We start from the raw sequence: 72,089 nt of genomic DNA, 5'->3' as shown, positions 1-72,089 counted from the left end.
GGAAGTGTATTAATGTAGAGCATAAAACACAAGTGAACGACACTGTTAAATGATTTAGGAGAGCTCCTCAAAGTATGGATTTTTTTTTTTTTTAAACTTAATTAAAAGTGGCTGCAATGAAAAATGTATATCAACTATAAGAAAGAAAATTCTGAATGGTTTTAACATGTATCCTATTGCTAAATACAACTGGGAAAAAATGTATTTCCAGAGAAAAAGCAAGCCAGAATTGGAAGAAATATGATTAAACAATTAGATGATTAAAGATTTAAATCTTCAAACTCAATTCTCCCAATCACTTCTTTTGAGGATTAATTTAGATTTGACATCAAAAGACACATGATGACGTCAGGGCAATGGTAGGAGCATCCCACCAGGGGGCCAACTGTTACCCTGGCAACATTTGTTTTCAACACAAGCAATGGGATTTTTTTTTTTTTTGGTTATATTCTTCAAAAAGTACCAAAAAAAAAAAGCACTTATGTCAGTGAGAATGGTTCAAATTAGTTCAGGTTTGCGAAAGTGCTATACAGCATTTCCACAATTATATATGACATTTAAAATTCACTCCATTATCCTTTATGGCAGCGTAAGCTTTCTGAAAGCATTTTTTTTTTTTTTTTTTTTTTTTTTTTTGTAGCACGGGCAAGTTAAAAGGCACCATTATTGTTAAAATTTTATTCACAAAAAAACTTTCTGGTCCAGGTTTTAGACATTATGCATTTCACTGCAGTGTGGGATGCAAAATGACTAACAAACAGCATTAGTCTAACGTTGCACACTCTGCTACACAGTACTGTGACCGTTACAAAGATCAAACCGTTAATCACAGGCACCGATTCATCATCAACAGATGTTTTGTGTTCATAAAAAGAGGCGATGAATCAAGCAGCGTGTCCCAGTGCTGCAGAGTGCCAAGCAAAGCCTCATCAAGGTGTCATTATTCTAGACAAAACTGTATTTCAACTCTGAGGAGATAAAAAGTCAACTTGGGTTGTCAATCTGAGATCAGCGGTCCAAAGTTTGTCAGCAGATAAACTGGGAGTGTTTATCATGTTGATGCACCTTTGATTATAATGGACGTGTCAGTCATGCCTCATTCATGAATCTCTATGCATATTCAAACGTAGAGGACAACACTCCCATCAAGAGTAATTCATTCAACTGAACATAATGCACATGTGCTGTATGTTCAAGGAGAACATGCAAACCCTGTCCACAGGTCAGTAGAGTTTGAAACAACAATCTTCAAAGTGTAGAAGTGATGCTAACCATTGCTCATCAACACAAGCATAAGTGTTAAAGGGAAATACAATATAAATAGGTGTGAATATACTTATGCATGTGTATGTTTGGACAGATGGATGCATAGTGAATTACATGAATTGGATAATTATACAGATATAAATCAATTTTGTCTCCTTTTGTAGTGTAAATAGGTGTATATTAAAATAAGATTTATGTATAGTATAGTACACACTGTGCAGTATAGTACTAGATATTACAAGGGGTGGGATCATATCAAATACTTCCTCCAACTCCTTTACAAACATGCATAGGCTTCACTTACCAGCCCATACCATAACCCCACCGCAACCATGGGTCACTCCATCCACAACGTTGACATCAGCAAACCGCTCACCCACACGACACCACACACGCTGTCTGCCATCTGCCCTGAACAGTGAAAACCGGGATTCATCCGTAAAGAGAACACCTCTCCAACGTGCCAGACGTCATCGAATGTGAGCATTAGCCCACTCATGTCAGGTCAAGACCCCTATGAGGACGACGAGCATGCAGATGAGCTTCCCTGAGATGGTGTCTGACAGTTTGTGCAGAAATTCATTGGTTATGCAAAGCGATTGTTGCAGCAGCTGTCCGGGTGGCTGGTCTCAGACGATCATGGAGGTGAAGATGCTGGATGTGAAGGTTCTGGGCTGGTGTGGTTACACGTGGTCTGCGGTTGTGAGGCCGGCTGGATATACTGCCAAATTCTCAGAAACGCTTTTGGAGACAACTTATGGTAGAGGAATGAACATTCAATTCAAGGGCAACAGCTCTGGTGGACATTGCTGCAGTCAGCATGCCAATTGCACGCTCCCTCAGAACCTGCGACATCATGTGCTGTGTGAATAAACTGAACATTTTTAGAGTGGCCTTTTATTGTGGCCAGCCTAAGGCACACCTGAGCAATACTTGATATGCCACACCTGTGAGGTAGGATGGATTATCTCTGTAAAAGAGAAGTGCTCACTAACACAGATTTAGACAGATTTGTGAACAATATTTCTGAGAAATAGGTCTTTTGTGTTCATAGAAAATGTTTTAGATCTTTGAGTTCAGCTCGTGAAAAATGCGAGCAGAAACAAAAATGTTGCATTTATATTTTTGTTCAGTGTACATTTACCTTGCCACCAAGAATAAGTGGACATCACCTCAGATTTAAGATCTGTTACTCATATCAATGTAAAGATTAAGATCCTTATTTGATGGCATCAAAACACCAAAGCTTCATTTAAACTTCACTTTAATCTGGATGTTATGCCGCGTTACGGCCTTTAATCAATAATTCAATCTTAATCTGCTTGATAGTTAAAAAAAGTCTCAAGTCTCACAGGAGCTCAAACCATTACAGACTTCTGTGGATTTATTTGTGCAAAATATTTTTTCTATGTGCTTCCCAGCCAGCTTTGTTTTGTTTACCCAAGTCTGCTTTGCAAAGCTGCACGGCTAATAAACTAAACTAATCAGTTATTGATGTTTTAATGAGGTGTTGCATTATTTAAATGAATAAATGGAATAAAACAAATGCTTCACAGATGAAACATTATCCTCTATAGCAGGGAATGGCTAGTAAAATGCCCTTTAGCCAGATATAGATTCACCAGATGCTTTTATGAAATATATGCAAAATCCATTGTATTAATATACTTAAGATTAATTATTATACAAAACAAAAGAATATATGTGTGTGAGAACTGGAGCATGAAGTCAGAGTTAATGGAAAGATGCAAGCAAACGGTAGTCCTTAAATATTTGTTAGAACTAGTAGGGTAACACGGGTGGAGAAGGTGGGATGACTTCAATACTCAATGACACGCATGTGTGCAGACAGACCAGGGAGCGACAGGAACTCAGAGAAACCAAAACCACAGAAACTACAACTAAACCACCTGTAACCTCATATGAAACTGAATACAAAAATACTCCTGAAACAAGAGCACGCAGAGTGCAAACCACTGCCAAGCACCAAATATCTCTGGACCAGTGATCCTGATCATGGTACCATGATCATTCACACTTTAAAGGCTTGGAAGAAATGTATATCCCCATTATTACCCCTACAATAGTATTGGCACCCCTATTTAAGAAAAACGAAAGAAAGAAAATCACAATGAAATGCGCAATCCAGATCAGATCTGGATGAAACTCCGTGGAATGATTAAGGAACCAACCCAACAATACAGAGTCAAACTTAATAAAGATCGGTCAGTTAAGAAAAGAAATATCAAATATCAAACTGATGATGAGAGAGCGAGATATCTGTTTTTCAAACTGATCCAGAATCAGATCTGGATCCCCTCCAAAATGTATCTAAATATTCCATAACATGAGGTCTATCTTTGGTTAAAATCTATTACGTACTTTTGAAGTAATCTTGCTAAGAGTCAAACGAATCAACGCTGGTAAAAATATGACCTATGCGTAGGTAAAACTCATGACATCCATTTTCTATCTGTCTATTTATCCATCTATCTATCTAGGAATCTCTGTCCGTGTGTCTGTGGCTCAAATAGCTCTGCGGTTCAGGGACAGACGGAGCTGAGACTTTCAACATGGCTGCTGCTTGGTTCAAGGGTGTGCAACGTCGGATTTGTTTGGACTGCAAATATACCTTTAATACATCATTTCTTAAATTCATTCTCAGAACAGCTCAATGTTAAGAAATGTGATGGTGATGTCACAGGTTCTCTTGAATAAAGCAAGTTCATTTGCTGATGATGATGATGTCATAGGCTCTCTCAGAGTCCCAAGCCCGGATAAAGGAGGAGGGTTTGACGTTTTAGCTAGCAATTTCACCCCACAAAAGAGTATTTAAATTAAATTTGATATTCTATTAAAAAAAAATATATATATATATATAATGTGGGTCATAAAGTAATAAGAAAAACAGTAAGGTCTTTTGCCTGCTTTCTGTCAAGTGTCTTGCGTTAACACGTGTTATGATTTGGCGCTATACAAATTAAGATCGATTGATTAGTGAAGTTATTTTGAGACGTAATGGCCTCTTTCAATGGCAAAACAAAAAATAAATAAATCAAGAATCAACAGAAGAAAGTTCATTTGTAGTTCTAACCATCAGCAAGCTGCAGATGTACAGTATGCTAGCCTATATTACAGTGCTAAATATATACATACTTCCTACGGGCACTGCACTACAACAAATCCCAATAAGTGACACATTTTTGTAAATATTGAGTGCTGTTTGCTGGAGAAAGAAAATGGTTTGTATGGTTATTAACAGTTTGCCAAGCCACTGATAGTGGCTCTGGTTCAAATCAAAGCCAAGAAAATCACAAGTCATAGCAAGACTTTGTGTTCTGAAAACTGTTTAATGCCCCAAACATTTCATTTGCTTTGACATTTTTCTGAAAAATCGAGAGCTGTATCTTGTGCTGTGCATGCAGACAGTAGCAGCGTGCCACTGGTGACCACCTCATTAAGGTGTTAATTGGGTTGGTTACCGGTGTCGTCCCTCACTGACCTTCGCAGCTAGGGCTCCTCTCCCTTAACAGCAGCCTATGTGCATATCTGTTAAGAGTCGGCACTACTAAAATATGTGAGTGGGCGTTTGAAGAAAATCAAAAGACATATAGGCAGGAGCTAAAAGGGTAGGACATAATTCCGAGGAGGACCGTGGATCTCCTGGGGATGTGGGGCGGGGATAAAAAACCGACAGGCATTTTGATGAGATGTTATTTGATTCCTGATTGATACAAGACCCCCCCCCCTCCCCCTTTAATTGGTCTTTGCAGTGAGAGAGATGGCTTCCAGGCATCGCTGTCACTCGATCAGATCTATGCTGATGGGTCGCGGCATCATCAATGACCTTTTAGAAAAATCAAGGCTCATGCGACGGAGTGCTGACATGTTGAACAGAGCAAGAAACGACAGTGAGGTTACAGAAATCAGGTTACCAAGTCAATTTCACCTCACAATTTATTTTGCACCACAAATCTATATTGAAATATAGTACAAATAGAAAAAGTACGGTGGCTGGGAAGTGTCAGGTGAATGCATTTACAGAAACGAACACAAATGCAAACAGGTCACAACACAAATGCAAACCGGCCACAACGGAAGTGCTTCCGACGGACCGGTATTACAGTCGGACGGGTATTATGATATGATAGCCTGATATGAAAAATATAAGAGTATCCTAATCAACTTTCACTTACTTTCATACGCGTTTCGATGTCTTCTTCTTGTTCTTCTCTGTTCTGGTGGGTTAAAAACATCTGCCAGAACCGTGTCCGTCTGTAATACCGGTCCGTCGGAAACACTTCCGTTGTGGCCATTTTGCATTCGTGTTGTGACCTTTTTGCATTTGTGTTCATTTCTTTAAATGCATTCACCTGACACTTCCCGGCCACCGGGTTTCCGCAACGGAAGTGTTTCCGACGGGTATACTGCTAATCCTGGCATTTATCTCTTATGGAGCAGGTTTATGGTGAGTTATTCATCATCTTGTTTCATCTGTCTGCATCATTTAAAGGTGTCTAACTTTAACTACTCCAGAGTTTTTACCACTTTATCTAGTTTTGTTGTATTATCTTCTTCTGTTGCCTCCTTTGCCATCTATAACTGTTAGCTTTAGCTCAAGTGAAGGTAGTCTTACCATGTATCCCACATATCTGAGAGTTTTGCACATTTTGCAACAGCAGCATGTTTTCTATTTCTCTTTTAGCTCCCCAAGGCCTGTTTTTTCTTTTTTGCATACTTTAGCTGTACTCTTCCATTCTACCCTTAGGTTGCACTGACTGAAGCAAGCAGCTTCAGATGGTATCAGATGTCTACTGAGATTATTTACCAAAACTATGAGAATAGAATGATTTTAAACACCAATTAAGAAAATTTTCAAATGTTGGAGATCAACCAATGAGCTTGTTGAGACAAACCCTTCACACCATCACTTGTCCCTCACCAAATGATGATGGAAACATTATTAGCTATGCTTTGCTAGCATGTCTTTCACACTTTTGACCTACAGTCCAAGTGCCATAGACAGAATCTAGACTAATTGTTTAACAATATGTTCCTCCACATGTTGCAAACACCAGTATAAACAGGCCTAACAAAAAGGCAAGACTCTAGACCTCAATCCCAATTTGACACTTGCGGAAAAGTGAACTTGATGCATAATATTTAATTAAAAATTACATGAATATTCACAATTTAGACAGATACTTGCTGCATTGCTGCACTTTTTCTAATGAAAATATGCTGCTTCATTAGTTTCTACTATATTCCTAAGCTATGTTAAAGCCACACCACGGACTTTGTGACCTAAAGAGTTAACGCGTAGGAGTTATTTTAAAGGATTCCTCAGGCCTATATACAGCACTTGACAGTATCAATGCTCCGAGCGGGGCTGCCCTCTTGCCCATGTAAGTTTGGAGAAGACGGGCCGTTGGTGGCCAGGTCATGTGACCTGGAGAATGCCTGGGGAACGTTTCACTTTACGGCAGACACGTGACCACAAGCTCTAATATATTCCTGGAGCAAAGGCTTTTGCAACTATTTTTCACTAAGTGGTGCTTTTTGGTCACTCATCGCTCGACTGATGCGATAACCAGGGAATAATTTGTGTGTGTGTGATTTGTCACGGCAAATTTGCGGTTGACCTCATTTGGAGACATGATTTATTGCTCTGGTTGAGTGATGGAGTCCAGGCGAGGCATTGATGATTTTATAAAAAAGGTTTATTATAAAACTAAATAAAAAAAGAGTACAAAGCTGGACAAAATTAGTGACCGCCCGGGTGGACGTCCGATGATCGAGTGGCACAGTTCTAACTCATCACGTATATTCCCCCTCAGTCCCCCTCCCTCCTCCCCCCAGGAGATAAAGAGGACAGGGTGGAGGTGAAAGAAGAGGGTGAAAAGAGACAGTTTCTTCTTTAGGTCAAAACAACCAGTTCTCTGGTATCTCCTGATTGTCGTGAGTGTTGGAGGTGTGTGCGTGTATGGTGTTTGTGTGTATGAATGGATGTGTATTGGGTGTGTATGTGTGACTATGTGAGTGTGTGTAGGCATGTGAGTGTGTGATGCCTCTGTGTCTGAGGGATAAGATGTGTTTTGGGAAGCTGACCTCGAGAAGAGAGCAGAAAACACGAGACAGCAAAAATGAAAAGTCTCAACTTAAAGCCTTAAAAAGAATAAGGTCTATGAGTAAATATGTTAATAAACATAATGAACAATTTTGCCCTGACAGTGTGTAGAAACGGTGACAGACGAGAGAGAGCGAGGTCTGATTACTTCTTTTCCTTCTTCTCTGGTCGTATGTTTACTGCACTTATCATAGACAGCTCCGCTTTTATGGTTTAAATGATCAACTTACAGAGTTACTAAAGGATGAGTTCACTCAGTAACCCTATTGTAGGCTTATTCAAGAAGTTAACCGCTTTAATTTTGCCCCGATAAATTGAGGAAGTGTTGTACAGTCCGCCGCTGCAGCCGTCTGCACTGTAGCGGGAGGGAGCAGGAAAGGGCTGCTGCCGCGGCTCTACAGAAAGTGAAGGACGGGAGAGTTGTCGCCTGAAGTCCCTTAAAAAGTTCACATTTTTCAACTTTGAGCGGCACGTCATTTACATTGATTTGAATGTAATCTAACCACTTCAGTCACATTCGGCATGTACACACCTTCAAGCATTTTGCGCAAGTGACACATTCCTACTTACATAAAACTAACTTTGCTTTTCTTTAATAATGAGTCGATCTCTCTTCAACCAACAGGTCAACTACTGTCTACTGTTGGTTGATTGTTGATTTTTGTGACAGTGCTGTGACGTTTGTAGCCACTAGGGGCACTTGACGTGAAAGTTACAGGTCTAGCGCCAAAAGTTACACAGTGTTGCTTTAAGAAATAATGTTCTAAACCTAAAGGAATTTGTTTGAAACTTGCTACTAATTGTGCTGTTTAGCAAAACTTTGTTGCAAAAATATTGAAAAATGAAATCGAATTAGCAATTAATTTCCCAGATTAAATTGTAAATAAATACAATGAACACTTGATTAGACAAAAAGCCATACAGCAACATCATAAAGTTGATAATATTAAAATCCTGAGATGTAGATTTACTACATTGATCTTTTTTATCTTCAACTCTTGCCAACCATCAATTGTCTATAAGCAGTAACCCAAACATGCAGGGATCACATTAGAGAAACCTAATTAAACCCTGAGGTAGCAAAGCAATCTTTACAAAGAATATGACATTTGTGTACACATGGCAGGAAAATCTTGGCCAGCTGTATTAAGTTTGGCCAAATCGGGCAACTGAGCCGATTCCAGAATAGCTGTCAGCCTAAGGTAAAAAAAAAAAAAAAAGTTGAAGTCCCCTCCTGACTGTCCAGTTGCCCAGAAACGTCTGACTGGCTGACCTGCCAAATCCATTGATTTTCCACAAGACCAATTACCCCAGCGTCAGAGATCTCACTCACAAGTCCCAGGCAGGATTCTCAGACTTTAATCACACATCAATGCTTGCCCCTCAGAGCAATCCCCCATGTTTATCCCAGCACCCCACCCTTTGCCAGCTCTGTATTGATTACTAACAGGTTTCAGACCTGTAGTGCGATTCTCCGCAATCTGCGCCCGTCAAGCAGTCATTCCTCTGACTCCCCTCAGGTTAGGAGAGCTACAGCTGGCAGGGCAATAGATGCTGAAAGAAATAGTGATGATTTCCGCATGAAGCCACCATTGATTTTTGGACATGCTGATGCCATTTCTCTCCGTCAAAAGAGAGATTGAGTAAATGATCTGGTCTTCATAGAGCAGCGCTGGCAGTTATGTAAAGCTGGAAGCGCAGAGTGAACACAGGTGGTTGATTTCCAGCCAGGCACATGGATTGTTGAGTTAGTGATTTACTCTTTGTTTTATGCTGTTCAGGACTGGTGAGAGACAAGTACATAACAGCAGCAAAGTATTTTGTAGCATTTATTGCATGTTTTGAATCTCATCCAAAATTGCTTGGGCAAGAGGTGCAGTTCACCTAAAACAGGAAGCCAGTTAATCAATGGACTAATGCATAGAAAGATTACCACAGACTTTTACTTCTAAAAAAGTCAGATATTCCAACATTGCATTGTGGGAGGACACCTATGAAAACTATTCCAATTCAAGGAAGAATAAACAGTAACTAAACCCTATGTTTGGCTGACCGAGCACTGGGGGGTTAAATTCAAAACAACGTCTTGATTATGGGCAAGGCTCCTGGAGCAGTTAAGACACACCCAGTCTAAACTATAAATTCGACAACAACAAAAAAAAAGTCAACAGGTGCTAGTTTTTTATAGAAAGGGCGGAGCCAACAGCGCCCATTAGTGACTTAAGAACCCACCAAAACATCACGAACTACCATTCTCAGCAAATAGCAAAATATGATTGTAATAGCCGGGTTTCAACCCATAGAGGGCAGTCACTCCACATTTTAAAACAAAATATGTAAAATTTTGTTTTGACTAACATGAACAATTGGAAAAGAATCAACCAAAAACACTACTTCCTACCCAAATACATTCGTTTTCAGCAGTTAGTAGTTTAGTTACCCTTTAAAGAAAGGGCTTAGACCCAACATTCTCCAAATTGTGAGGCAGTACATCCAACCATTACCCTATTAAATAGGACCATTAACCAGAAAATTACTTCACATATCCCAACTGTTTGTTGGGATATGTGAACTTTAAAATTAATGTGTGTTTTACTGAATCTGATTGCACAAGTTTATTTTGGGAAGAGTGTGTGTGTGTGTGTGTGTGTGCGCATTGGATGAGTCATAGTGGTTCTGGCATGGTTCAGGCAAGCTGGGTCTCAATAGGCTGAGTTTGGATCAAGTGGAGGAGAGCGGATGTGGGAACCTTTTCTCCTGTCGTCCCATCTGTTCTGCTCCGTCAGAGCCGCTGTGGGTTTGTGCTTTTATGAATTTTGTTTCATTATGAGAATTCACATTAAAAAACACAAAAGTTTGAGAACACCTCACTTTTTCCAGTTTTTTACTGAAAATTATTCATTTTATTGTGTCATTGCACTCTGAAATGAAAGCATAGAACAAATCAGCAATTTGAGTTGAAAAAGAAATCATGGAATCAATGAACAATACTGTTCACCTGATGCTCATGAGGGTCTGGTACCACAGTGTGTTCCAACACTGCTTTAATGCAGACAGAGGGGGTTGTAGGTAACCAAGAAAAGTTGGAACACCTGTAGGAATGAGTAGCACCAGCTTTCAAGGCTGATTCAACCTTCATTGCTGCAGAACAGCTTTAAATTGTTAACCCACTTAAATGTTCCCTGAAATAGGCCCATTTGTATAATTCTGAAATTTACATTGTTTTTTAGTTTTGTGCAACCAAACCATTTTTTTTTTAAACCTCTGGCTGTTCAGTACTTAACTTTGTACCATCACAAGTTATTCATTGGACTTGCACTACTTGAAATGTAATAAATAACTGGAAAATTAGGGTGTTCTACGACTTTTGTCCGTTAGTGTATATATACAGTATACCAACAAAGTAAAATTTTACCAGAAAATTAATGACAATAGTTTTATCAAGAAAACTTGTAATACATTTCCTTAAAACTCACATTTTAGTCATAGTTTGGGCTTTCTGTAGGCATTCACTCTGTCCCCAGATTCTTATTCATTCTCTTCCTTAAACCTGATATCTGGAGTTTCTGAGAAATGTATGTTTATGGATGATTCTTTTGAAATTCATAAAAATACCTAACTAGTATTTTACTATGGTCTACTGCCGGTGGTCATTCATATACATTAATGTACATAAGTCCCTCCTTCGTCCTATAGACCCTTATACAAATGGAAACGATCGCAGAGTGCGCCCAGCCAATAGGTTTCGACTTCATGTTTTTGAGTCTGTCAATCAAAGTGAATGCGGAACTGTGCACGGAAACAAGGCCGCTTACTCTTACCTGACCTATATCAATGCGACCCGATGCGACCTTGTTACTTTCCGCGATGTGCGTGCAGAAAAGTAGAAGCGTGGCTTCTGGTAGTTTGCTGAGGCAGGGGGAGGAACTGGAGCTGTTGAGGGCGGGTCATCGAGACGTCCTCAAGAGACTCCAGATATCAGCTTTAGGGTAATTTCCCTTTAAGAGATGACACTTACTCAGACCAAAAAAAGTACTTGATCCTTTTGGAAGTACTGACATGGCAGTGAGTGACGCTTGTTTTGAGTTTTAGTGACATGTTGAAGATTAAGGGGGAATAAACAACGTAGACTACCATAACATAGTTCATCCAGATGTACTTTAACATTTAGGATATGATTATATTTAGCTTATAAACATGGGCAAACCATCTAACCTTATTATACATTGAAAATATTTCAATGTTTTTCAACAGCATTTTACCCCTTATATTTGCTTATTTTAAGTGTCATGTCCTAACCTTCCATGACCTAAAATAAAAAAACAAATAAAGTTTTATGATGAACTAAATCTTCACACAAACCTCATGGAATCCACTTGTTGATATGCATCATAATACCTGATAAAAAGGTTCCTTGAAAGTGTAATATATCATGAGTATCATCTGGATTGCTTATTTAATGATCAGGGTCAGACACGCACTAATGTGCTGTACAAATCTGGCCTTAACATTATATTCAGAAAGGAGACACATTTATTGATAGAGTAACCACAAAGTTGAATGATTGAATGGGAAAGACAGTCACATGAAATGTGTTTGGTTGGACATTAACTACCGTATAAGTTATAATTCCTATAATATCCAAATGTCAGCCCAATGCTACTGTATGTCACCAAATGAGAGCTCTGCAATCCCCAATACACCAAAGTAATTTAAAAACAAACAAAACAATAGTTTAGCTTGTAGATGTTTGCAAGATGCTGAAGCTCAATAACTATTTTTGCTAAAATTGGATTTCATGCACCAGAAATTGCTTCGATTTCCTTTTAAAACTTAATTAGTTTCATGGTTTGCTACAAGTGCTATAGCAACAGTTTAAAAAGAAAAAAACCCACAAAAAGCTATTTTTTTGTTTATTATTATTTAATTCCTAGTTGTTGGTTTGGGAGTTTGCGATTGAGTGTTTAAGGTCAATCATTTGTCATTTTTACCCTTTTTCATGTTAGCTAAACTGAAGGCAGTGAGCTAAAACAGGTCTCACGCTAGGTTTGTATTTGTCACTGTCAGCTATATTACCCTGACTGAAGGTTATTGATGATTTATGAATGTTCGATTGATAACGGTTGCAGTAGCAATACATGACCAACAAATTGATCTGTTATGAAGAACATGCTGCCCCCAAAACTAACAGTAATGAAATGCCATTCCATCATTTCACAGAATATCCGCTAGGATTTATACTGCAAGCATTGGAAAGCGTCTCATAGGTGCTCATTTTCAATGTTCATTCACTACACATGCATTTAAGGATTCGTTTTTTTTAAACATTTCTAAGTTTGAAGTAGGACTGTATTAGACCTGTTGAATATATGATGAGTGAAAATGGAAATAAATGAAACTTCTACAGGGAGAAGAGACATGGAAAATCAGTTTTGTGATAAAACAAGAATAAAAGTGTCAGGTATATTAAAACATTGTAGGCTAGCGAAATAGTATTCAGAGTTCGGTAGTTAAAGCTGCAGTTCGTAGAATCGTGAGGTGCTCCACGCTCCCCTCTCCTGAAAAACTCACCGGTCTTCTTGAGAACAATTGTGTGCATGCTACGCATTTGGAGATTAATTGATACGAATCGATATCTAAATACAAACGAGTGCGATGCGAGTATCGATTCATTCAGTGTGCATCGGTCACTGCGTGCCTGCATCGATAAAATCCACGGCTGCATCAATTTTTTTCATTAATCCATCCATCCATCCATTTTCTGACCTGCTTGTTCCTGGTTTCAGGGTCGAATATGGATATTGTTCTATTGAAAGTGTCACTTTAAGTGACTCATTGAGACTGATGTCTTACTGTTCACTGTTTAAAGAAGTTGCATAAAGTGATACATAGAGAAATACTAGTAGAGATTAGAAGCAAAATGGGCACTTTTTTGCTGCTTATAAGGTATACAATACATCTTCTGCCTCTAGTACCATACTGAATTGCAGCTACTTATTTACTATTTAAATTTTTTTGGATAATTGAATCACCATCAATTCAATATCAAATCATATCAAATCGAGAACAGGGGCGAATTATATCGCATCATGCCACCAGAGGATTCAATGTATCGCTAATGTATCGTATCGCTAGTAGTGTATCAAGGTGCATATCTAATCGTTGTCAGCAATGGAGATTCACATGCCTAGTGCACCCGCACCACTGTGGAACTCTTTGCAACATTTTACTCCATAGAAACTAGTAAAAAATGTAAGGACTTTATCTTGTGTTATTGGAGAGTTTTCTGATGTTTTAGAGACATGAGAGCACGTACCACTGCTGTTGTGAGGACAGTAAGAGGCTCAGAGCTGCTCCACAGACACAAGCAGCCGCTCCTCCACCTCCTGAGCTCAGCTGATCAGAGCAGACACATTTAACACTGCAAATGAAATGGATCTGTCCTCTGTCTCCACCTTAGACAATGTTTCTCTTAGGTTCACAAGCTATTTATCCCATCAGTTATTACTGTCTCTCTCTGACTCGGGGCAGAATGAACACCAACTGAAAGCGGATCGTGCGCACACGCCGAGTCAGAGGGACCTCCGCGGAATCTGTTCCCCCTGAACACGCTTGTGCCTTTATTCTGTTGCTTCTCCGCCTCGGTCTTCATTTTTTCTCTTGATTTATTGTGTAACCGCTGTGCCAAAAGCCACGTTAGAGACTTATGCTTGAATAGAATGCCATGGGACTGTCCCTACTGTCAGATTGTGAACGTGCATTGACTTCTGACGCGCAGCCCGAGTAGCCAATAGTAATGCTTAAAACAGCTCATGGAATCGCTCTGTCGGTAAAAAGATCTCCAATTGGCTGAGCTTTAGAAATACAGGAGTGCGACACTTCTGTATTTCCAAAGCTCATTTTACAGGACCAAGACAAAGAGAAGAGATTGACTGTCCACTCAGAACACTTTCGATTACAATATGCTCAAAGATGATCATGGATTTTTGACCAAATATCACCAAAAGAAAATGACATGTTGCAGCTTTAAAGTGTAGTTGTAGTATTTGGCTGCTGCTTATGATGTCTCAGGATTATTTTTCAGACTGTGGTAGAAAGTTTGATTAGGATTACATTCCATGTTCAAATTTAACCAAAACACTGAAAGACATACATTATAAACAAATTACAGTAGCAAATAAATACATGAAGATTGAGGCAATAGAGTAAAAGGTGATGCATCTTCTCCTTGTAATAATTTGACAGAATATCATGGAGTGGGGAATGCATACGACAAGATAAGAAGACAAAAAACCATGACAAATTTACCTCTATCTTAATGCCTCTTCTCACCACACATGTATTCACACACACGGTATGTAATCCCTCCTCCCCAGAGTCCCTCCAAACAGGTGACATCCTGTGCTGTTTCTGGTTTGAAATAATCTTGTACAACAGATGGGTCTTTTTGCCGAAGCATGCCAGCAAGCACTGCAGGTTCTCATGGCAGCGAGAATACAAATGCTACTCACGCCAAAAGAACAGCCCAACAACAAAAAAGACAAAACAAAAACGGTTCATCATCTAATTTCCCATTCTAGTAAGAATGGCAATGGCTGCTAGTGCAGATCAGTGATCAGTCGAGTGCAATTGGAGTAGAGTTGGATGACTGCAGCAACAGGTAGGTGGATGTAATGTGCAAAAGACTAATATTCATTTGAAGGCAGGCAGTCAACACAAAAATCAATTGCACACACCTTCCCTGAATACTAAATTATGTGGACGCCATATTTGAGTCTTCTGACGCAAAAAGGTATTATTTTGGTGATTGGAAAGGAGAAACGAAACATATGAACACTGCAACTTTCACACCTGACACTGCTGTTAATCCCTCTGGGAGCCTTAATTCTCTTTCCTGCATTGACTTTTGGTGTACAGTATGAAATTAACTCAAATGTCAAGTTCCTTCAAACTCAGTCACAATTTTACGAAAGAAATCTTGCAACAGCTTGAACCTGAAATTGGAACCGCCATCAGACTTACAGTAGTGATCCAAGATTAGGTCATTTTACCAAGTCCCCTCTTTGGGCTGAAGGCTTTCCCTTACTGACGCATTGGATTAGGTTATTGTATCATTGTCTTATAGCTGTAACTTAAATGTGCTTTGGCATGTGACCCAACATTTAAATTAGGAATGCACCAAAATGAAAGTTCTTGGCCGATACTGATAAGCTTTAGAATTTGTTTGTTCAGATAGTTTGTCTCATTTGGGAGATGTAAACACGCAAACAAAGTCTAGAGCAGATCAGGCGGCGAGTTCTAGAGCAATTTGTTTTGCCGGATTTGGAGCACCTTCAATCGAAGTCTAGAGTGATTCAGGTGCACAGGACCAAGCACAGGAAGTGTTGAAGATGACAGAGTGCACTGTATCGTGGATGGACAGAAGATCCAAATGTGGCATTAAACAAAACACAGAAGGCACGAAAATGTGTTGCTGCTCCATGAATACATGTTTTGAAAGAACAATTTTCTCTCACACACTCACTTTGACCAATTGACAAGATGCTCTTCTTTTCATGTCCATTTGTTTGCCCAAAGATGTCTCTACTCAAGTAACGGTGCCCTCTAGCGACTAACTCATGCAACTGCATCAGATGGGTCAAGGTGCAATCAAGGTGATAAAATAATCAGCTGTTCTCAGCCCATTCGGCCTAAGCCCTGGACCATACCGGTGTGAAGTAACCCTAAAGAGTTGGAAAACTGCATGTTCTGTAACCTTGGATCACCTGAAAGGAATGCATGTGATATTAAACACTGTGTCAAAGATGAATCGATTGATTTGTGATGGTCACAGAGACATCACGTCTGTTCTATAATTAAAATTTACTTCATCAGATATACCTTGAGGGTGTTTTATTACATGGGGCACAAACTCTCACAGGGATTGAATGCGGAATGGATTGGCCGGTGTTGAAGGTCACTCATCGTGATAAATGAACAAATTAGGGCAGACGTTATTGAATGCTGAAAGATTGATTGAGTAATGATGTCTATTTCAAAAATTAAGGTGAGTTAACTCCAGATCTAAAGGCCATTCCTTTACAACTTCATTCAGGAGCTGCTGTGCGAGAATACATGCTGCAGGAAAAAAAAAAAAAACCTCAGTGCATCCTAAATTTATCACACCCCTTGAACATCTATGTGTTCTCTGCTGAGCCAGCTTTGAAGTTGGAGAGGTTTTGTGAATGCTAAACAGCTTCCCAAACTTTGGGCACGATGAGGAAAACCCTCAGTGTGTTTCTTTACAACCTTTTCCTCTGAAACTTGACAACTTTTACCATCTTTCCTCTTTTAAGATACTTTCCTTTTTCGTCCTTCACCCATGTTTCCTCTGTCTCATTCTGTCCCTAAATCCTTACAATATTGCCCTCTGTGCGTTGCTCAGTTGCAGCTCAGTTGGTGCCAATGTGTCAGTAGGAGATGCTCCATCATAACCAGTGTGTGCGTGTAAGCGTGTGTGTACGATTAGCATGGACATCCATCAACTGCAAGCATGCAGCGTTCCTATAGCTGTCACAGGGATCTCAGTCGAGCTTGTCTGCATCAATTATGTGTTTGTGATAACTGGGACATAACCACACACATATATACACATCCCAAGTATAAAGTAAGTATCCCCCCCCACACATACACAAATGGTATAGATACCAGTCACATAAGGAGATTGTAAAGCTCCGTATACTCTTAAACTCATCTTTGTATCTGCGCTGTCCATGATAAAGAGACAAGAGGGGGTTTGGCATTGAAGCTCAGCAGAGCATAACACAAAAATGAAAAAGTAGCCTTGTTAAAAGCTCAAGCAACTCTGCCTTCCTCTGTATCTTCCACTAATGGATGGGTAAATTTAGAAATACCGTCAAAAGAGAAGCGAGCAGAGCCGAGGAAATGGTTTCAGCCTGAGGAATCTTCTCCTGTTTGAGCGTGGGATTGTAAAGAGCTTTCCATAATACGCTGAAAGGGAGTTTAAAAACAATAACAATGTGCTCAAAACATTTTCATCCTCAGCAAAAGGGAAGAAATACTTCTCAGTAAAAAAATATCTAGTGAAGATGCAGGAAGTTTAAAACAAACTGATGGTGGTGTGGTGGTTAGCAGTGATGATACATGTTGGGATGAAAACGGCAGAAGAGTAAAAAGGACCTGTGGGGGATGATCTCATCATAATGACACTCATCCTAATGCGCCATCAGGAGTAATGGCTTTTGGATGCTTCTCTGACCAGGCCTCCAGCTATGGGATTTAATGATTTATTGACAGTGGCATTCCTCGTGGCTATACCGCCAAATAGGAGTTTCTGATCACGCCATGGTGAAACCATTCCATCACTCCAATAGAACATAAACGCTTCCACAAGAATATGTCGCACGGGAACTCAGAGCCATCATACTGCATCAACGGAAAGCTGCTCCGATTTCATTTTGAATATGTCGTTTATAATTTTAATATATACACAGATCAGTTATATCAAGGGGAAAGTAACAGTGGGTAGTCATTGTTACAGATTATGGGTTGGTAACTGAATGAAAACCCGGCCATCAAACGTCATGAATTAGTAATCGGAGAGGTTAGAGTGTCAGGACCAGATGACTCCATTAGATCATCTTCAAAATTGACTGGAACACTATACATAACACTTAAACTCATTGGCCTCAATGTTCCCTGTCTGTAAGCCTATTCTTCAATCAATCACCTTCCTCCTATACCCTGCCCCATCCTCCCCCACTTTTGCATGTCAATTTCCCTTCTCCCTTTCTTCCAGAAACATGTTTTTCAACAAAATGTATGAATTGCATTAAATTGTCCCTTGCTAACTGCCAGGTTGATGTGACGGGTGAAGAGCTTTGCACCCATTTGCAACACGTGGAAACAGCAGGAGTAGCGTTTTGATGAAGGTTTAAAAATCAATGAAACCAAAGGTACTCAGGGCAAAACCAAGAACTCAGACACAAACCCTAAGGTACTGGGACAGGAGACACGGAGAGACAACTGGGAACACGAAAAGTGATGATCCAAGACAATTCACCAGCAAACGCACAGTGCTCATGCACACCTTAAATAGTAAGAATCATCATAAAGATGGATTTCGTCTGCGACAGAAACAGAGGGAGATAGCTCTATACATGGTCTCTGGATTTTCCAGACAGCACAGGGGATAGCATACACAAAGAGACTATGACCCACACACAGACACAGAGACAAACCAGAACATACTGTAAGAACCGCATAGATCAACAAAATCAATGTACAAGAACAAATGCAAAGAAAAGGCCATGAGAGAAAAAAACCCACCGCTGTTTGTGAACATGAGAAACAAACACTACACACAGATGACAGGTTCTGACTTTACCATACATTCTTTTCACACTTATCTGTAAACATTTAATTTCCCATTTACCTTCTTTCATCGAACCTAGCCACCTACATTAAATTCACTTTTTTTCAAATTCTTGCCTGTTTGAATAAATTAAATACATTAAACGTTATTGTGACAACTGACAACCCATGCGTGGAAAAGATTACAAAACTGGTGCACTCGGCCTGAAAATTAGATTAATTTTACACTCAATTTTTAATCCTAGATATAGATTTATTAAAAGTTTTAACATTATTGCATTTTATCATTTAAATGACTGATTCATCTTATCATAACCATTTTGTGTAACACATTTTTACCATGTGTGTCTTGACCCCTAGTGAACCCCTGAGCAGAGGTGTAAAGAGTACTGATATATCCTACTCAAGTAGAAGCATGTCATACATAAAATACTCAAGTACAAGTAAAAAAGTAGCTCAATTAAATAGTACTCAAAGTAAAAGTTACTGGTTACTTTCACCCCCCAATGTATATTCTTGGTAATAAATCTTGCCACGGTTCCGTTGCATACAGTAAACATCTCATGTACAATATAAACTTAAAAAGAGACCAAATCTTGAAGAATTGGAACTTAAATTATTTTACACAAAGGTATTAAGGTATTAAGTAAGGAAGTTGTTGTATATGAATTACAATCTTAACACGCTAGGGTTAGGATTAGGGTTAGGATTAAGGTTAACCCAAACCCTAACCCTAACCCTAACCCTCTTTGAACTGCGAGATAGCCATTAAGTGTATAATAAGGCAATAATGAGTACTTAATCAGACATTAATACTACAAATTAAGAGTCAATATGTTACTAATGCTAATAAACAACTAAAGGTTAATAGATGTTCCCTAAACTAAAGTGTTACCAAAATGTACAATTATTTTTTTAATTAATTAACACCAATGAATTCAATTCAAAATAATAAAAAAAAAAAAAAAAATCAGGTTCTAAGTATAGCTGCATTTATGAACTCACGTGGTGCATTACGTTTAATGTGGTTGGTCGGCTATGATGTGATGCATTTGATTGTTGTCATATCATTTTTTGTAGTTTCAAAATGTCCGTTGATCATTTTAAAACAAAAAAAATTTACTTAATATCTGTTGGGTGTAAAATGTAAGACATTACTTTCCTTCATTTGACGCTCGACCCATAAAAGCAACTCAACTACAGTAATGTGAGAACTTGTAATCCATTACTTTCACCTCTGCGCCTGAGGCTGACTCAACGAACCCCTGGGGTTCAATCAAACCAAGGTTAAGAACCACTGGTCTACATCGAGCCTATAGGACAAATGGGATTGTCTCCAGTAGTCTATGCCCTGTGACCGTATACAGGATAAGCAAGTACAGATGACAAGAAAATTAAATATAAAGTTAACTTTAATTGAAAATGTAAAAAATACTAAGCATGTGACACTTGTTGTGACTTCTTGGGAGAACATGCAAACTCAAAGAAAGGACCACTCTGGGAGACAGCAGAGATAGTTCCCACTAAAACCTTTCAGGGTAAGTGTGTATAGAAGATAGCTGGATAAAGACTAAGTGAGCTGCTGTGGAACAGAGCATCTGAGCACCAGTCTTGTGCTGGAGCTGCTGCATGTGTCCTCAGGGACCGCAGCAGCTCCCAGGTGTGCTTACGGAACACTGTTGAATTAGGACATGCAGGAGAAAAAGACAACCATTGCTTCACTGCAAAAGAATTCCACTGTTGCATGTGTAGCACATCTGAATCACACATCCTGGATGCAAAACCAAAACTGGTCACGTTTGGGAAGAAAACGGAAAAGATGTCTGTGTTTTAATTCACTCCCAATGATTGTGATGGTTTCAGCAACAGCCTGCTGCATGCCCGTCTCCCGCCTGCCGTGACACAATCAGGCACAAAGACACACCGAAGCCATGCAAAAGGGATTTTTACACTCCCAGACAAAATGAGATTATTTACTGCTATTGAGATAATTCCAGGCAAGCGCTCATGTTGTGTCTCGGCCCTGCTCGAGAGCAAATTGCACTTCTACCCATCCAATAAGAGAGAAAGAAAATGAGATAAAGAAATAAAGGAGAATGTGAGTCAGTTGCTTGGTTTCACCCACTGTATGAGCTTGTTCGGGACTTGGCCATTATTCAAATTTATTTCTTCCTCCCCGTTTCCTCATCCCTGCACATGTCCTGTGTTAGTAAAAATGAATTGTCTGCTCAAGTGTACTTTGAAATAAACAAGCAGTAGTGCTTTCAATCCATTTTTTTTTTTTTTTTTTTTTCTAGAGTTGGAATTGCAACGCCCTGCCAGTGGCCACTTTAGCACTTGTTTGATAAGTGGTTATTGTGGGCTGGAGATGATACAGCAGCAGGCAAACATCCTGTCCTCCCAACCTCATCATAAACACCACAGTTCATCTTCTTAATGTCCCTCACGGTGAATCCGAGCGAATTAACCACAGACTGTGGCTTACGCTAACTTAGTTAACCCCTTTTCATCATGTTTCAAGCAACAATTCAATCTCAAACTAATCTCAAAGCACATAGCAGCTCTCCTGGTAGCATGAAGACACGCTCGGAACACAGAAGTGAGGTGTCAGTTTGGAAGAACACATTCTGGATTGGTATTCAATGACGTCTATCTACAGTTTCTGTGGGACATGCTAATTAAAAGATCGGCAGCTAGGTAATGCAGTCAGTGGAGTACGTGGTATCACTGACTACTCCTGTGACTTTAAATAGCAGCAATTGGATTTTAATCTGTGTATCACTGATTAGTCATTTGGCTCCCCAGTCGCTGTGTAATTTGTTCCACAACAAAGCGGAGTAGGCACGTGTCGACACACTTAGAGTACGCACACACCTCCCTTAGACACACACAAATGAGCATGTGTGAGTGTAAAATGCAAGCGATTTTTTTTTTTTTTTTTTTTTTAAATCAATTTAATGGATTGGGGGGTGGGTCCCAGGATGGCTTTTCTTAGCTATTTAACAGGATCTTAGCCCCCTCTGTTGGCCATAAAGTGTAAAACACAGACCTAGATGATTTATCAGAGGCCAGTGACATGCAGTCAGAGTATAGGCAAGGTAGGCAGTGCCTACCCAAGGTTGAATTGATATTTTGATTATTTGTTTTAATTATAATATAATTATAAATTATTTATTTTTCAATTTCCGATAGCCTACAACACCTATAAGTTTGAAAGTGTCAGCATTTTGTGCTTTTCGTAAAACATCGCTATTTCCTAACCGCTGTAAGGCAGGAGGAGGCCACACCCCTTCTCAAAGGCACATTGCTGCTCTGCCTCTGTTCCCATAGCGTGTTTTTATGTGTTTGCGCATGCGCAGTCAGTTCCCCAAAATGACAACCATTTACGTCCAAGGGCAGCTCTCTACGCTGCCTTTGGACGTAACCGCGCTATGCTAAATGCTATACCTAAGTTCACAGTGCATTAGTGAATTGATATCACGTAACCGCTGCTGCTACGTTCTCTAGCTAGTGGGCGGGATAACACTACAGGCAGGATGACAGCGCTAGAGAACTTTTTTTTTTTTCACTTTTTTAATTATTTTATATTAAAGGAGTTTAACACAATTGTATCAATAGTGTCCCAACATGTAGAATCTACTCACATAAATTGAGGTAACAGTTTCCAGTCAATCTTTGGGAGTATATTTTAATTAATTTTTTTTCGTGTACAACAACTCCCATTCTCATCCATGAATTATTCAGAAAATTCGGTAAAATGCAGCAGGAACTTCCAGTTAAATTGAAGCCTATAATTAATTTGTGCCATGGAGGATTAATTCATGGTCATGCTTTTTTGTTTGCCTTCAACATTCAAGTAACTGGAGTATTAACTGTGATTCATTTTCCTGTCAGTGTCTTTCTATCCGTGTGACAATTAAGTTAATATTTATTCGTACGTACAATAGTGTAACAGTAACAACATACTGTTGCAACATGGTGTAACGTTGCATCATTGGATAAGAGATTCAAGATGAAACGCCATGAACAGGATGCCACTCCTAGTGTAAATAAATTATTGAATTTAGTGTTTTGAAAACAAACTTGAAGCAATAATTTTCCTTTTTTAAAAAAAAAAAAAAAAAAAAAAACATTCCAGGTTCAAACACTGCAAAGCATGCTGGGAAAGCTGCACGTCGAATGTTTAAATAAAATTGGTTTTTTTGTTGTTTTTATAATCATCGCTAATATATAATAATTGACTAGAAATGGCAGATTTGACCCAAATGTTACTTTACTTATTAAGACAACGCAGAACGTCCTTTCATGAAGGAGCCAACAGGACATCATCATCTGCAAACAGCATACGTGATATAACCAGACACCATTGAAGCTTTAGAGCAGGGCCATTCAATTTCTGCCCATATTTGAAATTGCTATTTTGAATTTTTTTTTTTTCTTTTTTAAGATAAGACTGTACAGTGATTTTTAAAAAAAAAGAAAAAGCTGATTACAGGGTTACATTATTTTTCTCGAGTTTTGAAGGATTGTTTCAAGGCAGTGGAAAATGTAGTGTTGATCGTATCGTCTGAGTATGTCGTTTCTGTCCAATTTTGTTGAATTTATATTGTACTAAACTGTCTGAAGACATTGCAAAACTACTTTAAGTGTTTATTTTGCACGGTTATGTTATTGGCATATTTAAGTTCATGCACTGCAACATGAATGATTAGATTTGGCCCATGGCCCTCCACCGCAAATAATTTTTGGCCCTTCTATTAAAGAATATGGGCTTTAGAGCATACTCATGCAGAATTATTGACATAGGCCTATATCTATGATACTGAGACAAATAACACAAAATATTAGCTTCTGTCAAAACCAAGGCAGCTTATTGTCTTCATAGAATTTGTTTTTTAATTAATTTGATTATTATTTGAAATATTACTGCATGTAAATGATTGATTCTTTAGTCATAATGCTCAAATAACACTCATTTCTACATGGTTTTGGACTCTGTGGAAGGATATATGAATACCTTGAGAGGATGTTACATCGGGAGAACAGGCAAACTCAGTAAGGAAGCACGACTATAATATGATTATGTGAAATAGTTATATATAGATTATCGTACAGTTATCTGATGTCTGTCATTTAAGTGACGTTAATGAACATTGTTTTCTTCCCAAGGTGAAAAAGGATTTGTGAATTATCTTTATTAAGGTTGAGTATTGTGAAGACGTATTGTTAAAAATAAATAAATAAATAAAATATTGAAATAAAATACATTCAGGGCCATTAAAAGGATGTAATGAGCTAAAGTTTCCTCTAGATGGCAACAACACAATACACAGTAACAGATTTTTGTTCAATGTTTGGACTTGGACAGTCACAAGTAATTATTCTTTCCAAAAACACTACAATCTTGTATGTGTGAAGTACAGATACTACGTTCAATACAAGTAACAGTAACCTAGTCAAATTACCCAAGTACTTTTTATTCAATTACTTCTATACTTTTGTTTAAAAATAATTAAAAATCTTGAACATAATTGTCATAATTATATGAGCAATTAACAATACACTAATGCACTGTTACATGTTTATCTGTACAATAGTTATCCAGTACAACTGAATAACACTGCAATATTGCACATTTCATTAACTACCATAACATTTAGGTTTGTGTTAACTTATTAAGAAACCGCATCAAACTATATCACCATATTTGACAGAATAAACAAAGGGCTGTTCAATAGCATTCAATAACATCTAATAAATAATGGAAAGAAGTCTGAGTTAATAAATGCAACTTTTGTTGTGTATTGGAAAACGAATCATTGTTTTTACCACAAATCACTTATTTCCCTCACTTTTAGTTGGATGTAAGCGTAACATGTTATATTTAACAAAAAACGAAAAGAAAAAAAACTGTAAATAATGCAAGGCTCACTTTGGTTTAGCTAACTAGGAACAGTTGTCTGAATAAATGAAACCTCAACATATTATACAAAAAGAATCCTGCTGGAATTACTATATGGAAGTCAAGGAAACTTCAAAGGAAACTTCAAAGAAAACCTCAAAGCGATCAGCAGATGCCTCTCAAGAAGATTGGCAGTTGTTAGTCAAAACATGTCAGGAGATCAAAGTGGATTTCGAAATGAACAGTTGTCTGAATACTGTAAATGAAACCTGATGCATACTAATCAGAAATAATCTTGCTGGAATTAGCCAACTATATTTGATCTTGCTAGCCTCAAAAAGCTGTTTTTATGATATACAAATCAATTTATTCCTGATAAACCTCAGACATAAGATAAGGGCACAGATGGAGTATCTTTATTATAAGTGACTCGATCGCCTCTACCTGGTTTGCTCCTGCACTGACGAGCTTCAGGTATTACAGTAGGACATGAAAAAGCCATACACACATTAACACAAATTGTTTTAAGGGAAAACGTGAGCCGACATGACCGAAAAAGTAACGAAGGCATCCATAGAAATGTAGTGGAGTGAAAGTAATAATTATCGTCCAAAACATTACCAATTAACAATGTGTCCATATTGAGGTGTTTAAATACTTAAGTGTCAAAAGAGAGAAGATTAATGGCTTAGAATTCAACAGCAGGAAATAACTAATTATCATCACTTGCCCTGAACTGCCCTTCAGTGCCATCTGTTGTCTTTATCACACTAAATTATGTGACACACGTTTACATTATGAGTTACATTGTCATAGTTTGATTTATAGGCTTTACAGATTTTTTTTCTGCCTCATCCATTATTCTAGACTGATTGTATTACCTTACTTAGAATGTTCATGTACATACTATTTAATTTAAAGGTTCACCTGCACTACTCATCACTGCTCTATAATCTCATCTTGTTATTGTTTTCTTGTTATATTATTTTATTTAGTTTTGCACATATTAGTCTAACTACTGTTAGACTAATATGTGCAAATATATATATATATATATATATATGTATTTTTTTTTTTTTTTTTTCTTTTTTTTTCTTTTTTCTAGTTGATTGTTATTATTTAATGTTTACATTATTAAAGAGAGCACAGTTCACCAAGTCAAATTCCTAGTGTGTATAACATAAATTACATGGTCAATAAAGCTGATTCTGATTCTGATTATTTCTGGAATTTAAAAGCCATTTTTACCCATAGAATGGATTCCCTTTGGCATTTTACCCACCATCCATTGTCTGCACTCAAAAAACCAAATTAAATGATCTTTGATATTTTTCCTTTTTTGGATTCCATCGTCAAGCTTTCAGTCACAAAGGGCAAAACATAAGGGGAGGGGGAATCATGCTTGGAAAGGATTTCCACTTTCCTCTTAACATTTTAGTAGCAGCAGTCTTTTTAAAAAATGATCCATTCCTCTTATTCCCATTTTTTGGATGAGATTATCCATTCACATATACACTCCCAAACAAAATATTGATGTTAAATCAGGATACAATCAGCCAATGCTGGCTTTTGCTCGAGAGACACTCCACGCTTCACAAACCAATTACTTCGGTGGAGTTTTTTTTTTTTTTCCCACAATGTCACCAGACGATGTTAATGAGAGCGGCAGCGAGGTAGATATCTAAAAATAGCAGTTATGAAAAGGTGTCGGACCAACATCTCAACAGCTTTAAGCAGATAAGATCAAACTAGCATTCGTGTGTAGAATGCGAGAAACACACACACTTATATCAGCAACAGTTACAATCTCTGCTACTTCAAGTGTCATTGATGTCAGACTCTCTCAATCAGTCCATTTCTTGTTCTATCTCCTTTGTGCACTATGAGGTTAGCAGCTCTCGCTAACCTCCTGAACTGCTTGAGATTACAACCCTGCTGATGCTGATTGCTAAAGAGCCAATTTTCCAGTCAGGGAGGCAAATTGAAGTCACCAAAAGTGCTGCCTGAAGGCTTTTGTTGTACCACAGGTAGAGATTATACTGCAGTAAATGTAATACTCTCATATTACCTCTTTACAAAAAAAAAACCAAAACCTTAATGTTAAACCCACTGACAACAAAACACAGAGTTGTCTTAAAACATTCCATTCCTCGACCATTTAACTCTTTATTGCTGCCACATCTCCCACCAGGGGGTTGCCAGGAAACTGCGATTCTTTCAGAAGTCGGGGGCGTATCTGGGCAAGTGGAGAGGTGGATGAAGGGAGAGGCTGCTGAAAGTCTCATCTTTAGCCTTTTCACCCCCCCCCCCCAGCCCCCCATTGACAGCCACACAATTATCTTATTGTATTTTTTTTCTCTGGCAACAAAAACTATATTCAACAGCCCAGGGTTTGTTCAAAGGAGTTTAAACTCTTTTGAAAAAAAAAAAAAAAAAAAGTGTCTCAGTGAAAATATGTTTAAATAAAGCCACCAGTGACAGGATCAAAAATCCATATTTCCTCTGGCACGTTGGTGACTTTAACGGATGAATAAAGGTTTCTACTGAACGAATCTCACGCCATCGTGTCCTTGACCTTCATCAGCATGAAAATGAGCAGCAAAAATATCTGAAGGTGTCATTGCTGCAAATTGAGTGCCAGACTTTGTCACACTGCAGCCATTTAACACCGACGTACAAGAAGTTAACACAAAACCTTTATCTTAGAATAATGAAGTGTGTCCATTGTCACATACAGTACATGTCTTACTTCAAATGGTACGACTGCAGTGTGAATAAAGTTTGTGATCCACTTTTTCATTGTATATTGCCCAGTCAATATCCAGTTTTGAAGTTTTGTGTTGTCAGACATCTTGTGTATTTTCTGTATAGTCATGAACACAATGCAGCATTTAGCAGCTTAAAATTCATGTGGTTTCGCCACTAGCTGCAGTAAGACTGCGGTTCTACTTTTGTTGGGTCTGGTGACAAAGATTGAAAACACATTGGATGTATTTATCAATAACAGCATGTAAGTGACACAGTAATATAGTGTGCAAACAACATCAGCTTTAACTGGTGGCTCTGTATAAGTGCATACAAACAGGTCAAGTAATTTACTGCTGTGTTGCTGTATTTACTGTTGATAGATACATATATACGCAAGTGCACACATGCAGCAAGTATGTATAGAAACAGTATGTACACAATTACATACACAAAGTATATTCATTAGTTAAGGTATGAATGCAAAATACTCCATGTACATTAGTGTATAGTAGTGATGGGTGATATTATGTAATATGGGTCTAGATCAGTAGTGGCTATTTTACAAATATCAAAAAAGCAATACGTTCCGTTTGAGACATGATGGAAAAAAAATAATGGTACTTTTTCCATTACTAACTTTTAAATAAGTTTTCTTTTTTAGTTAAGACTGTTTATTTGTGAGGTATCACATTAAAAGTAGCATTCATGCATTATTTCAAATCAAAGTATCATCTTATCTATAAAGCAAGGAATCTCATTGTGTCTGTGGCTCACATATCTCTGCGGTTCAGGGACAGACGGAGCTGAGACTTTCAACATGGCTGCTGCTTGATTCAAGGGTGTGCAACATCGGATTTGATTGGACTGCAATGATACCGTTAAAAAATTCTCATAAATGCATTCTCAAAACAGCTCAATGTTAAGAAATGTGTTGATGATGTCACAGGTTCTCTCAGTTATTTTGAGACGTAATGGCCTATTTCAGTGGCAAAACAAAGAAATAAAAAACAAGAATCAACAGAAGAAAGTTTATTTGAAGTTCTAACACTTTCTCTCTCCGCAAGCTGCAGATGTATGCAAGCCTACATTACAGTGCTAAATATAAAAATACTTCCTACAGGCACTGCATTAATAAAATTGAAAACGGGTTGCCCTGTTAGTAGTTTGTAGTTTGATTTGTGACGACAAAATAATGAGCAAAAAAGATAAAGAGCTTCGCCATGAAAAATTGTTTATTACCCTACCCTCAACTCTCTATAAAAGCAAGAAATCTCTGTCCGTGTGTCTGTATGTATGTCCCTCAAATATCTCTGCAGATCAGGATCAGACTGCCATGAGACTTTCAACATGGCTGCTGCTTGGTTCAAGGGTGTGCAACGTCGGATTTGTTTGAACGCCCCACCTCCTGAGTCGATGGACTCAGTGATGATGTCATCAGTCCTAGCTCTACAGCGATGATGTCCTCCCTACATTACAATGTTTCATAAAATTGTCCACCGGGAGCGGAGCATTGCCAACCGCCGTAAAACTACACGGAAGAAGAAGCCACCAGAGTCACATGCGCGCCAGAGCAAATCACTACTTTACAAATTCCATGTGCATCTGAACTGAGTTGTGGATTAATGACACCAAACGAGTCTGGAACGAGTCTGTTCCGGTCTGAGGAGATCCGGATCTGCAAGGACAACAAACTGGAATCGGAATAGAAGCGGTTGAACTCTCTACAGTGTCCTTGTTAAAAGCCAAAATATATGAAAACACAATAGTTGTCACTCTACACATTTCACAACAAACCTAAATGTCCCTGACGTCCCACCTTTCAGCACAACCTCATTCAGCCATCCATGAAAAAGCTACTTAACCTCCCACTTTTCAAAAGCAACACATACTGTACTTCCTATGGGCACTGCACTCGTTACTGTAAAATTGAGCCCTTGTGTTGCTAAGGAGACTCAAGCAATAAATTGGCATTTAATTATATTCTGCAGCGAATGGAAAGTCAATGAAAGGATTACACAAGTACTGCACACATTCAGCTCTTTGAAGACATTGTAAAAGTTGAAGACGAATCACATTAAACTTTTTAATAACCAAGAAAAATAAAGCAATTCAACAAGACTTTTAAAATGTAATTAATTCAGACAAAAGCCATAAGAAAGACGACTTAATAAACTACATTGTGGCTAGACACTAGAAATGGGTGGAGCATGTTGTCTGAGGAGGTAAACAGTTTGTCTGCTTGTATCTTTTCGCTTTTTTAAAAAAAAAACAACGTTTAAAGCTTGCTAATCATTAGCAACTTTCCTGATTGTTTGATCAGCACACAGCACAGTGCAGTCTCTGCTGGTTGCCAAGCTACCAGCATTTCAGACACCGGGAAACCCCTGTGCTAAGCTACAACGGGTTTGTAGCTTTACGATGACACTAACTGAGCGTATCTGTCCAATAACTAGAATTCCCTGCATCCTGATGTACTTTATTGCTGTGCTGTTGGCTAACTGCTGTTAGGCTGAATGAGGAAGTGCAGAGGCGTAATTTACAGCTGTTGGAGAGACAGAGCAATCACTTAGACTAGAAAAACATCTTTGTTTTTAACTGGGTGTCGAGACAGCCACAAGTGTTGGGATGATGTGTGCTTGGCTAGTGGGCCTGTGTAAAGTTAATAATGCAGCTCGCACTGTAGCTTATTTTTCAAGGTTTAATTCACAGTTTATGAAGCAGAGAAAGGGGCTGTAAGAAGATACATTCATCACTGCTGTCTGATTCTTTTTTTAATCAGCGCCGTTAAGAGTGCGTGTTCCATCAGGCTATACATAAATATGATTACTGTAATCATCATGCAGTACTGCAATCTTGCTTTCTTTCTGACACAGTGGAGCGACGAGGTCACTGTGACGCAGAAAGGTCAAACTCATTTAAGGTCAGAGGCTGCATTCAGAGGACTGGACAGCAAGGAGAAAAAAGGCAATGATGGATTTAATAGACACACAGCATTCAGTCACAAACATGTGGCACTCAACTGTATGGTGTTTTACTTCATATCCACTGCTGCGGGCTGCATTTGATACTTTGAAAGGCTGAATTGGTTCTTGAGTTGGAAACATTTGCTCTAAAGATCAGTGGGTATTAAGTATATTTGTGACGCACCATAATAATACTATAAACAAGTTGCTATTGGGATGTTTTGAGTTATTTACTGATTCTGTAAGTGCAGTTTCTAAGCTTTCCAATGTTGTAACACATGGAAACCAAAGACTATTTATAGGGTTCTGGTTATGGCCATTGGGGGTGGGGGGAGCTCAACAGAGGGAAATGATGACTCCTTGCTTGCATTTTCTTCAGGAACTGCAAATATTCTAGTTCCTATTGAGTTGAGTAAGTATGCAAGTGAAGTCAAAAGCATGGTTACTTTTACCGACTGCAATTTTGTTTTCCAATAACATTGCATTGTATTGTTACTGTGATTGGTGACCCTAAATACCTTTTTTTTCCCTCTAGAATTTGTTTTTGATCATGTTTGTTAAACTGTTTTACAAATGCAAAGTAGCCAGGATTAGTGACAAGTTGCATTTTAATTGAAATTAGAAATACATTTATATTTGACAAAAACAAATTGTTTTAATTTGAAAAAGAATAATAAAAAATAACTACTAGGAATTTCAGGCAACCCCATTCTAACTCCAGGCGACCCCACATGGGGTCCTGACCCCATGGTTGAAAAACCCTGGTCTATTGTATCATGAACTCAGTGTATCAAAGGCTTTAAAAGATGTTTGCAGACACCAGTAAGGGGAGAATTTCCTGTATACGTACACAGCAACTACCCAAAGTGAAACATTAGGGATACCAAGCGAATTAATATGGTTGAAACTTTGGATCAACCAATTAACTATTGGTACTAGTTCAACCGATCTTTGAAAAGAATGGAATAACTGTACCTATGGCATATTTTGTGCAAGAAAAACTAATCTTCTGCACATCTAAGCGCTGCAATTACCTGCAAAATGGATTAACTGCGGCAGCGTCGTCTGGTTTGTTTTGCTAGTCCCTTTGAAGATACAGCTCATAAACTGTTCCCTGTTTTATTTCTCTCATTTCCTCTCAATATCTGTTTCAAGCTCTTTAAAAGTGATATCTCTCTCACACACAGATGAGCTATAATTGATCGTGCACGCAAAAGCAAACATGTAAATTTATACAATTAGATTCAATCTGCCAGCATGTCTGACACACAAATAAACGGTCCATGTGGCACTGCGACCAATCGCTTGGTGCGTAAAAAGAACCATCCACTACATAACTCAGTTAATTTTCTGAACCACTTGTCATTCGTTCCCCTGCCTCAGAGATGCATCCTGAAACCATAGAGACGGCATTCATAGCACGAAGTCTGTCTCACTGACACAGCCACAAGCAGAAATGAAATAAACTCCAAGAAACGTAATCGCAGGCCCAGCTGCACAACAACCCTAATAGTTTTCTAATTGTTTCTGTGATCAAACATTCATTCATGGACTCTATGGCCGGCGATGGAACAAGAACTCAACAAGGTCAGTACTGTTATAGCAAAGCGTCATGGAGCTCATTTTTCACGCAAGGACGAAATCAAGCGGAGACGCCGTAGCAATTAGCTAATGGTGTCTCACAAATTCACTGATTGGAAAAGCTTCTATTGGTTCCCTTTAGAATACTTCCTCTGCTATTCCCAGATGAAACGGGAGGGAACCAGTATAGCATCCAGTGTGATTGGATGACCAAGTGGGAAGAGTTTTATGATTTCAAGGAGGAAATGTTGGGACACGTCATACACCCATGGCAACCAGTATGAGTACACACAGACGGCAAACCCTGCGTTTATTGTGTACTCTTAGATTTAGGAAACATCTAAAAGCAGGGAATCAAGAAGAACAGAACGGGCTTTTAAGATACTAAACTGGATTATTGTCAACTTCTATCTGTCTTTTACACATTTGTATCTTTTGAAACTTGAAAAAAAACTAATTCTGCCATTTCATTTCATGAATTGGATGAAAAGATTCAAACAATGATTATCAAATGTTGTAACACAAAATGTCAGTGCAGACACAATGAGAGCCTTTGGAGATAAGAAATAGACCTTCAAACTGAAGACCTTTCTTTGTTTGCAAAGGTATTGTAATATAGGTATTTAAGGATCATCTTTGTAGTTGTATCGTTTTTGAACTTTAATGCTTTAGCGTCAAAGAGAAGCATACGTTTCTGCTATAATTTGGCATATTTGTAATACAAAGCACATTATTGTTTTTTTTTGTTTTTTTTTAGAAGAATGTACTTGGTTATTTTTGGTTATTAGTGTAGTAGCCACTCTCTGTGGAAGATGGCATCTTGCCATGTAGATTTTGGAAGTGAAAGAACATGCAGCACCGAGAACACAGTGCCCACATGGACACAGGTGCAAAAGTCACCAATTAGCTCCATCTAAAATCTGCGTGCAGGGCTTTAAACTCACAAATAACTACAGATGAAATATGTAGTCAAAGCCTTGGCAGAGTTACATACTGCTGCACTTGACACATTAATAATCTTCAACTGTTTATTTTCACTGAAACATTGTTACAAATGTGTTTAAGTATCGCAGATTGGATTGTGCTTCTAAAATGTAAATATCTTTAGTTCATAAAGGTCCTATGTCGTGCTATTTATCTCCATTAGTTCTAAGAACTAATGGAAAACATAATATTTGAGGTTTATTTTCCCAAACTCGCCTGTTTTCCAGAGTTTTAGCCTCTGAAAAGTCACTTTCTGAGCAACTCTACACAAACAGGCTGATTTGCGGCCTACTTATGCATATTCATGAGTGGGCGTGTCTATAGACGGGACACTGACTTCCTCCTCCCTGCACGGTAATGTAGGGCCAGAGGACGGCCCGCCCTCCTCCCACCCACTCCGTAGCCGAGCTCATGCTGCTTTATCAACACGAGAGAGGGTGGGAGAGGGGGCGTTCACCAGTACATACATAGACTTTAGAAAATACATACAGAGCACTGCGCAAAGGACGCTGAAATGCTTCGTGGCCGTGTCTGTTTACATGTCAATCACAGCAGAGAGCTTTCATCATCAGTGGGAACGCGTCATCAAATTGGAGCGAGGTGTTTGGGCTCGCCCTGCAGTAAGAAATGAGCAAATCACCCTCTAATGATTGAGGGAATCAATGAAAAAAAACACTGTGGGCATGTGTATGAAGCCCATATAGCACTTTTATGATATTTAAAGCACAGAAAAATCGATTTAGCATAAACATGGGCCCTTTATAGACTGAAGAATGAGACCAAACTGAACATTTTATCAATATCCAAATTTTTCACACAAAGTATTCGCTGTCTCAAAATAAACAAAGCTCAGCCTAATCGAAGGCTCTGGTCCGCGCCCGTTTTCACCGTTATTTTGCTTTGGGATTCATCAGCAGATTATGAACCCTAAGTGTAAAAAAAAATAAATAAATAAAAAAAAATACATGAGTAATGTGAAAACCCAAGGTGGTAATGCATCATGTGAGAATAATGTTACTTTTCTAGGGTGGTGAGAGCATGACAAAGGGGGCTCAGAATAGACCTCATGGTGCGAAAACTACTCAGTAAAAGGAACTGTTCGGACTCCTTTTCAAACAAAGATGACACAAAAAGGATTTCATGAAGAAGAAAAAAGCACATGTTGAAAAGTATAGTTCAGTGTAATTACGTGAGATATTGGGATTTGTAATTTAGCTTGAAAATAGTGCGATTGACACTAAAACAGTAACTATTTAAGAATAGAAGAATATACAAAGCGAGGTGCTTTATAATGAAATCAATCACAGCACATTTTTGCACTTTATACTTTTCAGGGAACAATGATTGTAGTTTGCATATACATATAAACAATGGCACATTGAAATTTTACCTCATCATCGGACTAATTACGATGCTATAGCAGATGAATAAAATATGTTTTTTTTCAATCCAATGAAGAGATGCTGACATCGATGCTGTTTTGTTTTTTGTACAGTACTTTATAGCCAGTTTCCAGTTGCTATGGTTACCAAATGCTCTGAGGATTGATGTCTCATTTCCAAAGTGAAGCCTGCACTAACTGTACACAACAAAGGCCCATTTAATCATAGCATTTAGCAGCAATGAGAAAGTGTAGAGCACAGTAACATTTCCAGATTGATGCCAACACTTTAGCATTGTACTGTAGCAACACTCAAATACTGCATCAAACGGTAATAATAATAATAACAATAATAATAATAATAAAAGAAAATGGCTTTTGAGTAATCAGATCTGCAATCATCAGCCCTGATAGTCAAGAGTTCTCTTGCACTTTATTTTTTTTTAATTTATATTTAAAATATGTATTGAACAATGTAATGAAAGTGACATACATTTTAGGAAGGTGAATTATGAAGTTGTGAATGTCTTTAATGCCGTTTTAGAATGTGACTTGTTTTTTTTTCTGTAGAAAATACACACATAGCACTGCACGAAGGACGGTGCTCAGCTTCGTGGGCGTGTCTGTTTACATGTCAATCACGGCAGAGAGCTTCCTGGAGGCGCGGCTTCTCCAGCTCAGTGCCGCGTCAAATTCGTCATCAAAGTGGGCACGTGTCATCAAATTGGAGCGAGGTGTTTGGGCTCACCCTGCAGTAAGAAAGGAGCAAATCACCCTCTAACTAACGATTGAGGGAATCAATGAAAAAAACACTTTGGGCATGTGTATGAAGCCCATGTAGTACTTTTATCATGTTTAAAGCACAGAAAAGTTGATTTAGCGTAACATGGGCCTTTTAAAGTTCCGTCAGTTTTATTTTAGCTACCCCACTAACCCTAACCCAGGAAATACCCTAAAATGTTTTGTTTTTTTTGTATATGTATTTTTAAAGGTGAAATTTGCTGTGTTCAATATGTTCAAATGAAAAAGTGGGATTCGAACCTACGGCAACAGAAGGAAGAATTCTTGAGTCAGGCACCTAAGACCACTCAGCCATCCTGACACAATGAAGATAGAATGCTGGTAATTAGATACGCATTACGTACTAGGAAACACTTCCTTTAACAGCTGTGTTTAACGTGCATTGTCCCTGTCAAATAAACAAAGATTAAAAAAAACATTTTTTCCCACAACAACCAATAACCAGTTGAAAATACTTGCAATTTACAGAGTGATAATAAAATAATGTAATTAAGTCTACTTTAAATAGCCATTAAAGTTGTTTTTTAAATTCAGTGTAATATCAAATGAAGTGATTTATTCATGCTTAGCATTCATTTTTAAAATCTTTTTAATTCAGTTACAGAAACAAGACTAATTCTCTGCATTTCCAGCAAAATGAAGAATTAATGTTGCCTCAAAATCTCAAACCAAATTCTGCGTTTCATTTCTTTAAAAGGCTGGTTTCTACAAGACTCTTACCAGCTGCATGTGCGAGATAAATGTAATTTTGACCTGCGCACAGACATTTTCTTCCATCAAATTACATTAAAAGGCACAGTTCAAACTTTAAAAGGACATAAAACATGAGAAATAGATTAATAAAAGGTTTAAATCTGAGGTTAATGTTGGGCAAGACAAATTAAAGAGTTTAGAGAAGACCAACCTGCAAACACACATAAACAAAAGGGTACTCACGAATAGTCTTGACTAAAAAAAGGTTGGGTAACGCTGCTGTAAAGGATGAACACGCGCTGCATGCTGTTCTGTTGTTTGCTGCAAACGGGCCCGGGTGTGGATAATCAGTAGATTGCCTCACCTGCTGTATGGGGGGGGGGGCTGTAATTTACCACCACACTCACACTTCATACTTGTGATGGAGAAATGATCAAACACAATTGCATTATTCATCAAGGAGGAGAAACATATGATTTGAACAGCAGAGCATTGCAATAATCTACCTACACTGACTTTCTGTGTTTGTGTGATGCCCAGGCAATCCAGTATCAATGTTATGTAGGGGAAAAAAGTTTTATTCCATGTAGACAATCCTTCATGAACTTTGTGTTCATATCTTAAGGCAGGGGTTCTCATGGTCTCATCCTGGGACCCACATTTTTTACGTCATTAAATCGCGACCCATCTTATTATTATTTTTTTTTTATTTTTTTTTAAATTCAACTAACCAAATTTTGTTGTCCAAAAACAGCTGTTGAAAACACACATAAATAATCCTTTTTGAAACATATATCTATACATTTTCCTGTGCAACATGCATTTCATAGCAAAAAAGTGTTCTTTCAAAATAAAAGACAAGTACAACATGAGAATTATTAAGTATTTGTTTCTTTTGACCAGCTGTCCGGTACAGGTCTACGACCCACTTTTGGGTCCCGACCCACCAGTTGAGAATCGTTGTCTTAAGGCACATGTGTGAAAATAAACGCAAGTGAAAACATTAACTTCCTTGGTGGTGGGAATAAAATCACCTTTTAATAATCCTGAATTCATTTTTTGGCAATTATAGGATTTTATTTACTTATTACATATTGTATTATTTGGATGTATAAGTCAGGTGAACCTATGTGACAATAAGAGCAGAAAAGTTCAAATAAAGTGTTGGTTGGACTTCATTGAAATAAAATGTGAATACATTTGCCTTTAAATGTTGTTTACCTGTACTCTCCAGTATTCAGGGATGTATTTCACGCACACTGGTTTTGTTATTATTTTGGATAAAAAAGTTACTGAATCAATTTCAAGTCACTGAATCCTTTTAAATTACCCAATATCATCCTGGAATCGAATTGGCACCAACAAATCGTGATTTGAATAGATCATTGCACCCCTTATATTTATATATATATATATAAAAAATTGAATGTTGAATTATTTATTTTCACAATGACCTATACTGACCCGACTCTGCACCGCAGCTGTAGGTTGTTTTTCCCCGAGGTAAACAAGTAAGTTCATCATTTTTATTTATTTATTTTTATTTATTCAGTTCATAAACGACATGGTTGCAATCACAGAAATTCACTTTGACATTCAGAGCAAAATCACATCATTGTTTTTTTTTTTTTTTGTCTTTTCTGCATGCCGGAAAAAGGCATTTTGCTTATCAAGATCCGTCCCCTGATTTGAACACAGATAATTTTACATCAAACCTCGTTTATTCCCTGGTCAAACATTCTTATCCTCCTCATACCATAATTTCATCTTTTCATTAACGTTTTTTTTTTTTTTTTTTTTCCTTTTTTATGTGACGTGTTCTCGTCTGCAGTCATTGTTCCTGTTGTTACTCCTCCTCACTGTCCTTTTTTTCCGTATCTCCTCGAGCTTTCTTTTCCAGTCATTGTTTACGTTCCTCCAACTCTCCAAACGAAAAGTTCTTTTCCTTTCGAAGTACCTTCAAATCCTCGGAAAGTCGCCTCAGCATACGATACATCAGAAAGGCACATGCACACACACACACCCCCATCATCAGCAGGCCAAAGATCATGACCCCTAGCAGATAGATGTCCTCCACATCTTCCTCGTGCATCCATGACATATCCACTTGGGTTTGTGTCCTTTGGACATCATGTACTTCAACATGACTCAGCAGCGTCCTTATTTCATCCAGCTTCATACACAGCCTTCGTAGGGCTTTTGATTTTGTTTCAGTACGAAAAACAAACAGAAATCTTCAAAAAAAAAAAAAAAAAAAGAATGATTCACAATATTTAACTTAATTATCCCCGTTATTAAGACATTTTGGGCGAAACATGCAGACCAACTACAGGAACTGATCGCATTGTTTTTCTCACAGTTAAACAAGAGCACGCTTTGTTCCTCTTCAATCCAAAGTTTGACTTTAGTCTTCATTTCTTTCTGCACTATTTGGCAACACCCCCCCCCCCCCACCCCCTTTACACATTTAGCAGTTTCAAAAGCCTGAAATAGAGCTGTGACTGAGAAATACGGTGCATGTAATTCTGTGTTTGTGTGTAAATGGTTAGAAAACAGCCTAATGACACTGTTCATAAACCACAAACAAAATTAACCTAAGTACCCACTTAAGGATGTTGAGGCTGATGACAAACGTCTGTGACCTTGCCAGATTATGGGTTTTTTTTAGTCTTGTTGGGAGAAGCTGCTGCAACAGAGGCACTAATAAATCAACCAAAAATAGAATCCAGAGGTCACTCACTAATAACATACAATGTTTTATTTTTACACTCCAGGGCCGCCTTTAGGGCACTGCTGCACTCAGCTAATTAATGTTTATTGCAAAGACTCAAAATATCTATGGATACAGGTCAGAAACTATCAGGGAAAATCATTAATGAACATACATTAAATTACACGCACCTCTGATTTAATACTTGATGAATATTTATACACATAACACATAAGAATTGTGATATTAATAGACGCAGTGCTAAAGAAATCAAGGAACTCAGATTCCTTCAACATATAACATTATATGCTTACATTAACATGTACGCACGTAGAACTAATAATCAGGCTGCTGTATGCAGAAACATAAACGCACAGTGCAGGATTTCAAAGTGGCAAAAGTATTCACAATGTTTAGAAATTGACCATCGTTCATCATTTTTCTATCAATCGCTACTAATGAACGAAACACTTGACCCAAGATGATTCTCTTGCACTTCCTGTTATAGCTGAGAAAGACAAAAACACACAACATATTACATTATAGTTTCTTGTGGCACATTGTGTATACGTTACTATACAGCAGACATAGCCCAGGGGCCGCATGTTGCCCTCTGTTTCAAGCTGTTACCCATGAGCATTTTTAGGAATGAAGTAAATACGCTTATATGCATCCGTTGACAAGACTTCACATCCCACGATGCAATGCAAAAAATGTCAGTGGAGACCACAACAAACTTTTAAGCGACAATTTCACCTTTTTTCCTTTTTTTCTGGAGTAGATTGTGTTTAATTATTTGATCTGTGAGGCATTCACTATGATTGCATCTAATTAAAAAAAACCACGAGGAGCAGCTTTTATTGTGTAGCCCCAAAAGTAAACACACAGAATTGCAGAAAAAAAATAGAGATGAGATATATTATAAACTCACCGATTTTAGACATAAAATGTCGATATCGGTCGACATCGGTATCGGCTTTTCCACAGATATCGAGCTTGTGAGTACTACCGAGCAGTGTCGTGAGCACTGGGGTTGGGTAGGCAGGGCGTTGCAAATTGATACCACCAATGTTGACACCAATGACAATTTCATATGTTTCTGCTGGCAAGTGTTAATCTAACAAAATCAACATCGTAAAACACCATTAGAAACAAACAATTAATTAACATAGCCTCCATACTCCCCCAACAACATGTATCTAATGACACGGCAACGCATTCGTTATTTGTGTTGGAAACACAGAAACACGTAGAAAATGACAACAACAACAACTCAGAACAGCCTCAGTGAGGCGCATCCACAAAGCCAATCCTTCCTTTTGTACATTCACTGTGAAAAGAACAAAACACTGTTCTGACCCTACCTTTGCTGAAGGTCTGGTAGCTCAGGTGTTGGTCTCCCATCTTTTAAAAGCTGTCGTTTTTCCTCAAAAGAAAGTTTCTTTATCGTCGCTAGCGCTGTCATCCTGCCTGTAATGTTATCCCACCCACTAGCTAGAGAACATAGCAGCGGCAGCCACGCTATCAATTCACTAATGCACTGTGAACTTACGTATAGCATTTAGCATAGCGCGGTTACGTCCAAAGGCAGCGTAGAGAGCTGCCTTTTTTTACGTAAATGGTTTTCATCTTGGGGAAGTGACTGCACATGCGCAAACACATAAAAACACGCTATGGGAACAGAGGGAGAGCAGGACCGTGCTTTTGGGAAGGGGTGTGGCCTCCTCCGGCCTTACAGCGGAGTGAGACTGTGCAGTATTTCTGCCGTACCAGGAAATAGCGATGTTTAGTCATTTGGGCTATGAAACGCACAAAATGCTGACACTTTTAAACTTATAGATACTGTAGGCTATTGGAAATTGAAAAATAAATTATTTATAATTATATTATAATTAAAACAAATAACCTAAATATCAATTCACCCTTGGGTAGGCACTGATCTCATGACCTCCTGTACCATCACAGAGGGAGTTAACACATGCACTTACATACAGGCTGGACAGGGGGAGCCAAACACACCGAAGGATAACCCAACACACACACACACACAAAGAGGGAAAAACAGCAGAAACCCACATAAGGTCCCCGAAGGAAAGTATATTCTTAGCAACATGTTTTAACACTATGAGATCTTGTGTTAATTGGGTTTTCAGATTGCTGAAAGGAGTAATGATCAGTTACACCTTTGAGAGGGGGAAGTGGGGGTTAAAATCTGTAAAAGTGTAATGTTCATTTCTCTCAAGGGCTTATTATTGTGCATTTTTTTAAGAATCAGTAACTCAGAGCCATTGTGTAGAAGAAAAAAAACAGCACAACAGGCAAATAAAGCTTCTCTAAAAGACAAAGACCAAACAAAGCACCTCAAACTGAACGAAGAGGTGGGTTACATAAATATGTGTATCTTTTGAATGTGTATTATCACTATTTTGTATTTTTTATTTATTTTTTAATATTATTATTATTTTGCTCATAGACAAAATGTTTACAAACAGAAGAGTTGCATTAAAGTACTTCAGTTGTGTTGTTTTTCTACGAAAGAACAGAAGTCCTTTTTGATGGCAGTGTTGGTTCTGAAATGTAAAAAAATAATAGGTTTCATAATAACAATTTTTGTTATTATGACATAAAAGACTTTATGTACCAGTACGCCCGGAAAAATGAACAGCCCTCATTCTGACCCCCAGTGAAATATTCCCGGGGGTGCCACAGGTGTTAGACAGCGATTGTCTCTTTCTTTGCTGTTGTTCATGATGATGTCATGTTTGATGCACTTACTTTAGTACTGTTACTAATAAACAAATGTACTGTGCATGACATTTAATAAAATAAAATTTAAAAAAAATCTATTTCCAATCTATTGCACTATTATTCCCCCTCACGCAATAAATAACAACAATTACCTGCATGCAGGAAGTTGCAGCCACAATCATAACTAGTGCATACAGTTACAGTTGAATTAAAATCCATGTAATGATCAATATAATGGCGGATGTTTAAGTTGAACCCTTGCTCTCAGTTCATTTGCTGTATAAGTCATAAAAATGTACAAACAATAGCAAAAATTGCAAACCTGTATAACAGACATAGGCAACTGGTGGTCCAGGGGCCACATGTGGCCGTCGGTCTAATTGTGTGCGGCCCCCAAAACAAAATTGTAATTCATGAGGTTGGAAGTTATTTAATACATAAAACTCCAGAAACACAGAAAATGATGACACAATGTCAAGAAAAGAACAGAAACACACAAATATATATATATATATATATATATATATATATATATATATATATATATATATATATATATATATATATTAAAAAAAATACATCACAAAACACACAATATAACAACAGAGACACACTAAACAACCAATTAAACACACAAAATGACAACAAAAATAACATCATATACACAAGGACTTCAAAGACAAACAAAATTACGCAAAAGACAGAAAAATACACAAAATGACAACAAGAACAGAAATGTGTGTTTTCAAGCTTGTATTAATGCTTAGATTGATGATTCTTCTAAATACTGAAATGAATGTGGATAATGCGGCCCCCGGATCAGACAATCACATTTTTTTGGCCCCAACTGTGATAGAAGTTGCCCATCTCTACTGTATAATGTACATACAGTATTAGTTTCTTACAGTACATTAAAACACTGTCTAATCTAATGCCTATGAAACTTCCCGTCACTGTCCAAGGTGCTGAAATAATATTTTTACTTCTAAAATCGACCAAAAGCAGCTGCTCTGTTGTCCATAGAAAGTATCAATCATTTATTTTTGAAACTACCTGACGTTGTGACATTTGCTCACACCCTCCCTTGGTTAAATGTAGTGGGTGGATCCCACTTCTAAACTGGGAAAGGTCAGTGGATATTGATTCCACTGTGTGCAAACGCTCTCCGCGTCGTCGGAGTCAGAAACAGACCTGTGAACTCAAAGATCAGACACAAGAACCGCTTTGGGACGTCGTTTGACCTTTTTTTTAAAGAGTACAAGCAGGACTTATGGATGAACAGATATGTTGAAGGAGAACGAAAGGGAGAGCTCCGGACGCGGTTGTCCCATTGCGGTGCGTAAAGCGTGCGCTCTTGGGTGGAGACTTCCTTGGAGAGGCAGGATCGGAGCACGCAACAGCACCACGACGACTCAGAGCATCATCCACAGGTTGCTGCGTGTTGTACTCTGACAGATTCTACAGCCACAACTCTTCCACTGGGTGCTGTGGGACTTTGTTTGTCTATCGGTTCTACAGAGGATGCGTAATCCGAGCCCACGATGCCACAGGTGACCACGGCCCCACAATAATGGCATGTAGGAACAACTGTTTCTGCGTCTGCAGTCCGATAAACGAGGATAACGCGCGCTTCCTGCTGCTGGCTGTGTTTATCATCCTCTACCTGCTCTGTGGAGCCGCCGTGTTCTCCGCGCTGGAGCAGCCCAAGGAGCGAGAGGCCAAGGAGCGATGGGCGCTGCGCTTTGAGCAATTCAGCCAGAAGTACAACCTGAGCAGGAAGGACCTGAGAAACTTCCTGAGGAACTACGAGGAGGCCAATGTGGCTGGTATCAGAGTGGACACCATCAGACCCCGATGGGACTTCACTGGAGCGTTTTACTTCGTGGGGACGGTGGTGTCAACCATCGGTGAGGAAGAAAAATCAACTAATTATTCATCTTCAATGTTAAATATGGGCTTTAGATCTATAAAGTTGAGCAAATTTACATTTTGAAGCAGCGTTTTTCAACCTTGGGGTCGGGACCCCATGTGGGGTCGCCTGGAGATTAAATGGGGTCGCTTGAAATGTCTAGTAATTGATAATTAAGAAAGAAAAAAAAAGGGAAAAAAAGAGTTACTGATTAGAAATACATTTTTGAAACTTTTTCAAATTAAGACAGGACACAATCTTAAACACCTACGATACTTCAACATAGTTATTATTATCATTATTATTATTATTACTTAATTATGTACTTTTTTCTTTCTCTTTCTTTGTTTACTGTTATTCTTTTTATTTGTAATATTTATTGAGCCTCTGTAACACAAGTAATTACCCTCTGGGATAAACAAAGTACTTCTGATTCATAATAATAATAATAATAATAATAATAATAATAATAATAATAATAATGCAGTTTAAAAATATCTGAGCTGGCACAACATGTGACTAATCCTGGCTACTCTGTATTATCTGTAATAAAGTATAAAAAAAATTAATGTCTTTAGGTTCACCAGAAATTCTTTTCTTGATATCAAAATGGGGTCACAATCCAAAAAAGGGTCGGAACCACTGCTTTAAAGACATAGTGATGAATTTCTTCAACATTTTTGCCATAATTGTGGCCCCTGTATTTTATTTTGAAACCCTGCTTCTCCCTTCTCAAACCAGATCATCTGTTACCTAATGTGCACCAAAAATAATATTATATATACAGATAATATTTTTTACCTGCTCAGATCAGAAATAATCAATCTATTACATGCTCAATGTAGGCCTATATTTTTCATTTCATTGAATAATGATAAATCTGAATCTGATATTTAGGATGCAAAACAATTCACATTTTGTTTCACAAATTACTTTTGTACAAGACATAAAAATGTGGAATTATCATATACTGTACGAACAAACTTCATAGCTAATTGGTGTGTGTGGAAGGGGGAGTTCACAATGGAGAGGGCAGTATTAAATATAAATATTATCTTATCGACATGTGTTTCTCTTCATACTCTGGTCGATGTGATGTTCTCACAAAAAAAGCCAATCTCATCCCCTTGAACCCATTCAGTGTTACATCAAAAGACTAAAAATGAGTCACAATTTACTGTCAAAATGACTTTGTACCCAGATTCCCACTGACATTCTGTTAAGAATTACATTGTCCATCATAAGCCCTGCAGGCTGGATCTCACCATCTTCACCTCTGTGGATTCTGTGCTTAGTAGAAAAAAACACATTCATTCAAGATTCAAGATGGTTTTTCCTCCAATTTTCTTTCAGGTGAGATCATCACCCATTAATAACAACCCGAGGCCCAAATAGGTAAAAATCACAATTTATCAAATGAATTTGATGACTAGACATTGCACTGTTAACCTGAAATAACATCAATTATCCATGTATGGTGGTGAATTGTAATTATGACACATAAAGTCGAGCAGTGGTAATGCATGGAGAGGAAATACTGTACATTCTCTCAACCAAAGAAACCAAATAAATAATAAATCAAGGAACCATGCAAGGTTTTTGATGAAAATTGCCTGTACACATTACAGTTAGTGTAAAATCTGGTGTTGTTGAAAATATTACATAACAATTGCAAAGTAGGCAGGTGAGACACACTCACTGAATGTCACTATGATGCCCGTAACTAATGTGTCTGTGGCTTGAAAAAAAAACCTTTTTAATGTAGAGTGTTCAGTGAGCGATGAAGCTCCCAGTTACATTAGATTTCACTCTTGTATCACCAGTCTGTCGCTTGAACAGTAAACATACTGGGTGATGCGGTGCCTGCACTGGTGAATATATGGATTGAGGAGCCATTCTAGCAGATGACGTTTAGATTTCATGTCCTGCTAATATTTTCCTCTGAGCTACAATACAGAAATTCCCAATGAAGATGCTCAGTGAGTCACTTATCTGTGTTTTTCAGGTGACAGACTAAGAACTTAAATGTCAGTCTTTTCCACATCAATATGCTAGATGAGAAGGAGCAGGGTATAAAAAGCTCATCTGGACTTCCTCCTCTATTAAATTGCCATTAGCTTCCTCATGATTGACCGTTCTGATTGTAACATCGTCATAATACCTAATAATTACCTAACATTTAAGGTAAAAGTTTGACGTACACAGAGTAGTTTGAGTCTGAAGCAGCATCTCTATGGTATTTCCCAACAACCCCTATCTTCTTCAGTAAAAAGCCAAAGAATTACATATACATTAGCTTTGTATCACATGCACAAAGTGTTCAAAATGATTGTAGAGCTTCATATAGAAGAGTTAAAGATGATATGTTCAAATCTAACACATGAAGAACCCCAACATCCTTTTTCCATATCGTCACTTGTGTTTCTTTTACACCAGAGAAGGTTGACGTGATTGCTGCATTTTGCATAAACATTTCATATTGTGATTTTATTGGATGCATTTTAACCCATCCCCTAGGAGCGGTGAACAGCTTCCCTGCAGCAATACACATAATTCAACACCAGCAGCATTTGCAGTTAATATCCATCTCATGCATACACAGGGCATAACAACACTGACGATTATTTGATTTTATTGTAATAACAAGAGCATTCTGAGAGCACAAATCTCCACCACGCACTCAATATCTTATTTTCCAGGTATTGGCAGTTATCTGGATCAGTGATCCTGATTATAATACCAAGATTATTCACAATTTAAAGGCTTTTAAGAAATATACATCCCCATTATTGGTGATAGAGTAGGCCCAAATGTATGAGCAACCCCCATTTTTACGAATAACTGCAATAAGATGCGCAATCTGGATCTGATCAAGATGAAATTTGAGGAACTAACATGACATAACTGAGTCAAATTTCATATAGATTGGTCAATCACGAACCAAGACGTGAATTATTGGGGATTATTTGGATTTTTCGTTTTTTAAACTTGATCCAGAATCTGTATATTGACACGGATCCCCTACAAAAAAATGAATGGAATCTTTCATGGCATAAACAATCCACTTAGTACATTTCATTTATACCTGCAAACAAACAAATGAAAAGATGAGGGCCAGTAACAAATATTACCTCCTTGGGTGAGGTAATGAGACGATGTAGCTTATGAGCCTTAATTATTGTCAAATCTCTCAAGATGAACATTTCCATTTAACCTCTCATCAGGAGAGAGACACTGTCAGAGCTGTACTTTCCTTCTAATTCTACTTTAATTGCTTTGAGTAAAAGAATCCATAAGCCTAATTAACACCCTGTAAACCGAGTGGGAAAGTGAAGGCGATCGACCTCAGCATGTGGCCTGCAGTGGCAATTAGCCGTGCTATATGACAGTAACAGTGGAATCAAAGCTTCTGTTTTCATATCGTTGTAAAAGGAAAATGCTAGACTTATTGGGTATATAATGACAAAGTTTAACTGTAACGATTTGAAGTAAAAGTTTAACCTTATAAAATAAAGCCTTGATGAAATATCTGAGGATGTGCAGAATTATTCAAACCATGAGACATGTGCTAAAGAGCAGGCCCGCTTTCTTAGTTAGTGGAAAAGACAGAACTGCAGTCCATATTGCATTGATTTGTGGAAATCCAGCAGATGATCAGTATTCATGTCACAATGAAGGAAAAGAATACAGCAAATTGTTCTATGTAAGGATGACTAAAAGGTAAGGATGAGGGCTGGGCACACATTTCCAAGTCATTAAACATCCCTTGGAGCTGAACTGATTCCATCTGTGAAGTGAGTGAAAGAGACCTCCAGGACACCTGTTAGCAGGTATAGAAAGCTATAGCTATAGAAAGAATCAAATACCATCTTAGCAAGACTTTGACCAAGTGCACCTTAGTGAGGAGGCAAAGCAACTGTAAGTTGGACTAGTATCACCAAAATTAAACATTTTGGATTACAAAAACATACATTTCCCACTGTCAAGCATGGTGGGGGTCTCATCATGCAGTAGTGCAATTCCGAAGCTCTAAAAACAGAGCTTCTCAACTGCTCTCACCCTGGAACCCACATTTTGCCACGGTCATTAAATCGCCTCCCACTTTTTTTTCAGAATTCAATCAACCAAATTTAGTTTTTTAAAAATAGCTGTTGAAAACACACATACCGTATATAATCTTTTTTAAAACAAATATATATTTTTGTGTGCAACATGCATTTCACAGTATGCCTGTCAAAAGAAAACTTTCTTTCAAAATAAAAGACAAGTCTAACATGAGAGACATTAATCATCTATTTTTTACCAGCTGTCCGCGACCCACCCAGTACAGGTCCGCAACTCACTTTTGGGTCCTGACCCACCAGTTGAGGATCGCTACTCTAAAGGCTTCCTTGAAGGATTTTTCATTTTAGGTGTTAAAATTATTTCTATTTATATAGATAAGACATCCCTATATTTATATAGGGATGTCTTATCTGTTGTTTATATCGATGTGCTCGATGATGCGTACTGTAACTCTCTCACTCTGAGGGTTTTGACCCACACTGCCCATATGCGTGTATTGATTCAGTGTGTTGCGTCATCTGTGTGTATCTCAGGGTTTGGAATGACAACACCTGCCACCATTGGAGGAAGGGTTTTCCTGATGTTTTACGGCCTGCTTGGCTGTGCAGCCACCATCCTCTTCTTCAACCTATTTCTGGAGCGAGTCATCACCGTTATCGCCTTCGTCCTCAAGTCTTGTCATCAACGACGGCACAAGAAGATTGTGCTTCCACAAAATGGCCGTCAGGTCTCTGGAGAGACCCAAGCAACGGGAGGAAGAGGAGAGGATCTGGCTGGTTGGAAGCCTTCGGTCTACTGCGTCATGCTCATTCTGGGAGCCGCTGCCATCTTGGTTTCCTGCTGTGCCTCACTCATGTACTCTGCAACTGAAGGCTGGGGATATCTAGACTCACTCTACTTCTGCTTTGTGGCCTTTAGCACCATTGGGTTTGGGGACATGGTGAGCAGCCAACGAGTGGTCTATGAAGGTGTCTCCACTGTGGCATACCGCGTGGTCAACTTCTTCTTTATACTGACTGGTGTCTGCTGCATCTATTCCCTCTTCAATGTCATATCCATCGTCATAAAGCAGGTACTAAACTGGTTGCTAAGGAGTGTAGGGATGCCATGCCGCTGCTGTTTGCCCAGAAGAGGTCTTCACCCTCACCAGCACCATCGCCGGAATGTGGTGGCCCCAGGGCATCTCCGTGTGCGTAGAGACCCCTCAATTGAAACCGATGCAATCAACGAGAGCGAGACCGAGCCTGGACGCAGGATGTCTGGGGAAATGATCTCTATGAGAGACTTTTTAGCAGCCAATAAGGTAAGAGCTTCTGGAGGGGAATGTGCTATGTGTCGTAACAGCTGTCTAATCAAGTGTTATTACCCCGGCGACTGGCGTTATTTCCAACACTAATGGAGTTTGGATCCCATAGTTGGAAGTAATGCAATAATAATCAAATTGCCTTTGAGTCATCCACTATATATAAAATCACAACCATCTATCAACCACTGCTTGCACTCACCACGACACCACCAATAATTGGTGAAAACTCAGTTTCATTAGAATTGTATTTACTTATTATTTTGTAGTAATAAGTATTTGTTTGATTTGTACCATGTACAAAACCTAATCTATGCTTAAAGAGTAACTAAACCAAGAATTTTTGGCTGACGTGTGTCTAGGCTTGAAATTCAATACTTCAATTATGGGTGGGGCTTCTGGAACAGTTAAGACACGCCCAGTCTATAACGTCTCCAAAGAACAATCTATGCTAGGCTAACTACCTACTCAACACTCATTATACTTTATTATCTCTATTTACAATTCTTTCAATCCAACCTACTCACCACAGATTGCGTCAACGGATGCTCGTTTTTACAGAAGGGGCGGGGCCAACAGTGGTGGTTCATGATATAAGAAGCCACCAAAACCTGAAAATTAAATTGTTATAGCCGGTTTTCAACCCATAGATGGCAGTCAATCTTACATTTTTACAACAAAATAAGCCAAAATGAAATACTTTGACAAAAATGTCAAGAGTTTGGCAAGAATCAATCAACAGCATAATTGAAATGCTTTGACAATGAATATTTCATACTCCAACACATTTGTTCACAAATCAAACTGTTTCTGGTATTTCCGGTAAATGGCAATTTGGTTTAAATTACATGATACCTTTAACCTCCTGAGATCTTTAAGTGCTTCTTTCTATATCTTCGAACTCCTGTGACTACTCTACTCATTCCTGATGAGCTTTATAAAGAATTTCCAATGAAGTAATGTGTTAGAATGAGATGATGATACTGTGGAAAAAATAGCTATTCCCACAAAATGTTTATTCCTGGAAAAAAGAAACAATAAGTCACTTCTAAACACGTCAGCTATCATAAATTGGTGTCAGAGTGAAGTCAAACTTTTTATTAGGCACAATAATTGCCCTTTTATGAATGTCAATTGTAATGGATGTGAGAACAATTACATTGGGTTTGAAAATGAGATTGAGGTTGAAACGTCTGTAAGACTAGATCACTTATGTCAAACTCAAGGCCCGGGGGCCAAATCTGGCCCTTTGGAACATCCAATGTGGCCCACAGGAGAAAGTAAAAATGACAGGGAAAACACGAATCATTGTGTAAATTACCAAATAATTCAGTTGTAAATATCTCAGTCCCTCCAAATACACAAATTCAACACAACTCCACTACAGTATATTTGCAGCTCTCACAGTTTTCTTTGTGCTTATATCACGCGATGGCTGTCATTTTTTAGTTTCCAATTGTTGAAAGAACTCTCAATTTTTCCAAAATTCCACAAAATTTCCTCAAATTAAATAAAAATTGATCACAATTGAAAGGAAATTCAGGAAAAGATCCGGCAGGGACTGATATCTGTCACTTTTTGCTTGGTTTAGTGCCTCACATACTGTATTTAATTATACAAGGAAGTGCAAACAAGGGTATAAAAATGTTGAAATCGCCATTTTTCTTCACCCAAAATCTGCGGTCCACATAAGATTAGATTGGCCCCTAAACTGAAATGAGTTTGACTAGATGTTATGTATGATAAATCACTAAACTGAGACTGATAAATCGAAGAGATATTATGGGATGGATAAAGAACCTGTGTTACCTCCTTCGTTATTTGAGTTTTTAATAAAACATTTGAATCTAGGTTTTTAAGCTAGTATCCTATTTTCAAAGGCCGCACACTTTTATTTTAAATTTTAAAATAAAAATAGTTGTTTTTTATTTGTAAATTTTGAGTTGCCTTTGTTCCAAAGAGGGAGAAAGTCACAGAAACTGTCTACATTAAAGAAATGTTTTCCTTTTCTTAACAAGACTTGAATACTTCCTAAGCGCTTCACATTCACAGCTGTTGTCCTTGACACCAACAGTGATGAAGCTGCTGTGCAAGGTGCCATCTCTTGGTTTAAGAGTGTTTCTTAGCTGAAATAAATCACCTGAGCCATTGTTTCGCATCAATAATAATACGAATAACTCAGCTTGAGAACTTCCTAGCTTAGATGACAATTATGAGAAATATTTGTTTAAAATATAGAACAGAAATCATGTTATTGCATCTGTTGATAGTATGAAAAGGATGTCAAGACAAGCCTTTGTCCCCAAAGGAAGGAGGAGTTTGGTCTCCATGGCTACGCACATATTATGGGAGAAATTTCTCTGAATATCAATCAGCTTACTTCATCACGATTGCTCAGTCAACAGCACTTAAAACCACTTATTTAAGTCAGTTGTCCATACATTACCATATCTACTGCTCTACTTTCTGAACCAGACAATTCAGGTAAATGTGAAATATAATTTGGTTTAACCTAAATATCTAAAAGAATGACCAAACAAACAATAAAGATAAACTTTAATCAATGGTGCCAGTGTGGTAAGGTTTGAATGCCTTATACCCTGTAGCTCATACATGGAAATTAAAGCAAAAGCGAGGTAATTAAACACCATAAACTAGCCTCTTTTTGCCTGGAGTTACACATCCTCATATCTAGATGTTACACCCATAGGAATATTCAAGGTTGACAGAAAATGAATACAAATGCTGGTGTGGGTGATGTATTTTCAGTTGCTTTGACTCATAATCCAAAGGCCATTATTAAGAGTTTTACACAAGGTTGGAAACATTACCAAACCTTTCTGCAAATTGTGAGAAAGGCTTTCTTCTTATTTCTTATAACGGCCTCCTATGATTGCATTCATGATTACAAAAAGGTCATCATCACTATCCATACTTAAGATAAAGTCAGCCGGATTTGACATTTTCGTGAAAAAGAGATCTGTCACCTGACGTTTCTCTCCACATATTTAACAGAACCAAAAGATGACCACAACATGACACTGGAACATAAAGAGCTGTCCAAAGCAAAAGTCACGTTCTGCTTTTGTGACTAATGATGCTTCGGGTGTTACACTCTTGACCATTATTTTAGACATTCGACTTTTAATCTGACTGATTGGAAATCTACATATGTGGTAAAAGTTGACAATAAAATAGCACTTATGATACACTCAACAAGGGAATTAATATAACAGTAATACAGCAGGACAAAAACAGGATGTTAGATCTGTATCCACACTACTTAGTAAAACATGATCAATTTCATTTCAAATTGTTTTCTTTTCCAGAGATTTTTAAGAAATATGTTTGTGTGTAACAGTTGTGCAATTTACTTTGAGCGCTACAATTACCAATTTTTTGCATTGCTATAGGCCGACTATGCAATTGCATTGGGCTCTATGAGCCACAAGGAGGCCCCAAAGCTGAGTTCTTGGTTTTGTCTTTTTCCATAATGTGCTTAAAAATAAATGTAGGATTAAAGAATAGGATGAATGAACCACAATTATAAGATGAGATTAGCGTTTTTGAGGCGTAATTAAGTCAAAATCGCAGTGTGACGTCGATGAGACAAGTATTATGAGAATGATTAACAGGTATTCGTCATTCAGGTGTTCACGGACCACTTAAAGCTGCTGGAGACAATCTTTTTCTATCAGATAAATACATATTGTAGGAATCATACATCAATAAATCAAAGATCATTTACTCTTAAAATAAAATATATGTAAAAAGTTGAAATTGATGCTCGCAAGTTTGTTATGATCGCCACGTAAAAACTCTCTGATTGACAATGTCGGTAAACTTTTGAGCTTTGCATTGTGGGATGTGGAGTCTCGTAAATAGCGAAGCGTTTTCCCTTAATTCCTAGCGTGATCTTACCATGGTCGGAATTATGGATTTTGATTATTAAAAGATTCATCCTTAATTGTGACGGAAGTTGCTCTGCATGGTTTCTCCGTGTTTGTGATTGGTATGTGAGCATGCACGCATTCAGGTTGAAATCACCTGGATTAAGTTAACGCGTTGATAACCTGCTTTGTAGAATGTTTGGTTGTAGCAAATTGGAGTAACTCAACCCCTGCTTTCTCCTGACCTGCCACTCTTCCTTTAAAAAAATTTCCTTTTTTAAAGGAAATTTAAAAAAGAAATGCCTTGATTATGGGTGGGGCTTCTGGAGTAATTAAGACACGCCCAGTCTATACTATAAAATCTCCAATGAACAATCTATGCTATGCTAACTAGCTACTCATTACTCAATATACCTCTATAATCACTCTTCTCTCAAGCTAACGTACTCATCACAGATTGTAGAGCCCACAGGTGTTGGTTTTTATAAAAGGGGCGGGGCTAACAGTGCTGGTTTGTGATGCAAGATGGTCCAAAATACCACATGATCTCATTCTCAGCCAATAGCAAAAATCCAGTGTAATAGCCGGGTAATAGAGGGCAGTCACTTACAACAAAATATGCCAAATTGAAATACTTTGATCCTGGTCCAACTCTCAATATTTTAGTCAATCAACAGCACTGTTTCATACCCAAATACATTTGTTTTCAGCAGTAGTTTAGTTACTCTTTAAGTGAAATTTATTAACAGATATATCCCGGATACATTTTTCTTGCTTTGTAGTTTAGGCCCATGAAGAAAACCTTTTTACATGTGCTGTTGTTTCTTGATCTCTTCCTTCAGGTGAACTTGGCCCTCATGCAGAAGCAGTTATCTGAGATGGCTATTGGGCATCCACGTCAGTGCAGCTCCAGTACACACCAAAACGGTTTCTCTGGGGGTGTGGGCGCCCTCGGCATCATGAACAACCGACTGGCAGAGACAAGCGTGGATAGGTAGAAGGAAGTGTGTGACTGTTTTCAAGCAGACTGACAATTCTAAAGAAGAAAAGCACATTTCATGCGCCAAGGCGAAGGCTAATCCATAACTCTCGCATCTTGGAATGAAACCATCTCAGTCCCATGTTTCTGTCACGAACACGCTTGCATGAATGATGCATGATCGTTTCTCTAGGTCTCACATCTGGACTAGAGATTGAAGAATGCTGGAATGCTCCCCTTCATGAGGATACCAGTTTCCATGGTGATAAAAAAGACTTCCAGGATGTTTTGTATCGAAGCTTTAAAAGATAATGCACTACATGCTACATCACACTTTACCGCAACTTTCACTTGCCTGCAGTCATTTGGTATCTTTGCAACAACTCCACTCCGTATTGTATTTGTGACTGTAGAATTTCATTTCTAACGGAGAAATAGCTTTAATAAATTTCAGATTTCAAGTCTAATGGAATCACATCTATGAAAATAACTTGTTCTGAATCTTTTAAGATTGTTGGCTCTATTTTTGAAAGACAGCAACGACGAAATTGAATTACAAACCAAAGAAATAAGTCTATTGTAAAATTGGCATTAGACTTGAGAACAGGTCATTAAACTTACACTGCAAAGGATCTCTGTTAGAATTATTTGTAGATGAATGATGATTCTAAATTGAGTGAAACCACACGTTTGGCAGGGTTGTACGAGAGTTGTCAAAGTGCAGACAAATCAAATTTAGTGTTGCAAGAAAATAGGTCAAAGCAGAGATATGAGATGGTAATTATTATCAAGCCTATACAGCCACTGAAAGGAAAGAGAACAAGGAGAACAACTTGTAGACACAACGCATGCTGGCAGGTTAGTAGATCTTCACTCTCACTTGAGACGCACGTGAACAGGTATTGAAATTACAAGTGAGGATCACCTTTGATGTTTCTGCTTCACCCTTACCCTTTTGCTTTGCATATTACGCCCCTCGAATTTTCACAGCTTGTGAAAGAACATCTTCAGTGACTCATTTGAAAGGAAAATCATTTCCATTAGAAAATTGTTTTTCTTAAAAAGGTGACATCCAGGTCTACTTGTAGCATCAGTAACACAGACAGAAAGGAAGTAATCTGAATAAAAATGCAAACACATTAAATTACGACAGCGTAAATAAATTGTGTTGTGAGAATGTTTCTTCTTTATTTCCAGAGTTTATCGTCCTCTGGGTACCCTGATAGTTCCAGGTTTGCACATTAAAGGCATAACTTACATTACTGCATTTGAGTCTCTTGTATGATATTGGGCATTATGCTGGTGTTGAAGTTCGCACCTCAAAACAAGAAGTGACTGTGTTCCACTTCCAGAATGGAAGCATAAGAATATTCTGTGTTTGTATTCGCATTTTCTTCAATTCAAAGCAGGGGTGGACTGGCCATCTGGCATACTGGGCACCGTCCTGGTAGGCCGTCATCCCGAAGTGGATGGATACGATGGCAAACAATAGTGAAATAGGGCAAAAATGTGGAACAAAAAAAGGCCACATGTTGGTAGCAAAGAAAAAAGTGGTATTTATTGGGCAAAGGGTAACTTATTTGAATGAAAAGTATCAAAAATTGACAAAATTAGGAAAAGAGGGACATTAATTGGCAAAAAGGAACTAAAATCTGAAAAAAAAGTGTAAAAAAATGGTGAAAAGGGGCAAAAATGGGACAAAGGAAGTTAGAAAACTGCCTAAAATAAATTAATAAAAAGGGGCTATGGTTCCCCTTTTAAGGTTTTCTGTGAATAATATTTAAAATGAAGACATAAAGAGCCACATGTTGAGGATTTCTGACTTAATAACGTTTTTATCATGGTTTTAGTAAATATTTCCAAATCTAATTTTGGTAGCCTCAGATCAGACACAGCCTTGCACTCCCTTTTAAGATCTTTGGCTTTGAATTTTTCCATCATAATAGAGGCCCTAAACAGAATCTTGCATCGGGCCACCACAAAGCTAGAAAAGGCCCTGCCTGTTAGTCTGATCTCAGCCTAGTCATGACGTAACTTAATTTGTGACACTACGTATAATCAATAAAGATTGATTGATTCATCTGTTTTAGTCCTTGAGCTATGTGTTTTATTTGTTCACTGCTATCAAGGAATAGGACTCTGCTTTGTAGTTTGCATGAGAGAAGACACAGCGAGATTTACGGTTCTAATAACGTAGTGGGTTGGCCTGGACACAAAATGCCAGGGTTGGATTTTTGTCCCAGTCCACCCCTGATTCAAACGATATCAAAATCTGCATTTAATCTTCCCCTTTTGAAGTTTTACTGTAAATGCAGGTCAACCTTTGCTGATATATATCTTTAATTATCTTGCTTTTCATTGTAGACATTGACCTATTTCAGTTTTAGGCAACTCCATCTTTTTCGCCATTTATATTTAATATTCAGTGTGCAATCGTTTAACCCATTCCCTTAGAAGCAGTAGGTAGCGTCCGTGACACGGTTGTTGAGTTAAAGGTCTTGCTCATGAGCTCACAGTAGTGGGTACATAATGCTCCGGGTGGAAAGATTAAGTTCTGCTCTCATTCGCTGACACCATGGAGAAGGAGAGATGCAAGACGGGGTCAGCAAGAGCCAAGAGAAGAGTAACTACCTTCGCTAAGAAATAGCAATTGCTTTCTTGACTACAAGGACAAAGCCGAGCCGCAAACTCCTGAGTTCTCTTTAGCTGGACATTAGGCTTTGGTCAACCGAAGACTGGAAGATAATTCTGTTTGAGCTAACGTTGTCATGGAAGAAAGGCTGTGAAAGAGGCACACGGAAGGACAAGCCTTAACCCTCCTATTATCCTGGGGGTCAATTTGACCCCATTCAGTGTTCATCATTGATGTTTCCTAATTTGATGGTCACAAGTGATTAATCATAAAATCATCCTGCTAATATTTTTTCAATGAGCTGAATGCAGAGTGCTTGCATTGGTGTTCCTCTGGGGATCAATTTGACCCGAAGCTGTTTGGCTGTGTAGTACTTGTTTGTGCGTGACCCATAGTGACCTTACATCCCTACACATACTTTTGAGTTGATACATGATGACATAAATGACAAATTAGAAACGATTTGTCTGAAAGATTTTCAAGACGCACTAATATCTAAAACTGAAAGTTTGGCTAGAGAACAGGTCATGGTTTCATTATCAAGAGGTTATTTATGTATTCAACAAATAAACAAAGTGTCTGACACAAAAACTTGCTCAACAAGTTTCTGCAAATCATTTTCTGGAGGCAAATATCCCTGGGGTAAGATTGACCCCAAGGATAGAATGTGTGGTAATATTTGAGGATGATAGGAGGGTTAAAATACCAGCCTCTAATCCAGAACTGTAGAGACAAAGGCTGGAAGGCAGGTGTTTCCCTATGGAGATCAGGTTCAGCAACTGGAAAGTGTTGTGGTTGAGGACCTAAACACTCTGAGAAAGTTCTGCACCACCTGCAGACATCTGGCGCTGGCCATCAGCAACGAACCCTCAAGTGTTTGCAACAAGACAAGGAACCTCAAAATGTTAGATCCTGTTGAAAAATGTAAACCACTCATTTGAAGATTAGTGCTTGGATTGATCTGTTGAACAATGAAATAACAGAGGGATTACACAGATTTTTATTTGTCAATTACAATGACCAGCATTTCTTCTAATTACAATTAAATAACATTTATTTTTTATCCTCAGAAAGTCAATTACAATTACGTTCTCAATTACGATTACTGAGCCTTAAATAAATAACCTAATAAAAGCCTAACCTTCGTCTTGTATTAGCTTTCTGTTAGCATCTCTTATAATAACTGGTCCTAAATCAGCTGTAAAATACACCAAAAACAAATATATATCATCTAATTTCTTTCCTATCTATTGATTACTTTGTTAGGCTTCCTAATGAATTAAAATATAGGTTTTATTATTTATTTGTGGGCATCTGAGTCTTTTTTTGTGTCAGCACACCCCTCAATTATTTTTATTTTTTTTAATGGGAAAATGTGGAAAACGCTTGATATCAAACCTATTTTAATAAGTGTTATCTACATATGTGTAGAATTGTACATAGAACTGTAACATGGTTCCCCAGTTTTGCGTTCAATTATAACTGAACATTTTTTACAGAATTTCCATGGCAATTACAATTACAAAGTCAACTATCTGAACTCAATTACAATTTCATGATTATGAGTAGGACAGCAACAGATTTTTTTAAATTACAATTACAATTATGCCGTAATTGTACTTAATTATCAATTACACGATTACAAATGTAATTGACCCCTACCCTGGTGCAGGACATCAGAATGGTAACAGAAGGACAAGATTTTGTCTTCATACGAAGGCTTGTGAATGACTGATACCACGATTGTACTGTGCACCATGTGTGAGCCCTGTTAAAACACAGTCTAATGAGACGGTCATTGAAGTGTTACACACCCCTGTGGAGGCTGTCGGGGGGATTACGTTTATGTTTTCTCATTAAACTGGCACGAAAGGTGCGAGAGAAAAGAAAAAAAGTTCAAACAAAATGCACGTGTTAAATGAGCATGAATCTCCTCTCATTGTTATTCCACTAATACAAATACATTGTGTCATTGTCAAGCAGTGACATTTACAAATCAGCATTATGAATAAATCTGCAATATTTTTAGGCTAATTCTGCTTTGTCTTCCAAACGGCTCTGATTTCTTAAGATATGCACCCACCTGATTTGTGAAGGTTGCTGTCAACACAAGATCTTTTCCAATCTTAGCGTAATAATGTCAAGTCTAACCTAATCAGACAGATTTCTACAAATTCAAAACTGCCCTATACAAACAGAAGTATTTCTTAAAAAAGGTTGATTTACTAAAAAAAATGTATGAAATACTGCCGCTGCAGAATGTCACTGTATACAGCAGTGGTTTCCAACCTTTTTTCGTTTTCGTAACCCCATTTTTATACCACAAATTTCTAGCGACCCCAGAGACTTTTTCCCCATTAGAGTTAGTTTTTTGATCATGTTCGTTACACTGTGTCCAGTATCAGTGAGCAAAGTAACAATAAGCGCCAGCTCAGATATTTTTATACTGCATTATTATTAAAAAAAAAAAAAAAAAAAAACTGCATCTGCAAGGACGAAGAGAGCAAGAGTCAGAATGATTTATCTGCATCATGCACTGACATTGTGCTGTTAAGAAAAATCTATCCTTTGGAGCAGTGGTTCCTAATCTCCCATGTACCCCCCTTTGCATTTTTGTCAAATCATGTGTACCCCCTCTTCATATCATAAGTACCCTCTCCATAATTTCATATGATTTTTCATTTGTGTGTCAAACATTGGTTCCCTAAGGCTTAAAACAATGAGTAGAATTTAAAGTGGATTTTTTTTTTTTTTTTAAATACAAAGCAACTTTTGTGATTACTTCAATAGTAAGTAAATACGTCAACTTGTAGCTCATTATTGTCTCCTATTGTCTGAAGTGTGATAAAATGGCCTCTACAGCTTAAAATAATCCTTTTTCAATAAATTACAAAAAAATATTGGATTTTATTGAGCAATTTTGCTGTTCATTTGTGGTGAATTTGTCCACAAAAAAAATTGCCTAAAAAGGAACTAGGGGCATTTCCCGATTATTTTCTAATGAATTCAATCTGTCCAAGTAGCCCCTGCAATGTGCTTCTGTACCCAAGTTTGGGAACCACTGCTTTAAAGTCAATCTTTTATTCTCAAGTCAAATCAATGACTCTCTCTGTCTCAGCTTTATTTATTTTTAAAGCACTAAGGTAAATCTGGTGTTTCATTGGGGGAAAAAGAGCTGTGTCTGTTTTAGAATAATGATAAAAACCCTTTGTCGACCACTGATCGGCTCATGACACACTACAGTACTTAATTGTGGTGCCAGGTAAAATAGTCGGTGCAGTTTTCCACTGGAGGATGGTCCTCTGGTGTGCTAAACAAGGAATGATTTCATTAGTATTTATAACAGGACACATGACCAACCTTTGGGCCACAAACACTAAAAGTAAACTCTAGAAAACACTAGTATTGTGGCTTTGTTTAGATACTATTTCATATGTCCAGGGTTTGTAACTCTGCTACCTGCAATAAAAGAATATTTCTCCATTTCTACTGCGTGTTTTCTCCCTAAAATATAACTTAAATAACTGCTGCGCAACAGTGGTCAGGGTCAGGAAATTCTAGGTGAAAAATATAAGAATAATAATAATAAAATAAAGGCAGATTTCAAACAGCTGTCAAAAATTCAGTATTAAGAATAAAATCTAAAAAATAGACATATTGCATCTAGACAGCATGGAGATGTTGGTAATTTGTTTTAACAATGATTTATTAGCTCCATATTTATACATTAAAAATAAATAAATAAATAAATAAAAAAATAAAAAAAACTACTGACATTTAAAAAGTGTTCACATGAGAGCAAAATTCTAAAATACTGTTTAAAAAAGTTCTGTTTTTGAGTTAAAAATCTGATATTTCCCAAACGTCACCTGCAATGATGAAAATTTAAAATTAATTTAGTACAAATTTGTAAGTGTTTGTTTTCAATACTGTTTACAATCAAACATTTTAATGCACTATAGGCTCAGTTTTTCATAAATTCAAAATCTGTGACGATCGTTTGTGTAGGTGAGGATGAAGATGCGCTGTAGCAAGTTTGATGTTGCAGGGGACAAATAAATAAATAAATAAATAAATAAATAAATAAATAAATAAATAAATAAATAAATAAATAAATAAAGTGATAGACTTCATAATTTGCAATAGGTGTAATAAGTGTATAATGTTTCTTCAGTATTTGGTGCTACACTTTGCTAAAAGTTGCAAATCTATAGACCCTTTGATTGTTTGTAAACATTGTGACGTATTTTGTTGGGCGGGGCTTAGCCCTGGAGGCAAAACCACAATTGTCTTCATTTTTTTCTGAGCAGTGTTGAGGGTCGATTTAGAAGTTTGTCCCTGTACATTTGCCGTAGGTTCTGACGTCATCTTAAGCGACAAGCAACAATGGTAAGTGAGCAAGCAGTTTTTCTTAACGGCGTCTATTTTGTCTATTTCAAACAAGTTGTTTGTCAAAACTTAGTGTTTTTTTCCGTGTTATTCGTGCACTAGTGTAATTCCAGTTATTAAAATTGACTCTTTGTGCAATTAACGGGGAAAATGAGATCAGCTGAAACGGCATTAGCTTTTCAGCTAACGGATGACTTAGCTCCTTTCATTAAAACACATACAAACACGATTACATACTTCTCATTTAGTGCTTACAAACCTTTTGTGTGCAGAGGTGTATTCTCTTGCCCGAGCCGTTTATTCGGGCATTTTGGTTACTGTGAACACCTTAGTTTAAATATGTCTATAAAGAAGCTAGCTTTGTGTAATGTTTGATAAATTATTTTTAAATGACAATTCTTACCCGATTTCTCTCAGGGTCAAAGTCAGAGCGGAGGCCATGGTCCAGGAGGAGGCAAGAAGGACGACAAGGTGAAAAATACACTATTGAAGCTGTTTACTGATTTATTATAATCTGTGGTAGTTGCTCCATTTAAGTGATCATGGCTCTTTCTACTTGTGTGTTCACTATTCCAACGTGAAGACATTGTGTTGAAATGAGATCTTTTTATATATATATTATAAATCCCACTAATTGGCAGGTGTTATAAGGGATTATAAACATCTTTGTTCTACACGTGTTGTGTTTAAATGGTCAAAATCACACATCTTGGTTTAGCTGTCATTTAAAGCAGTACTTCTCAATAGATCTGACAACAGCTCTTAATACCAAACTGATCTGCACCAAGGAAAGCAATAATATCCATAAAATGTTAGGAATCATGATGGGGAAAAACGTCAAATCTTGCAGTTTATGAAAAATGTTTTTTTAGAAAAATGTCTAGTAGTTAATAACGGGGCCCCCACAGTCATGAAATTCCTGAGAAAGTTATGGAATTTGAAAAACCTATTTTCCAGTCTGGAAAAGTCATGGAATAAATTAGGCCGTGGCTATGGATACGTTTAGCATATCCATAGACTGCCACTATGTATATGCAGCGCCCCTCAATGGCCAGTTTAGGTCACGTGATAGGTGCACCACGTGACTTAAAGTGCCTTCAGTTGTATTTTAGCTCATATTTATTTTTAGGTACCCCGTTAACCATTTTATTTTAGGAAATACCCTAAAATGTTTATTTTTGTCGGATATGTATTTTTAAAGGTTGAATTTGCCATGTTAAAATGAAAAAATGTATACGTCAAAAGCGGGAATCAAACCCACATTAGCAGAAGGAAGAATCCTTGAGTGCGGCGCCTTAGACCACTTGGCTAAGTTTAACGTTTCTCTAGACACTTTCAATAAGTGAACTGTTCTGGAAAAGTTTTTGAAATATAGCCTATTTCCACATTCACAGAGCTCTGTTACACTAGTAAACTGGAGAGGCTCGCTCATTTTTGCGCTCTAATAGTCTTGAAAAAAGTGTGGGAACCTTGTAATAAGCTTAGAGAACAAAACTTAAAGAAGAAGGAACTATTGAAAATTATTTTTTTTAAATGGGTTTAAAAATATGGCTTAATTAATCATGTATTTATTTTTAAGTGTGCTTTTTCAGCACTCTTCTTGAAAATGAAAAGGCACAGAAATGTAAATTCTTCCTCTAAGGCATATTTGATTTCTGTTTATTACTCCACAATGGCTAATAGGCAACAGGGAAACTTTGTTTCTGAGGGAAGGTTTAGAGAAATGCTCATGGTAAATTCTCAGTACAACAACACACAAGCTAGTTTTACAGTATCAACAAGGATTTTTGAGGTGTGCTGTAAAACTCCTAGAGGTTTGTGGGGAGGAGAGGGATTAAAGCCATATAGATACAAAAAAAATGTCCAAACATGAAATAATAATTGGCATATAGGGACTGCATTTAAATAATTAGATGTACAATGTGTGTCTGGCTGCTGCCACTACAGTACTGAATTGTAATGCAGTCAACTTTTCATCAGTGAAGTCCACAGATAAAACTGCATGTAAATGACAAAGCACTGGATTTTCATGGTCTGATTCAAAATAGAATTAGGTTTTTAGGGCAGAAAAAAACTATACAGCGAGAAGTTCTTTAAACTTTTTGTGGGAAAATCATATTTGGATTATTGCCCTGTCTTTGTCCACAAATATCCTGTGCTTGAAATATATTTTTAAAACATTTGTTATTTTTTGTTTTTAAAGGATAAGAAGAAAAAGTATGAGCCTCCGATTCCGACCAGAGTTGGCAAGAAAAAAAAGAAGACCAAGGGACCAGATGCTGCGAGCAAACTTCCACTGGGTACCTTATTAATAAAATAGTTACAGCACAAGGGGGACATTTTACCTCTCTGTGGTCATATGAATTGTCTTTAGATGGAGTTGAGGGTTTTTATTAAGAGAAGTTTGTCTAAACCTTGCATGGTCCCATCACATATTCAAGGAAATACTTTTCTTACACCAAAACATTATCACATAACTCAGTATAAACTGCAATAAGTCCAGAACTTTAACAAACAGACAGAGGCTACAGTTGAGAGTCAACTACTGATGCAATAGTCTCAGAATAGGATGATACAAGGACAAGTGCATCACAAACACAAATGAATCAAACATATTGTGAGATTAATAGTTTCTGAAATCTTTTTTGTTGGATACCTTCGATTAATGTTTAGATTGTTTACAAGAGATAATTTTCTATATACACTTCTTCATATCAGCTGCAAAAACATACCAACACTTTATTATTGTGGGAAAGGCTTACAGTAATTACCCTAATGTCTACATAATATGTCTGATCTACTGGCTTGTGTCTGTCTCTCAGTCACTCCTCACACTCAGTGTCGGCTGAAGCTGCTAAAACAGGAACGAATCAAAGACTACCTGCTGATGGAGGAGGAGTTCATCAGAAACCAGGAGCAGATGAAGCCCCTTGAAGAAAAACAGGAAGTCAGTGTTGTTAAGTAACTAAAGTCTGTAGTCAGTGTAGGAAAAAGTTATCAATTTTCATCTGCCTTCTTTCAATCAGGAGGAGAGGTCAAAGGTGGACGACCTGCGCGGGACCCCCATGTCTGTAGGAACCCTGGAGGAGATCATCGACGACAACCATGCTATTGTTTCCACCTCGGTGGGATCCGAGCATTATGTCAGCATCCTTTCATTCGTGGATAAAGATCTTCTGGAGCCAGGCTGCTCCGTCCTGCTTAACCACAAGGTGAAATCCAAAGAATGACCCACGCTCCTCTACTGCGTGTCTACGATACTGTAGTAATGTGGCCTACCACAGTTTACTAATGGACAGTTTCACATCCTGTGTTTCTGCAGGTCCATGCTGTCATCGGAGTGCTGATGGATGACACTGACCCCTTGGTGACTGTAATGAAGGTGGAGAAGGCACCCCAAGAAACATATGCTGACATCGGAGGACTGGACAATCAGATTCAGGAGATTAAGGTGATAGAATTTAATTGAAGCTTTACATAATCTAATTGCCTAAATTTTAATTAACTTTTGTTGTAAAATAAACAAGGAAACCAGTTTTAAATTTTTTTAACCACTTAGCGCAACACTTTAATGCGGTGTTTCTCAAATGGGGGTACGTGATGGCACTACAGGGGTACTTGAGAGATAGTGGAAAATTAACAAATTAAAGCATTAAAAATATGGGGTTCATAATTTTTAGGTTAAAAATTATAATAATAAAAATGATGGAAATTATCTTAATTAGAATGTGGACATAAAATACAAGGAGTGTGGTGGGAGATGACTGGAAATGATAAAAAAATACTATAGAACTAATTCTATTCAATAAGCACTAAATACTGTTTGATTCCACTTATTTACAAAATGAGATTATTTTAAATGTGTGTTATCAATCATTCATTACATCATTATTATCTATTGGTTGTTTTTCATAGTATTCTGAGCAAAATGTTTTAGTCGACAAAGGAGGTTCTTGGATTCAGAAATAAGAGAAACTTAAAAAAAGTTTGAGAACCACTGCGCTATAAAATGCATTACCATCACACTGCTTTCAAGTACCTGGCTGATTTTTTATTTATTTTTTTAATAAATGCTGACCTCTGTAGAAAAGACGATCTCCTCAAAAATCAATCCATTGCAAGATAGCATTTTTTATACTATTTAACTTATACCCACTTAAAATCAGTTTTGCCCAATCAATCCTCATTGATCAGTGAATAATCCATGCTTCAACCCTCAAGTTTTCCTGCCAGTGTCAATTCAATCGATTCAAGTTGGCTGACTATAGTTTTTGTGCAACAGGAATCAGTGGAGCTGCCTCTCACACATCCAGAGTACTATGAGGAAATGGGAATCAAACCTCCTAAAGGAGTCATCTTGTATGGACCTCCTGGTACAGGTGAATGCCTTCAAATCATTACCTGCTGTAAAGTCACTAACTTAAAACTAGGACTGTCAAACAATCACATTTTTAATCGCGATTTATGGCTTTTTCTGAAACTCTGTTGTAACGTAACATCTACTATGACCCAACTATGGGTGGTTCCGGTTGTTCTAGTGACTAAAGTCGCTTTTACTCGTGAACATTAGCCACCATCAGGCACTAAAGCTGGCAGTTGATGGTGGGTCCATCAAAGCCACCTGAATCATCATGTAGTCCGGTCACGGGTTGTGTTACATCTCAAACGACACTGATGTGCAACATGGCAGCCCATCAAAGTATTAAGAACAAATAAATTATATTAGGCTGTAAAATGCATGCTAACTCATAGTCCAGGCCTTCTTCCACCTGCGTTTAGTTTCTGAATATGGAGCTTTTCAACCCTTTGAATTTCTAGCCGAGTCTCTACAACGAAACAACAAAACTGTTTGCACATGCATGAAAAACATCTCTAATGTGAAGGTAGAGCATTAGCAGAGCATGTCTAATGCAATGCAAACACTGGTTTGGTGCTTAACGCAGGTAACCAAATACAGGTTGTTTCCTTGTCCTGCTGTGAGTGTCCTGTGCTGATTCACACTGATGATTTTTCTGCATTAGGAGGCAGACATCTCTAACAGTTAGCACGTATACAAAACAGCTCATGTTAGAGTTAAATCTAAATGTATTTTCTCAAATTTACAACTTTATTGTTTTGGGAAAATTGTAGTTAAGATTGTTCATTTTAAAAGTTTCATTAAAAAAAAAAGAATGACGATGAAAAAAGACTATATATGATATATTTTATTTCTAATAGAATTTGTAGTGTAACAAATATAATCATGATTTTTGCTAAACAGGATTTGTTCCACGTATCTGTGCTAGATTACAATTTCTTTTGATATGTGCGTCACAGTTGTCCATTTGAAGGGGAATTATTACTTCTCTGCTGCACATTGGATGCGTAAGAAGTTTGGAGATGAGATTGAAAAGATTAAACACACTAAAATGAAAAGGAAAAAAAAGGAATCACACGTCTTAGAAGAAGACAAACCGCTGGTGTTCTGGTCAGAAGTCAGAGTGACATTTTGTTCTTTACCATTTCAACACACTCAACAAATACAAATGTGTCAGCTGGATGAGACAGTGGCAAGAGTAACCATAGTCTCATACATGAAGATAAATGAGAGCCAATCTCAGATGTTCTGCAGATGAATGTGTAAAAGTATCTTACCTTTTTCTTCATTCAATGCATGTGTGAATAAATGTTGCCGGTCTCTGGTCTTCACCTAACAGGCAAAACGCTGCTCGCCAAGGCAGTAGCCAATCAGACGTCAGCTACCTTCCTGCGTGTAGTCGGCTCTGAGCTGATCCAGAAGTATTTGGGGGATGGGCCCAAGCTGGTGCGGGAGCTGTTCCGGGTGGCTGAGGAACACGCCCCCTCCATCGTGTTTATCGATGAGATCGATGCCATCGGCACTAAGAGGTAAACACACATCAGGCAACAGCTGTGTGAGATAACGAGTGTTAGGGAAGTGCCTTTAGAGGTCTTGAACTGTATTTAGTATGCATATATAGACAGTGATTCCATTGACCACATCCTGTATTCCACGTGAAACCACCTCTCTCTGCGAGAAATTTAATTTCAACTGGATTTGGTTTTTCTGTGTAAATCCCAAAATAAACATCCACTGATTTGCAACAACTTCCAGTCTGTGGAAATATCAGAAACGTGTTGGGAAGTCACTTTGGCCGAGTTTGTGTGGCTAACACAATATATTACGCTAAAAATGAAGTAGAAACATCTATGCATCCTTCTACGAGACCCCACAATGCAATGCGTAAAACTTTTCAAAAAAAGTCAGTAAATTGAGTGTTTTTGGTGGAGATAAAAACACTTTCAAGCGGCAATAACAACTTTAACAGTTTTTTGCATTTGAGTTTTTGTAAAACCATGTTTAGGGCTTACAATAAGCAGTTGTTTGTCCTTTTGTTTTTTACCCTTATGTAAACAGTTGAAAATAAGCCACTTCATGCTATTTTGAACCAGTGGTGTCTTTATAGTGTCATTTAGGAAGATAGATCCATTGTCTCCATTTGAGGACATTGGTTTTTGAGAGACGTACTCAGAGTAATTCAGTGCAAAGTTTAGTTATTATAATGTTAAGTGCTACTAATACCAAGTAACTAGGATAAATGCACTTGGAAAAAAAAGCTTGGATCTCAGAAGGTGAAGTGAAATGTTCTGTATTTAAATTGTGAGGGCTGTCCTGAATGTCTGATGTTGTAATATGTCCCTGTCATGCAGGTATGACTCTAACTCAGGAGGTGAGAGGGAGATTCAGAGGACCATGCTGGAGCTGCTCAACCAACTTGATGGTTTTGACTCTCGAGGAGACGTCAAAGTCATCATGGCCACCAATCGAATAGAAACCTTGGACCCAGCTCTCATCCGACCCGGTCAGTAGGGAATTAAATGGGTTTGAAATCTACATCCACTTGTCACAGATCAAAGGTGTTCTGCTGTATCTGACTAAACTATAGTTAAGTGGATATATTTTGCTGAGTCACGGTACATAGGTCTTGTTTAAATTCCATTTTATTTTCTATATAATGAAGTATTTCTCGCTTTACTAAAGTCTTGTAATTTCTCAGATTTTCTATGTAAAGGTGAGATATTGCTTCTCTCATGAGCTTTTGTCATCTTTGTGCTCTTCTTTTTGTTTTCTTTCTCTCTCAGGGAGAATCGACCGTAAGATTGAGTTCCCTCTGCCTGATGAGAAAACCAAGCGGAGGATCTTTCAGATCCACACAAGCCGCATGACAGTGGCAGACGATGTCACCCTGGATGACCTCATCCTGGCTAAGGATGACCTGTCGGGAGCAGACATTAAGGTGAGAACAAGACATCATGTTCATTCATAATGTCCTCTTTCTATGTCCAATAGAAAGCAGACAAGAAAGGTACACAGATGAACATTAACATTATTCTACCTTGGTTTTTTTACACAAAGCAGATTGATTTGCTGTGGGCTTTCGATTAAGTCTAGACAGCAGCAGTAGAATAGTGGTTTTTCTTTGTTTACTTCTGTGTGGACAGATACGTATTGATTGTGATGTTGGAGTTGAGCCCGTCCACACAGCAAAGAGAAAAAACCACTCAGGCAGATTTTCCAAATGACAGTCACATCAGCACTTGATTAACTTCACTGGATTTTCCATTTCGTCTTCTGGGTCCAAAGTGCTCCCAGTAGTACAGAGACTAAACTCTGCTGCCCCCATGTGGGCTGATGTAGAACAGCAGTGGGATGAAAGAGGTCTTCACTTCCTCAAAAGTGTTCAGTGTTGGTAAACGCTGCTCATGAGCTATTCACATGCTACACTGATGAGTTTTTGAACAAACACATTAAAAAAAAAACACACAGACAATTAGAAGTAGAGCAGCCACCCCAGGAAAGAATATCACTAAGTTAACTACAAAGTAGGCCTGGACAATTAAACTATAATGATACATATCGCGATAGAGATGTAATCAATATCAATAGAAAACATGTGCGATAGAATGTTCGATAATTTCACTGAACCCCCGTTTGAAAAAACCCGGAAACAACCCCTGACTCAGTACTGCAAGGCCTTCTGGGGGATGTAGGCAGAGGAACAGCTTGAGCCGCTCCATAGTAGCTGTGTACATTTCATGTTTGACCACCTGAAAGGATGAGCCGAGCAAAGGCATTATTATCAGATGTAAAATAAACAAGAATCAGTAACAGTGGTTTATATTACATCATGTGCTTTTTTATTACTATTATTTCAAGAAAATTTCATTATAAATGAGGAAATATATGCCAAAATTGCCATCATAATATTTTAATGCATACCCTGCTGTTCGTTTTATGTCAGATTTTCTTTGATTAAGCATTTTTTTTAATTTAGGTTTTTTTGGGGGGTTTTTTCATAGTTTTGTTGACCTCTTTTTAAATGTTAAAGATTACGTGATATCGTGATACTTTTTTAGGCATATCGCCCAGCCCTACTACAGTACAAATTCATAATTCCAATTTTTTGCAGGTGAGGTGCAGGTTTGGGTCATTTTTCGTCTTTTAATATCCATTTTCAATTGCAATTAAAATTACAATTATTATTTTTACCCTGAAAGTCAATTACATTCCAGTTACTAAAGTATCTCTAATGATCTTTGATAACGGGTCAGTTTAGACCCATATCTTAATTCAGCAGTAAAATACACTAAAAAATATTATCAATCATCTAATTTGTTTTTCATCTCTTGGTTACCCTGTTGTTACGCTTCCTAATCAATGAAAATATTGGCATTAATATTTTTGGTGTGAGCATCTAAGCCGTTTTTTTCCTGTCAGTTTACTTCTCTAAAATGGTAAAATGATCCTGAAGAGAAGTGACAGGTAGTGGTTTATCTGAAATATATTTGAATAATTAACTACGTATGTGTAAGAGAACTGTAACATGGTTCTACAGTTTAGTGTTTAAATTGTAATTGACAGTTTTTATAGATTTTCCATAATAATTACAAAGCCAGTTATCTCAATTCAACATTTTTTACAATTATAATTATGTCATAATTGTATTTATCAATTCCGCAATTACAATAATAATTGACCCCAACCCAGGGAGGTGACACGAGGTAGACGCAAGAGCAGAGAAATCACAACATTGTTGCGTTAGACTCCTGATTGTTTGTTTGTTTATTTATTTGAGCAACATAAAAAACCATTTTATGTACAATACGTATAACACGTATTTAAAGGAGAAAGTGCTCAAAAGGATTAGGCAGAAGTTCAAGGAACTTATAGGTGCCTACCCCTCCCTCACAAAATAACATTTTAAACTTCACATTTGTTTTTTCATTATGTAAGAATACTATACAAACATGCAGTGCATAAATATACATATTTTTTTTCGCTTATGGTCGTTTGTAACAAAAAGTAATGGAAAAAATAAACCAGAATATTTACTTTTTTGTTTTCAACCATTGGGACGTAAGAAGACTTTTTAGGTTTTTAAACACACCTTTCATTCTCAGGCTATCTGCACAGAAGCCGGCCTCATGGCTCTGCGAGAGCGACGTATGAAAGTCACCAACGAAGACTTCAAGAAGTCAAAGGAGAACGTCCTGTACAAGAAGCAGGAGGGGACGCCGGAGGGGCTTTATCTCTAACCTTCAAACTTCACTTCCTCTCATCGGCATCTCTGAAACAACAGGAAGATGCTTTTGTTTAACCACGGAGAATTTTTGATATTTTGTGCGTGTCATGTCTGGCTTACTTCCCTCTTCCCATTATTGTATGTGTTAAAATAAATGATACCAATATAAACTCTTTAGTTGTCATCAAATGTGTGAATTAGCAGAAGCATGTTGTTCTTTCACTAATCTAAGTTTGGATATCTCTTTTTACAGGATTGTTGCACAAAATCTTCATCCAAAAGTGTCACACGTCGCCTCCAGGAGCCAACGAATGTCAATACACTAATTTTACTGTTTCAGTCTGAAAGGAGAGCTCTGATTGGACGTAGGGTCGGCGTTATACAGCAGGAAGTTGAGTGTGTCCTGTTTCATACAAACAAATCAGCCTTTAAATGAAAAACGTGAGTGAATCCATCCAAAGCTGCTCGTGCTGCAGTCTGACACAGCTGTGATTTAATTCCTCTTGATGTAGAGCCATGTGCAACTCAGTGCTCAGCAGAAAATAACCCCCCTACCACCACTTTACACTTTACGTACTGCAGCACCCTCGCCACCTAATGGAGGGGGTCGGCGGGGGATGCACACTTATTAAATCAGTCACGCTTTTCTGAACACGGTTCATACATCACAGAACATTCAGCAAATAAAAGGAAACGGCGACATTTAAACCAAGCACGAGGTGCTGGAAGAAGAAAAGAGTTTAAATGAGACATTTATCAGTTGAAGATAAAAACGATGTTATTTCCAAACTAGTCTGAAAGTAGAGATGATGAAGGGAAATTTTACTGATGGCATTCATGCAAATGTCAATGCCGTATTTAATTCTACTACAATTGTGTTTATTTCCCAGTTAATACAACTCACACTCAGACAGGCTCTCAGTAGCTCTTTAAAAACTCATTGCAGTATTTAGTCCTATTCACTTTTTTTTCTTTTTCATTAACTACATACTGTATGTGGTTTCAAAACATCCATTAAAACTGCAGGAAAAGTGAAATACACCTGTACGCAACACAATCTGGTCACACTAATCATTTTCTAGATAATCACCTCCAAAGTACACAAACTTATGTGTGTGTAGATGACATTTAAACTTATTTAAACTGGGTTCCCACTGGCAGGAAATTCCTGGAGAAGTTATGGAATTTGAATAACCAATTTTCCAGTCTTGAAAAGTCATGGAATATTTTAACTGTTTTGGAAATATGTTTAAAATATGTTAAACCTTACCCTAAACCCAAACCCTAAAAATTGTTGCGATTTAGGGTTATAACCTTACCCGAAGACACTACGTACTTGTACTTCGGTAACCGTGCCAATAGCTCTGGGGGTTGTTCGCATGTCAACTGTACAAATAAACACTTTCTTCTGTTAACAGGCTCTCAGTAGTTTTACAGACATGTGGTCATATTTCACCCACTTTCTTTACTTAATCCTTTTAGTTCACTTCACTGTTTACATCCTACAAACACGTACTGTATAGTCTCTACCATGACTTCAAGCATTGGATGCCTCTCCATTATGCCCAATGACTCAACTGGGATTGACAAAGGAGCTCCATGAGGCCTGGACAATGAGACGTATGTTTCACAGAACAAGTCGCTCCACACGAGGCAACGACATAATTGACTTTAAGTCAAGTCACGCAAGGAAAACTTTTCGCTAAGTCATCAGAAAAGCTCAAATCTTGTCTGACATTTATCAATTGATCTGGATTATGTTTGGTAAATAATAAGCTACAAACGTTGGTTGTTCAAAACTCAAAATACAACTTTAATAGACTTAATGTGAAACCAAAGGCTCAGTAATCCATAACAGTAACACAAAGCCTCAGTTAGCAAAAGTATAGTTTGGTTTCTATTAGTTTGGTAATTCAGATTACCAGTGGTTACAAGATTAAATTAACCCTTTTAACTATTTCTTATTTTACTTTTATTACCTGCATATTATGACTGTTTCACACTAGAACAAATTGAATAAATACAGTTTACTCCTACATGTGACAACTGTAAAAACACATATAT

The 72,089-nt window shown here is 37.8% G+C and overlaps 2 protein-coding genes across 2 annotated transcripts; both read left to right on the top strand.

Moving 5' to 3' along the window:
* Positions 1 to 42,423: 42,423 nt before the first annotated feature.
* Positions 42,424 to 54,183, top strand: LOC114457813 (potassium channel subfamily K member 13-like). Its single transcript, XM_028439906.1, has 3 exons — positions 42,424 to 43,184; positions 47,785 to 48,554; positions 53,287 to 54,183. Exons 1-3 carry the CDS (start codon positions 42,848 to 42,850, stop codon positions 53,440 to 53,442), a joined length of 1,263 nt encoding a protein of 420 aa, XP_028295707.1. The 5' UTR covers positions 42,424 to 42,847; the 3' UTR covers positions 53,443 to 54,183.
* A 6,178-nt stretch (positions 54,184 to 60,361) lies between these two features.
* LOC114457680 (26S proteasome regulatory subunit 4) lies at positions 60,362 to 70,198 on the top strand. Its single transcript, XM_028439697.1, has 11 exons — positions 60,362 to 60,444; positions 60,862 to 60,915; positions 62,648 to 62,744; positions 63,267 to 63,391; positions 63,471 to 63,656; positions 63,767 to 63,895; positions 64,727 to 64,823; positions 66,141 to 66,330; positions 67,153 to 67,304; positions 67,585 to 67,739; positions 69,904 to 70,198. The coding sequence occupies exons 1-11, from the start codon at positions 60,442 to 60,444 to the stop codon at positions 70,036 to 70,038; spliced, it is 1,323 nt and encodes a 440-aa protein (XP_028295498.1). The 5' UTR covers positions 60,362 to 60,441; the 3' UTR covers positions 70,039 to 70,198.
* The last annotated feature ends 1,891 nt before the right edge of the window (positions 70,199 to 72,089 follow it).

The sequence above is a fragment of the Gouania willdenowi genome, chromosome 24 (assembly GCF_900634775.1).
Source record: "Gouania willdenowi chromosome 24, fGouWil2.1, whole genome shotgun sequence".
Taxonomy (NCBI): domain Eukaryota; kingdom Metazoa; phylum Chordata; class Actinopteri; order Blenniiformes; family Gobiesocidae; genus Gouania; species Gouania willdenowi.
The sequence above is the reverse complement of the archived record's forward strand: the minus strand, read 5'-3'. Positions and strand labels throughout refer to the sequence as shown.

What these genes read in the sequence shown, in the direction of transcription:
- LOC114457813 (XM_028439906.1), top strand. Translation starts at nt 42,848, where the DNA reads ATGGCATGTAGGAACAACTGTTTCTGCGTCTGCAGTCCGATAAACGAG. An exon ending in GACGGTGGTGTCAACCATCG is followed by an intron (nt 43,185 to 47,784) that starts GTGAGGAAGAAA and finishes TGTGTATCTCAG; the next exon opens with GGTTTGGAATGACAACACCT. An exon ending in ACTTTTTAGCAGCCAATAAG is followed by an intron (nt 48,555 to 53,286) that starts GTAAGAGCTTCT and finishes CTCTTCCTTCAG; the next exon opens with GTGAACTTGGCCCTCATGCA.
- LOC114457680 (XM_028439697.1), top strand. An exon ending in ATCAGATTCAGGAGATTAAG is followed by an intron (nt 63,896 to 64,726) that starts GTGATAGAATTT and finishes TTTGTGCAACAG; the next exon opens with GAATCAGTGGAGCTGCCTCT. An exon ending in TGTCGGGAGCAGACATTAAG is followed by an intron (nt 67,740 to 69,903) that starts GTGAGAACAAGA and finishes TTTCATTCTCAG; the next exon opens with GCTATCTGCACAGAAGCCGG.